Source organism: Accipiter gentilis, chromosome 3 (assembly GCF_929443795.1).
Source record: "Accipiter gentilis chromosome 3, bAccGen1.1, whole genome shotgun sequence".
Taxonomy (NCBI): Eukaryota; Metazoa; Chordata; class Aves; order Accipitriformes; family Accipitridae; genus Astur; species Astur gentilis.
The window spans coordinates 32,892,799-32,963,350 of NC_064882.1; the positions used below are offsets into that span (position 1 = coordinate 32,892,799).

Here is a 70,552-nt window from a genome sequence, read left to right on the forward strand (position 1 = left end):
CTTTCTTCTGTCTTCTCCAACTCCTGTCCATTACAACATCACAGTATTTGATGAGTTTCTATTCTCCATTCACTCATCTACTCCCAGTTCAATTCCACTTCCCTGCTCCAGCACATTAAGGGGGTTGTGATCACCTCCAGGTGTATCCTAAAAATGAAGAAGAAGCATCTGCCACCATGCACAAATGACATTTGATCTGTCATCACAAAGAATTTATAAAATAGGCTTATAGCACTCACCATATTAACATGTCTTGTACGTCTTTTTTCTTAACTTTTGAGGAAGCTGTTTAACAATGTGTATTTCTAAAGGATCTCATTCTGGTAGTAACTGGGCATTATTTTTAGAAAACAATCAAAGCATTAAAAAAAAATTTTACACCTACCTATCATTGTACAAGAGACAATGTCCTTGCCCTGGGGTCTAATCTGGCGAGTGATTCAATACAGTCAGAATTCAGTTTAGTTTCATTAAATGCTCTCCTTGGCTGCAATGCAGAACTGGGTTTTGGTGCAAGGAAGGAAAAAGAAACAAATGCAAACAAATTTCAGATCTATAAACATGCATCAACAATCAGCATAGAGCTAGTTTTCTAGCATATTAAAAGCTACATCTGCACCATATATGTTAGGAACCTATTCCTAACTATTCGCAGCTGAGACCCCTATCTCAGCATGTAACAACAGTGCTTCAACACTGTTGCTGGACCAAAGTCCAGAGCCCAAACTGAGCCTTAACACATGCTACAAACACAGCCCAAAGTAAACGCTTGGCCCAAGTTTACTTTACGGTCCCTGAAATTCCCTGGCAAAGCTTTGAATTGTGTGAACATGAACTAGCTCTGATCTACAGAGCATCTTGACAAAGCTTAAAGCACTGCAATCAATGTCCAAGCTACTAACGTTGCCATATAGCCCACTTGTGGGGGCAGAGAGGCTCAGGTTTATTGAATTTGTCTATATAGACTTGCCCTTGCTATACTTTGCCAAGAAAATTCAAGTCACAAATTGTGGCTGAGGGCATTTACGCAGGGACTGGATGTGGTTCAGTTTGTTTTCAATATTCTGAGATGGCAATTTAGAACTCTGAATTAGGAGGTTATAAAATTCACGAGTCTTCAATATACCAAGAAAAACGCTTGTGAAGGAGATGGTGGAAGCTGCAAGCTCCCCTCTGTAAGGCTGCTAACACTTTGTAACCAATTCAACCCAAAATGTTCCTAGGAGAGTAACAAGTCAGGGAAAATGTTATAAAGGGCCAATTATCGCTATATAACCCATTCTAAAATTAATTCAAGTTACAGATAAAACCCAGAAATGCTCTGGTCACAAAAGATGACACCTGCAATGCTTCTTAGCCATTTTCCCCACAGAAACACTCAGAAAAAGTAAATCAAATAAGCTAATGTGAAAGCTAGGATAGCTCACTGGGATTTTCACAATCCCTTTTTCTCTCTCTCCCACCTTAAATGCACTGTTTTCATGCTTGAAAACATCTGTTGAGGAGGCTGATCCACAGAGCTTCAGCCCAATTCTTCCAGAGGTCAGGGACAATGGCTCAGCCCCACCTCTCATTATTGGCTATATATTTTAGACTAACTTTTAAAAGTATAAATATCAGTATTTTGATGATAGTCATTTGATTGATTATAATCAGGCTGTCGGAGTTTCATCTTACAGTAGTGGAAACACTAAGCACTTGTTACGATAATTCTGTGGAATTTAGAGAGGAAGATCCATGCCCCAAGGCCCTGTGTATCTCTCTACCAAATGTTAAAGCAGACCTCTGAAGTCTAGAGGACAATTCGAAACCCACCCACAAAGCTTTCACACATACTTACAATACTTTTAATGGAATTTCACTGATGGAATATAGCTCTTCGAAACTTTTTGTTATAGGAATAGAGGATGACAAATGTATTTTTTTGCCTTAGTTCCCAAGAAGCTATATGCAAAAATGTTCATGAGTCAGACCAGAATTTCTCAGCCCTTTCCCACTCCCATTGCAAACAAAAAATAGGCTGGAGGTCTCACTTCAACTTGTAATAACTATTCTACTTTAAAACTGTAGCACTTTAAAAATACACTTTTTATCAGATTTGGTGTATTTGAATGATTTCTGGTTCATTTGGACTCAGACAGAAAACGCAACTTTACTGATGGTACTGTTGCATATAGCTGATCATATGAACCAACAGAGATTCCTTCGGATTTTGAAGTTTTGGCCAAAACCAACCAGTGGGGTGCATTTCTAGACACCTATCAGGCACATATTGGTAAGCCCTACCAAAAGATAAGATCTCTGAGGCTTTTCCCAAGTAGGACCTAACCAGATGTGCCATACCACTGCATGCCCTGTTCCTGTGCTCTTGGAATCCCAGTTTACTCGAGATGTCACCTCCTATTTACAACCAAGTGCTCCCATTAAAAGAAAATACATGCACCCACAGTTACCCCCACCCTTCTGCAGCACCTGCCTTGCCTTTTCTGCTTGCAGTTACAGGGCATTTGCTGGAGGAGGAAAAAGGGTTAAAAGAAAAACAGCCTAATCTCCATTCACACATTTGTCACCTTCCCTAAAATAGCTGCAGAATTTGAGCATAGTATGCCATTTTCCTCCCTGACAGGTTAATCCGTTTATTATTCATCCATTTAATGAAAATACTGTGTCTCCATGCTAAGAACAAAACAAAACCTCCAACAACACTGGTTCTCTTTAAATCATATTCATAATCTTGCACAATTTGATTTGTGTTTGTATTCAGCTTTATTTTTTAACTATAAGTTAGAAGCAGGAAACCTATTTTTTCAGATTTTGCATTGTTGCCTCTAGCCACATTTATGGAATGTTTTCTGGGTTTTGCAAAATTATCAGCATTTCATTACCTGCTTCTGCAACAGCCATGTATCTACTGTGAAAAGGTCACCCAAAAGTTAATGAACCTCATGCTTAGCCAAACTGCTCTTGTCCTGTGGGACAGAAATTTTCATGAAACTCTGCAAGGCTCATCTTGCAAAGTTTCCTGAACATGTTCCAAAAAAGGAATAGTTAGTAAATCATGGAGCAAATCTGTCCCTTTTCACAGGCAACTGGCTCTATTAAGCTTTCCGCAAAAATATGGGGCTCGAGTTCTCAATGGCATCATTTCTAAAGGAAAACTACAGCAGTGTCTTGAACCAGTCACAGAAGTATTACAGCCATGTAGCTATACAGAACAATCATATTCCCTTCCAGGCTTTAATTGTTCTAGAGGATTACCTATCTCCACTGGAAGCACCTTTCTGATGCACGATATACAGGGGTTTTTTCACAGATTCATCATATTAGAAGACTGGATTCATGATCTATACAGGTAGTATGCCTAGATCTTTCTTCTCCTCAGGCATTTTCTCATTATAACTACCGCGAGTACAGAAGAATTACATAACATTGCATTTTGAACTACTGAATTTCATACCACTCCTCTTATTCCAGTCCTCATTTCCATCTTATATCCCAGCCTTTTCCTGTATGAACAGTGCTTCCCAACTCCAGCCAGCCAGCATGCTCCCCTATATTTCAAAGTATTAACGAAAGTATGAAATAGGAAAAGCCCCATGAACAATATTGGATTCTCTCTCTGATACATCCTTTCCCAGCACTGAGGAGTGTTGCCGTGTTCTATGCCCTCCAGTTCCCTCAGGTAGCCTCTACTCCAGCACCTTCCACCTTGGGACCATACCAAAAGTTGGCTCTTATCAAGGGGTGACATCAGAGAAGTCCAGCAGCATCTGTTCTTCATGAGCCTGTTTTATTATGCCCCACTTCGCCTTTCTTAGATCCAAATAACAGAGAAAAATCTGTGGCCATTTATTGCACATTTAGTTGGAACTCACAACATCCTGAAACACCTTTGTCAACCTGATGCTGTCTTGAAAGTGAAACACCGCAGGCAGTTAGATTTTGAATCTGATCTACTACTTAGGCAGAGTAACTGCATGAACAAATTGCTGGAAAAAGATGACTGGATGATTATAGTTATTTTATTTAAGTTTTGGAGGGAATGTTCTTGTACCAAGGAGTACATTCAAAAGGAAAATATTAAAAACAAAAAAATAGGGGGGGGGGGGGGAAGTGTGAAAGACAAGGGCAGTTGTTTTGGGTTGTTCTGCTTTGCATTACAGGCAAATTGTTCCAACAAGAAAAGCAATGTTTTGTCTTTTTACTCTTAGAGGAAATTATTACAGCATTAAATGTCTGTAGGCGAACTAGAAATAGAGCAAGACTTGAGTTTAAGGGATGCTAATTCAACTGAATGCAAACTCTGCTAGACTGCGGTGTCTGGATTTCATTCACTGATAACAGGAGTTGCTAGTTCAAGTGAACTGTGATTTTCACCTACATCAGGCACTCAGTTCAGACAATGCTATTCCCAAAAGAAAGAGACTGTGTTGTCTAATGCTTTCCATTCACAATTAGGAGCTGCTGTTTCCCAACTAGATGAGGTTATGGAATTTAATAAACGGCATATTCTGATAAAAAGCCAGATTAACAACAAGGGAGAATTTTAATAGGACTAAACTGCTTTGGGGGTAGAAACCCAAAGAAGTTTGTAGAAGCTGTAAAAACTTCTGGTCACCACTAGGAAAAGACTAGACAAACCCAGAACACTCAAAGGTCAAAAGACCTGTGGTGTGCCTCATCGGTCCAGAGATGTTAACCTTGCCTCTTATGTTCCCTAAGTGCCCTTCCCAGTTAGTTATTAGTTATTCTTGACTCTGGAAAAAAAGGTCTTCCTCTCTATGTTTCCTTTGAAATGTCCTGGTTTCACCCTAGTACAAAACAGGAAACGAATCTGGGGTGGGAAAACAGTTCCTTCTCCAGCTGCATTACCAAATCCTGATCTCAGCCCTCATGGAGGCCTCCGTGGGGCTTCATCCAGGGTCACCTTTTCCATGGCTCCCCCAGCAATAATACGAGGTAACAGCTCACAGAACTCCTGAAAGTTAACTGTTGTCCGAAGCACGCCTCAGAAACGAATAGTACTTGCAGAAGTGTAACTCTTGGCGCCAGGGCTTGTAGAGGCACAACAGGGCTTGACCAGGTTCAAGCCTCGAGGCAACGCAGCAGTCCGGCTGCACGATCACAACCCCTCGGGCTGGAAGGGACCTCCAGTGGGCTCCAGTGCAACCTCCTCACCAAAGCTGGGTCAGCCGTGAGGTCGGACCGGGTTGCTCAGAGCTTTATCTAGCCGGGTCTTGGAAACCTCCAAGGACAGAGACTGCAGAACCTCTCCAGCCAAAATGTGTATTTTAAAACATCTGTTGTTCAAGTGCTGCCTCAGAACAGCAGTTTTTCCAGGCCTGAATATCCCACTGGTTTTAAGTCAGCAACCGTTCCTACTTATCTGTCTTGACAGAAGTCGTCACCATGGCATCCAAGCACCTGGAACAATTACCTGAGGGACAATATGGAAATTGCAAGGCAGCTCCCAGCACAGCTAAGAGGACTCAAGGGCGATGCAATGCCCAGTTTGTCTGCAGGCTGTCAGGGGCTAACGGCAGGCTCTTATTTCACCCTAAACCTGGGTGACTCCACTCCGGCATGAAACCTCCAGCTGCCCGCCTGTGGTGAAAGCAGACGGTGCTTCCCGAGCTGTCAGTGATGCTTGGGTATCATCACGAGCAGTGCATAACTACACCCGGGCATAGGCGGAACGATGAGGCAGGTCATAAACAAAGGAGATGCGGTTCTTAAAAACAGCAGCTCTCTGAGAGGTTACACTCGAAAATGTAACGACCCCCACCTTTTTCTTTATCTGTTCCTGTAGCTACACAAACTCCACAAAACTATCACTGTCCTTCTTTAACTGAACAAAAACAATGTTTCATACTCTGCTTTCAACCAACAGACATAATGAATCTGTGCAGGTTCATTTGTTCTGGTGGACTGCATGCCCTTAGCGTAATTGTTTAACTTAACTGTAACTTAACTTAATTTCCTAATAATCCTCATCAAATTTCCTCAAGCTGTCAGAATACAGACCAATATTTAAATAGCAGATTCTAGGTATTAATAGTCCAGAGCAAATGACAGTTAGACAATGAAAAACTTTTTTTTTCTTGCCACTGCCAATAGACAAGCAACCAACAAGGTATTTTAGCTTGCTTGTGTCTCTCAGACAGCAAGGCTAAAATCAAAATACCTATTGTGAAAAGACTTACATATGTCTCAATTTCAAAGAAAAATTCAAATTTCCCACAAAGCTTAGGCAAAGAGATCAGTATTCATTCATTTTCATATGAAAACATGCACTGCTGTACATTTTGGTATGCAAAAGAGGTCTCAGAACGGGGCAGGGAGAGGGGATGTCAATACTGAAATAGCCTTAGATAGAGCTGCTTTGCAAGACTGGCACTTACACAGCAGAGAGCTCAAGGACTGGCTGACCTTGGGTATGTTATTGGCCAATTGTTCCACAAGGAAAGGACATTAGATTGCTTGGACCTAATAAGTGAGGCAAACACGTAACAACAGGCATGGAAATAAATACCTGTATTTTTTTCTCGTTCCATCATCCGTTTACAAGATTCATTTGAAATATTAATGTGACATTAAGTCCGGATGCTAGAACATGCAAGTTTATGAGGTCTGAGTACTGGCATATTAATTAATGTCTACGGTTCACAGTAAAAGATACAATACACACAACTCAATTTATACGGCTCAGCTCTGAGTTGTGGGAGTTCCTGTCTGTAATTGAGAGCTGGGGATGGGAAAGGAACAACTCTGACTTGTAAAGCAATAGGCTTTCTAAGTTCTGCTTTTAAAAATACTTTGATGACTAAGCAAGCGTTTAAATGTTAAGAGAGATTTGGAATGAGATCTCGCCCAGCTCGCAGTCAGAACACCCGATGCAAAGCAGAAACAGCTATTTGAATAAAAAGAAGAGTTTGTGTTGTGCACACAGAACTTTTCTGAAGTTCAGACGAAAAGTAGAGATTGCCACCTGCTGACCAAACGGAGGGTAGCAACGGGGCTGAGAAAAAGAAGCGCTTTGCAGTGAAATCCAGGCTCTGCCAAAATCAACGGGGATTTTGCCGATGATTTCAGCAGAGTCCGGATCCCACCCTTGCTCTTACCTTGCCTCGCCAGCCAAACCAAGACGTGTACTCATAAGACCCCAAAGCTGTCTACTTTATCCGCGGAAGAAAGCAGCTGACAGAACAAGAAATGTATTCGGCCAGCAGGTCTCTGGTTCCATCAGCTTCGGCTGATGAGCTCGTATTATCATAGAGTCGTGCAACGGTTTGGGTGAAAGGGGACCTTTAAAGATCATCTAGTTCCACCCCGCCCCCGCCATGGGCAGGGACACCTTCCACCAGACCAGGTTGCTCAAAGCCCCATCCAACCTGGCCCTGAACACTTCCAGGGATGGGGCATCCACAGCCTCACCACACTCGTCGTAAAGAATTTCTTCCTTACGTCCAACCTAAACCTACTCTCTTTTAGTTTAAAATCGTTGCCCCTTGTCCTGTTCACTACAAGCCTTGGTAAAAAGTCTATCTCTGTCTTTCTTATAAGCCCCCTTCAAGTATTGAAAGGTCAAAATAAGGTCACCTGGAGCCTCTCTTCTCCAGGCTGAACAACCCCAATCTCTCAGCTTTTCTTGCTAGAAAAGGTGTTCCAGCCCTCTGGCCATTTTCATGGCCTTTCTCTGGACTCCTCTAACAGGTCCATGTATTTCTTGACCCCAGAGCGGGATGAAGTACGGCAGGTGGGGTCTCATGAGAGTGAAGTAGAAGGGGAGAACCAACTCCCTCGACCTGCTGGCCACGCTTCTTTTCATGCAGCCCAGGATACAGCTGGCTTTCTGGGCTGCAAGCGCACATTGCTGGGTCACGTCCAATTTTTCATCTACCAATTGATCAAGTGAGGGGGAACACCTGATCAATGGGACCCTACAGTGGCACGAGGGCCCCAGGCGAGGTGGTTGGTGGAGACAGGAGGCAGCACTGGACCGCAGCGAGGGGCATGCTGCTGCTCCGTCTCGGATAAGCTCGGAGGCTCCTCACCACACCAGAGAGGGGGCTGCAAACGCACCTGGTGTGGCTGTAGCCACCTGGAAACACACGGCCTGTACCGCACTGCGTTCCCCAACAAACAGAGGGTAAGAGCGGGGAGAGGGGGACCCCCTTCGTGCTCTGAGAGGGGTTGCAGCTTTTCACCCCTCACAAGCTACCACAGGATCCACACAGAATGGGGATCTTATAAACACCTCAACCACAGAAGAAGCCTCAAACCAGAGCTCACATCTTCTTAAACACCAAAGCTGATCACTTCTGAATAGATCTAGAGGAAACCAGACTACATCCAAGCAGTGCCTCTTGCTTTACCAGGGAGATCAGGCATCATTCTGTTATACTGCTAATTCCTTTCCATATTGACAAGAAAGAATAAATAATCAAGAAAATATTTGCTTTGTTTTCTTTCTGAAACACAATAGTCTTTTTCAAGACATGCATTGCACAGACTATTACAGACATGTAAAAATATAAACCCTAAAATAGAAATTTCAACATGCTCTTTTTTTTTTTCTTAAATTTTTAAAATGTGTTTTTCATTCAGGGTTGAATTGAAAGCAAAACGTCACAGTTTTCCACAAAACTGAAAATCCAGCCTGATGTGCTATGGGGTAATAGCAAGAGGCCACTGGCCACAGGACCAGGGCCATGTGGGTTTGCCTGGCTCCTAGCACACAGCCAAAGCCACACAAAGAAACTTAAAGCTTGTCTGGAGAGACATTACTTTTGTACAGCCCCAGAAGACCTTGTGTGGATGTCATGGTTTAACCCCAGCCAGCAACTAAGCATCACACAGCTGCTCACTCACTTCCCCCCCCACCCGGTGGGATGGGGGAGAGAATTGGGGGGGGGGGGGGAGTAAAACTTGTGGGTTGAGATAAGAACAGTTCAATAGGACTGGAAGGATGAAAATAAGAATGATAATAATAACAATAGTAAAATTACAATAATAATAATAAAAGGATTGGAATATACAAAACAAGTGATGCACAGTGCAATTGCTCACCACTCACCGACCGATGCCCAGTCAGTTCCCGAGCAGGGATCTGCACCCCCAGGCCAGCTCCCCCCAGTTTATATACTGGGAATGACATCACATGGTGTGGACCCTTTGGCCAGTTTGGGTCAGCTGCCCTGGCTGTGTCCCCTCCAGACTTCTTGTGCCCCTCCAGCCTTCTTGCTGGCTGGGCAGGAGAAGCTGAAAAATCCTTGATTTGGTATAAACACTACTGAGCAACAACTGAAAACATCAGTGTGTTATCAACGTTCTTCTCATACTGAATCCAAAACATAACACTGTACCAGCTGCTAGAAAGAAAATAACTCTATCCCAGCCAAAACCAGGACAGTGGACTAGTACCATGTCATTACCCCCTAACCTCTGCATTACACCACGCTGCGGGAACTGAGCCGAACTACTCGCTGTCCTAAGGTGTCCCCCCCCACCTCTCCCATGTCAGCCACAGTTCCTACCCCTGCGCCTGCAGCATAACAGAGTTTTGCCTGGTGCAGATCCACATTGTAAGCTGAATCAGTAAATTGATTCAGGCTTCTTTTCTGGGGAGAGGGGGAAGACTTTTTTAACCTGCCTCAGTTTAGAGATTTGGCCTACACCAAAGACCCACTAGCAGTTATGTGATGGCAGGTAAAAAAGTGACGCAGACGTAGGAACAAGCAATTTGACTTGGCAGGAACTCCTTAAATTCTTTAAGTCAGCTTCAGTGCCAAAGTCAGAACATCATGGAACTACAGGATCAAAAAGTTGTGGCTGGTGTCCAATAATCTGGAGCAACAGCATCGGATTCGCCCTGCACTTCAACCGGGAGAGCAGAGGGGTAGAGGCTACTAACAAATTCTTTCAGCAAAATGTTTTTAGACTGCATGTAAAGTAAATTGGATCAAGTTCATATCAGTTACTTTAAAATACACATCTCAAATCCAAAGGGAATTGAGTTAGGCATTGCAATGCCATGAGCTTCACACACAGGTTAAGCAAAACCAGGAGTTCCCAAATTGTCAGAAAACAATTTATTCTTCTGAAAAAAAACATTGCTGCAATAATGCTCCAAGTGAAAAGAACTTTTCTGTGCTGCGGGCACAAGCATATCTACTGAACTTACAGGTTTCCCAGCGCCAACTTGTGTTCATGACTTCTAAGCAAGTTAGTTACTTTGGATAGGTACGTATTAGTCATTCATTCACCTTCTCTCTTGCTTCCTCTTGCCCCCCCAGCGAACAGACTTATCACCCACTAAACAAGCTGTTGATGCTTGTCTCTGAATTGCCATTTTGCAGCAAGTGGCACGCAAATCCCAAATTGGCTATTACATGTGGTTTTTATGAGGGCCTCAAAACTCTGCCCGTTTCAGAGAGCCTAGCCAAAACGCGTAAGTCACGCACCACTGCACAGAGAGCTGTGTCGTGGAGGTGAATTTGGGGCTGAGAAAGGTTGGATGAGCTCTGTGGATTACTGCCTGCCTCTTGTTACAGGGAATGTGGGAACACTTTCCTAAACAACAAATTTAAGTTTTCTGGCTCAAATATTCAGGCTACAGGAGCAAATGTGCCCCTTTATATAAATACTGGAGAGCTTCTTCCTCTGAAAACCTAAGAAATTAGGTTAAAATATACTTAGCTATTGAGTTACACAAGTGTCCCCAAGTGTCTGACTTTGACACAGCATCTTGGAGAAGACATAAGGAGAAAAACCATAACGGAACTGTCATCCTGGGAAAAAAAAGGGATGACCACTGTTATGGACCAGAAGAAATGGAATCATATGGTCCTTGTTTGGAAAATTAATATATTAGATTCAAAAAAAAAATATACATCAGATCTAAGCCTATAAATTGGCAGAAGAAGTAAATAGACTTATAATAAATAGACACATAAACACAATCAGTATAGACAGTAGTATATGCTAACTGTTTAAAGTTTGTTACTTTATGTCAAACTGAGGGAACTGTGAAAGGCGGGTTAAATGAGAAAGCACAAGGAAATAAACAATTGCAAAGTTTTAATGAGTTTTGCAGTCCTTTAAAAAACATGAAAGACCACTGGAGATTTAACAACGAACAAAGGCAAGATAGAAAAGGAAATCAGGTGCATGTTAGTGGAGATAAGAGCAGCATGCAGCCAAATAGCACATACTTAAAAATTTTTGCTTCATTATATTTAAACCTTGAAAAGAAACTTTGCTCTTTTACACTATCACAATATGAAGCCTAGAAGTAAAATTGTGCTTTGAGACTTTAAATAGATCATGTCTCCCTGGCAATTTTAATTAGCATGCTTCTGTTTATACAAATGTGTCTGTGGGGAGCTGGTTTGAAGAATGGAAGAATAAGCCTAGATGAGTATATGGAATAATTTTAGTATCCATAATTTAAGTTTCCTTTGTCTGCCCATGAGCAAAAGGATCCAAAAAAGCATAAAATTAATATTTTTAAATTATCCAAAATCCCTGTTCATTTAATGCACTATTTACATTTTCCTAGCTTGCTCATATGCTAGTGCAAATACCCATCTCAAATAGCACTGCAATTACACAGAGCAGTATTTCAATAAAATGTAATTGTGAGAAGCAAGTTCTAACTGCAGTTAAACTGGAGTTTAAAAAGATAGGGGGGAGAGACGGAGGGACAGAGGCAAGGAAGGAAGGAGGGAAGGAAGGAAGGAAGGAAGGAAGGAAGGAAGGAAGGCTCTATCTTTGAAATTCTTAGTCAGAAGATTCTCTCTGCTATTTTTTGACAGGAAGAGAATTTGAGAATAGCTCTACAGAGGAAACAGACGTGGGAGCCCCCCATTTACTCTAAGTGTTTTAATATCAGAGGAGTAATCTACAATACACATCCCAGGAGAATCTAGAAATATTTTCAGCTGCCCCAGAGGTTTGGATTACTTGTCTAATAAGTTATTTTAATCCGTCCCTCAGGCAAAATGAGAAATTTGGCATATGGCAACTCTGTCCTTCCTTCCTCTGCTATATATAAGGTAAAATCGCACTCCGATTTACATGCAGTACTCTACCGATACAATCAGGGGAACTGCGGCAGGAAAAGTCAAGGCATAATCTAGTGTTATAGATGTTTTTGGGGAATGGTAGGTTTCACAAACTTGCACTATTACCAGCCTTTACTGAGTTTTGAAAGTTCATGTAACTCTCTCCTGACTCCCTTCCTCTCTTGAGATATTATATTGCAGGCTTGTAAAGAAAGTTCTGTTATGCCATATAGGATTTTAGTTTATGGGGAGTGTGTGTACATTGTATTTGTGATAATCTTGTCCCTTCAGACTCTTTTCAACAAGCAGTAAATCATGAATTTGGCTGAAACAAGCAAGTACAGAAAGATATTTTAAATGACAAAAAAAAATTCCAGATCTTGCCAAGGGGATCTGTGTATTAGTTTTTAAATAAAGCTGATTTTAACAATCACTTGGTAATCAAAGCTGAAAAAAATACCTCCCGAGCTCACGCCAGGAGAGACGCACAGACCAGGATACAGAGAGTTGTTCTGTTCGTATGAATAGATAGACTGTGGGACAATCTAACAGACTGGCTTGGAAGCAGGACTTTGTAGCACCAGTCCTGAGAAGCTCCTTTCCCCTTTAGCACTCTCAATGACTACACAGCTTCATGGTTTCCCTCCTTGTTACTTTAGAAAGCAAGAAGAAAAGAGACTAAAGTACCCTTGTCCAATGTGAGCAATTATTCATTCTGTCTCAGTGGAGGGAGAGTTGGAAGCTGGTGCTTTTTTCATTAATGGACAGAATCAAATACAATCAAAACTCTGGAAAACTTCAGACTGTTTTCTCACAAGAGAAATCAAACAGTCCTGGGAAAGGACTGCAGACTTAGAGAGAGTCATGGAAATAAATTTCCATCTATACTCGACATTCAGACTGAGAAACCACTTTAGACGATTTCTTTTGATGCCAGCAGCCTTGGCAGGACTGGAATATTTTGTTATCAGCGATAAACACTGCAAAACATCCCACTGTGTGTATCACTTGAGGGCAGCAGTCTGAAGACCAAGGAGAGTTGTCCTTGTTTCTCAAGCTAGGAGCCCCAGTTACCAGCCTCTGAACCTGACACACACGTTTTCAGCAGGCCAAAAAACACTTTGGCCCCTGCCACATGCAGAAGCACTTCCTTCCCTCTACGAAAACATCTACTGGCACTAGCTGGAAACAGTGGTGTTACTGCAATGACGAAAGACAGAGAGATGGAGAGCAGGTTCTTGCTCAAGTCCTTAGGACAGAGGAGCAGGTATTGCTTAGGCCGTGGAGGAGAGCAGAGGGTTACTGGCATACAGTTTGTATTTTAATTCTCTAAGCCTTTCATTCTTTCTCTAAACCTGCCTTTCTTGAAGTTTGAACTGCTAAGATATTTTGGAGAACCCTGAGCAAGCAGGCACTTCGGATGATCAGGTTTCCTTTCGTTGATCCACTGTCACATAACAACATACAGAAGAGAGGGGCATTGCCCGAAATTTTCCCAGCACCTTACTGATAAAAGTGAAGAATATGCTTTTTAAGTCAGTGTATAATGAGAAAGAAATTAAAACTGTCTTTATGTAAAGCATACCATACAGCTGGTTAAAAGAGCCTGCGGCAAATGGAGATAGCTTTAAGATATTTCTAACTACACAATAAATCCACTGAAGTGCAATGCTGCTCTCCTAAGAATTACTCTTACAAAACAAGCTGTATGACATTAACAAAGCCAGTCGGGTGATGATCATTAACACACAGCAACAAAGACCATGGGGTAAAATAAAAGAAGGACAGGTTCATGATACCTGAGGCAACATCTGCAGAAGAGGCTGCAGACAAAGCAGTCTTGCCCTCTGTGCTCAGAAGGGGCTGCAGGCAAGCCAGCTGGATCCAGCAGCTGTGTGACAGTAGCTGTGCTTCAGCCACTCGTCCTCCTTCCAGTCAGCATACTCTTAAAACAGGAGAAAAAGGCTCTTGCAAAGTTGTTTTCCCCCTTTACAACCTCAATAGCTCCTTTCTACTGAGCACAGAAAATGTTCAATGTTTTTTTTACTAATCCCATTGCTAGAGCAAACATCACACGTCTCCGTTTCAGGAAGGTTTCAAACCTTGTAGAAGCAAATGAAAGCTAAAAAACACCAATACATTCAGATTTCTTACTCCTGTACACATTCCTGAGAATAAATTTTAAAAATGCCCTCTTCGTACTGTAGGATCAAACTTAGGATGCTTGAATGTTTTGGGTTAGCTTTGGTAATACTGTTAATACTTTTCCCTGACTTTCCATTTTCCTCCGGTTAAACAAATTAAATAGGAAACCTTGCATTTCTCACACTCCCCAGCGTGAGTGAGCGGGTGCGCTAGTCTGAGATTGTTTCCCCTTGTCTGACTCCTACATCAGTTCCTATTCAGAAAGCAGCTGGTCTCTGAATATATTCAGAGCTGGTTATCTCCATACACAATATATCCTAGCAGATCCAGGCTTCTATTCTTTTTTTTCCCCAGGAAACAATTATTTCGCTATTTGTCAGGCTTTCTCCAACCCCTGCCCCATAACTTTTGAAACGGTTGGCCAATTTTAATGAAATCTGGCAGAAAAGCACGAATCTTAAAGACATTAAATTCCTATCATCTTTCTGCAGATCAATAAGTGAGGAGGAAAGATTTTGAGCAAGCATTATTATTTCTGCTGTTTCACTGAAGACTTTTTTTCTCCCATGTTCCACCTTCTTCAGAACGAGTCCCAAGGGCTGCCCTTGGCCTTGAAGTGCAATAGTTTGGGTCAATCCTCTGGGCAGGTAGGAAACCTCTGGGCTCCCGTTCAGGCACACCGCCTGCATTTACTGTGGGACCAGCCTCTGGGGGGCAACAGTCTCCCCCTCTCTCCCTGCTCGATGGAGAGCCAGGCAAGGATCCCAGGCGTACTGCTGGGGTATCCAGTGGGATCTGCAGTGGACTGGGAATGGGGGAACACCCTTGACTGCATCGGACCCACCGCCTCGATTCGCAGCCGGACCCAGCAGAGTGGTGGGTCCCACCTACAGCTCCTTCACACCCGCCTTCTCTGCACACTCCCACCTCACCAATGACTTCGCATAGAGCTCTCTTAATCGCCCAGCTGCACAGGGAACCAAGCACAGAAAGTAGGTCAACACGAACAAAATAACCCATCTCACTCCCTGCCTCCACCCCACCTCTCCTAAAAGAATGCTGTTGGAAGGTGACTCAGCATCCCTCGGCACCTGAACGTGTGGCACCCCCAACGCAAAAGAATAAGTCAAAAGCCCAAATTTCCCTTTTTAAATTCTTTTGGTTTTTTTACTTTAAACTATTTTCCTGAACAACTTTTTCAAAAATTTCCATGGAAAATACTATTTTTGTACTAGATACAATAACTCTAATTTTTACTTGAGGATTACAACCAAGGTTGCAAAAATGATGGCATGAGCAATTTTGAGCACCCTATTATTTAACAGCAAAGTCCTGCTTTGATCCATCTCCCTGCTGACTTCAATGGAACTACACTAGGTATAAATTAAAGCAAAATTCAGTCCATCAGCTCTACTTTAGGCTTCATGCATCCCATTTATGCAATGCCTCCACCTTGATTTCACCTTGCTGCAGTCAGCAAAGACTGCTGATATAAAAGGTGTCATGCTTTCGTGTATCCACTCACTCTGCTTTCATGTTTAAGCTGTACCATTTTACCTTACCATTAAAATTACATTTAGGCAAAAGTGAAAGAGTGTATAATCTCTTGTGCCCTCTCTGGAGAACAAGCCTCCATTACGTTTTTCTCCGTCTCCCTGTACACAAATAGCAAAAACATGTATTTTCCAGTCAAAAACAAACAGCAAAGTAAAAAGTCTATTAAAGGGAGCACAGTCACTGATTCTAACATTTTTCATCTGAATGGAGAAATGAAGTGGTATTTCTCTAGCAGGCAGGAACCCACATCTCAAAAAAGGAAAAAAAAAAAAAAAAAGATATGCTGAGATCTGAGATCATCAATCACGGTAGCAGGAATTAGATGTCCAATCCCTTAGATGCCAATAACAATCCCAACCATATTGCATCAATTAGTCATTGATTGCTTGTGAAGAGGTAAGAAAGCTTTAGCGCTTCTCTCCCTTCCCTCATTACCATGGAAAAGTGCAGCACAAAGAGCCGTACCATGAGTCACAGCCATGGCCACACAGGCGGGCTTTCCTCTCACAGGCAGGTCAAGGCTCCATCTGCCCTGGAAGATTTCTTCCTGGTTACAGAAAAAAAAATCAAATAAGTCTGCGTATTAAAGCTATTTGCGACAGTAATTTTTTTTTTCTCTCAAATATCATCCGCTAAGCAGGTTCTACTCAACTTGTCACAAAACTTGGGGATCCAGGAAATCATCCCTTGGCCTTGGCAGAGACATAAAATGAGAAAAAAGGGGAAAGAGGTGTAGCTGTACCTCTGTACCTTCAAAATAATGTACTTTAAAAGCATCATGTGCAAGCTGGGTGTCATATTGCAGTTCTGAAATTGGAAAAAATAATCCTAACTTTCATATAAAGTTACACTCGGAAGTGTAACTTTAAATTGTTTTTACATGTTAAAGCTAGATAAATAAAGATGAATTCATTTCTCTGCACATCAATGAAACAGTATTAGAAAACGCAGTTTGTTGCAATGTGACTTAGAAGACTTTACAAGTGTTTTTCAAACTTTAACCAATCTTCCCAGGAAATACAACCAGTAGTATTTGCTGAACGTGAAAATCTTCCTATTTTTAAAGAGCACTTCAGTCTATCTACTTGACCAGCCACTACGAGGAGCCACCACGTGCTGTCTCCATTGAACTAAAGCGTCACTGACAACAATCACCCTGCTCAGCTCCGGTGGGAGAACCTGGGTCTCACAGTAGTTTTAGTTTTGCTCAAGGAATCTCCTTAGAAGTGACCAAAAAGTTCTAGAGCTGTCAGTGGAAGGTCATGACAGGCTAGTTTAAATAAAAGCTTTCTTTTCATCACTTTAAAACATGTTCACCAGTCACTGTTTTCATTTCTGCCAAGTCTTTCGCTTGCCAAAGGCTTGCCTGTGGAAAACACTTAGGACAGGGAGCCTCCTACTGAATCAAAATACATTTGCCGTTCCATGGATAATACACTTAAGGCACCAAGCTTCACCTTTTACATAGGGCCTACTTGCTAGTACCAAACATAAAAAATATATGTATGTATATACATGCTTGAACAAATAAAAATACTACTAATACCTGGAAAGAAATGTGGTTGTAAAGCCAGAAAGAGAACTTCAAGCATGCTTTATTAAACAACGGTTTTCCTAAATGTTCTTTATTTATCCCCAAAAAGATGACAAAATCATATCCTCCAGTCTTGGAAGTCCACGAGCATTTCACCCACCGCGACTATTGCCATGTAAGGATATGGATGTCACTCTGATCACATCACAGCTGAAGGTATAGTCCATGTCTTGGCTACATTTTAGTCTTGCAACTAGAGCATTTCATGCCACAGCTCAGCTGAAGCCACATTTGCTGTTATCGACAAAGCATAAAACCTCAGCAGCGCTGGCACCACTTCTCTGCTGTTTCAAACCAGAGTGGACTAGATTGTGATTACTGCTGTTGCTCCTAGGCATAATAATTTTGCCTTTTTTGGAAAAAATCCCGTATCAGCAAGCATCAGAAAATGTGAGACTTTCTTTAACTAGAGACGATCATAAAATACACTGTTTATGCACAGGGAGAGGCAAATGTGAAGTATGCATCAGGAGATGCACGTTTATACAAGTAATCAATTCATCACCGATGGTTCTGGGTTTTATTGTACCACAATAAACAACACGTAAGCTACCCACCAAAAGAAAATAAGCCTCAGAGAATGGAGCAACAGTGGTAACACAGATGGTGCAAGGCACAGACATGTTACCACATATGCAGAGGAAGAAGTGAGCAATTCATCCGGGACGGATCTCTAGCTGGTGTTGGGCAGCTTTAGAGTTTTTACTATCCAAGAATCTGCTCAGGCATTTCAGTCATTCCTGGTGAAAAGTCTTTACTTTTTCCTAGACAGCTTAAATTGCTTCTAAACAGCTCCCCTTTCTGTGTACCCTCATTTGTAAAAGACCACAGAGATTTAACAGGAACATTACCCTTGTAAGTTCAACACTGCCAGCAACACTTTATCTTTAGAGAGCGCAGAACTTTGCAACAGAGTTCATCACAGAGGAAGGGCATCTCTTATCAAAACCAAACTTGTTCAGATCAGTACTTCACTCCTATGCAAAGGGAAGGATTTTTACCTTCTTTTTACTTTCTTAATCCAGCTGTCACCTGGATTTCAGCTATTTCATAAATTTAGACTCATTATCAGCATACATTGCATAAACAAAGTTTTTGAGATAGAGGACAAAAATGCACAAAGAAAGCGTTTCACTGGGAAAAAAAACCAATCAACAGAAAACATCAGCTCATGTGCCAAGTTCTGTTACTACTTTTATCAGCTATGGTATGAACTGTCTTCAAGAGAGTTTAACTTTATTAACACTCATTAAATCAGTTGGGGAAGTCAGCCACCAACTTTGACACTTTTGGCCTCAGTCTCCTCTTGCAGGCGCATAAACTTCTTGTTCCCACAATATCACACGCACCTCCTTTTTGTCTCGTATCTTAGTATTTCTTCAGCAATTTAAATGTTGCCTGAACTTTAAGAACTGCAGCTGGAACTAAGAAATATCTGTCATCTACTTTATTGATATTAAGAAACTTGCTGAGACTTTTAATATTAAATATGTCAAAAATATTTAGAAATGAGACTGTTTCCCTAAAAGAGAATGCAAAAGCAAATGTAATCATTACCAGTTTGTAAATACCCATAGCAGGGGCTGCAGGTTGCAGGACACGAAAAAATGAACAAATAGCAGTAACATGATTTTTTTAAAACAAAGTTCCAGATAAAGTAAAATGCACTACAGTCAGAACCCAGAGTATAAAATGAAGATTTTCATACTGTGATTAGGGATCACAGATGTTAATGCCAGAAATATTCCAAATTACTTTAGGAAAAGTATAATTCAGGATACAGAAAATTTGCAGTGCAAGACATACGCCAGACAGTATATGTAATTCAACTGTTTACATAAGTGAAAATTGAGGAATGAGGTGAATATGGAAAAAGCAAAAGTTAAGGAGAGCTACTCTTAGGACTGCCCAGAAAAAGAATTGTTCCAAGCATAAGAAGCATGTGCAAATTCAAGGCATAACAGAAATATAAGTTAGGAAAATCAACTGGGACTATGAAAGTAAACAAGGAGATTACTCAGCTAAGAACAACAAAATACTGAAAAAAAACCCCAAATCCTTTGCATTCATGCCAAACTGTTTCTGTTAGTTATCTGACAAGTCTTTTTCAACGTCTACTCACAGAAACATTTTACTAGCACTGGGTATCAGGCATCACTAAGTGACTACATCAAATGACAGTAAAAACTAAACTACAAAGACAAATTCCGAGTACAAAATAAACAACTACAAGTACTTAATAGTTCTGGAACAACTGAAACAATTACAATTAAATATGTAAGTTCAAATGAGAGCTCACTGAAAACAGCAAAAATTTAGGCTTAAAATTTAGTTTTACATTCATAATTCTCTGTATAGCTATACTGTAGTGCAATCAAAAAAATAATGTATCTTTTTATTAGCATACAAGACTTCATGTAACCACATCTCAGATAATGTAAGATGGCAAAGCATCCTTAAAACAAACAGACAACAAAGGGCTGATTTCGGTTTAATTCAAATTCATGTTTTATTTTCAGGAGGCTTCCAGTTTCCTTTACAGCATCTTCCCATAGGACACTGTACAGCTGGACACAGACAACAAAAAAGCCATTTTCAGCTAGCATTTAGGATAAAGATATTTTATTTGATAAATAAGATATCCAACGAGCCTGCAACACTCAATAAGTTGCATGAAACATGGGATGGTACATAATTCAGAGCACAAAACAATCTTTTACATTCAGATGTTGAATCAATTAGAGTATGGACTGCTTGTTGCAATAGTTTCAGACCACTGGGCATAACTGATTCCTGATAGCCCTTAAATTCCCAAATCTCATTAATGGATTCCTGCTCCCTACTATGTATCCTTCACAGTACATTCACTGACATAGTCTGAGACAAAGGCCACAGATATTCCAGGTTGTCCATGACATCTTGCGTGTGAATGGTATACCGTTCTGTGAGGCAGGTATCTCACCTGTGCTCTTAAAATAAAGAAGACATTTTTTTTATCATTTTCTGCACCAATGAGGGGGGGACACAAAACAAACAAACAAACAAACAAAAAAACGAAACCAAAACTGAAAACAAACCAACCCGCCAAAAAAAAAACACAAAACCCAAGCACAAACCAGGATGTTGCAGTGCCTTTTCCTAACACAAAATGCTGAAAATGTTAACTTCCCAGTAATGTCTGAAATTTCCATTTACTATCACAGTAAGTCACACACTATTTCTAAAATCAGTAGGTGCATTTACTAAAATGACACCCTTCAATTCTGCCCTTTTTTGCATACTGCTACATGATCTTTAGTCAGCAGTGAAGAAACTTTTCTTTATTGAGAAAAGATGTAACATAGTGAGTAGATCATGCATTTGGATATACCAGTAGGGGCTGTACCAGGCTGCAAGATGCCAAATCCCCACCCCTCTTAAACTTTGCTGCTTTAATCCTTTGAGATGTCCGTGTAGAAAATATGAAATTACACAAACAGAGGCCCGAATTTTTAAATTACTCAGGTATCCAGAGATAAAAATCTCACAATACTTTTAAATACTTGTCAGATTTGTTTCCTTCTGTGGAGTTCTAAATAGTTTAGGAGTACTTAGTTTACAGTAGGAAAACTAGGGGCAAGCTTTACACTTTTAACCTGCTTTTAAGTCTGCAATAACAATCCCGATACTCCTGCCTTTAAAAAACAAACTGATTCCTAATGGTTACTGCAGAGGGCGATTCCTATTGTAGCTGGACAAGATCTCCACTCATTAGGCCGCAAAATTTGTGTAACCAAAACACTGTTACTGCCAAGTCCCTTTTCCTGTAAGCCAGTCACTCTTCCTATTTTTAAGTACATTTTTACGCTTCCTTTCATCCTTACCCCTCCTGGTGAGGACAGGAGCTCAGCTACCTAGGCAAGAAGAGACTGGAGAGCCAAACCGCAGGCAGTGAGACACGACTGTCCCTCCAGTTATTGTCTCAAGTATAATGAAATTAACTCGCGTGCTGCCTCTGGGGTCCTGTTTTAGTTGTAAGAGGTCAGCCTGGGAACTACCAGCCCGCAGCCTGCGCCAAATCCAACCTCGAAGACTGTGGAAACAGAAGATACTGAGAGGAGTGACGAGAGCCGTTAGGGCCACTGACAAGACTTCAGCCACAGCGCATTAAGCCGTTGTAACCGTAACACCGAGGTAAGAGAAAGGAAGGCGTAACAAAGCGGCAAACGAGAGACGGCCTGAAAACGTTTGCATTAAAAAAGCACGTGGGAACGCACCGAAACGTGAAGGAAACGTGCTTCGACTCGAGCATTTCGAACGCATCTGCCAGCTGCCTGACCCAGGCCCCTCACGGAAACGGGAGATACGGGATCCCACGTGAAGACCGAGGCCTCCCGTTATCCTTGGGGTGCGGGCGGCAGCGTCCCCTGAAGCACAGGCGGGAGGACCGGGGCGGGGAGGCGGGAAGTGTCCGCCAGCAGCCAGCAACGGCTCCCGGCCGCCCTGAGGGGACATCTTCCCCCGCGCCCCGCTGCCCCCCCCCCGCCAGCCCACCGCCGCCGGCTGACAGGCCGCGGCCTTGGCCCGACACCCGGCCCCGCCCCGCCGGGCCGAGGCCCCGCCCTCCCGCCGCAGCGCCCCGGCCCCACCCCGCGCCTCAGGGAGGAAGCGCGCGGCGCTGCCCCCACCATGATGGCGGCCAGCGCAGGAAGGGGCGGGGCGCGGGGCGGGGCGGAGCCGAGCCGCGGGGGCACCGCCGGGGAGGGCGGCAGCGGCGCGGCGCCGGGCGGCCGGGCGGCCGGGGCGCCGGGCGCCCCCGCGCTGCCCGCAGCGCCCAGCCGCGGCCGGCCGTCACGGAACGGCGCGGCGGGGCTGCCGCCGGCGAGGCGGGCGGGGGCTGAGGGGCCGCCCGGGCCGCCCCCCCTTTCCGCCGACTTCTCCCCCCCCCCCCCCCCCCGCGGCGCCGCCGGATCGGGGCCTCACTGGAGCGGGCCGCCGGCGGCTCCGCCCCCCTCCGCCTCCTTAAAGGGCCCGCGGCTCCTGCGCGCGGCGCCGCCAGTGCTCGCCTCGCGCCGATGGCGCCGCTCTCGGCGGCGGCGCCGTCGTCCCTGCTTCCCTTCTGGTCGCCCGCCGCTTCCTCCCTCCGTTCCCTTTCGCTTCCGGGGTCAGCGCCGCCGCGGCCGCCGCTCGGTAACAAGCCCCGTCCCGGGGTCCGGTCCGGCCGGGAGAAGCCGGCAGCCGCGCCCCGCGCAGGCCGCGCCGCCCCGCCGCCCCCATGGCCAGCAACCCCCAGCCGCAGCCCCCGCCGCCGCCGCCGCCGCCCCCGCCGCCGCCCCCTCAGCAGCCGCCGCCGCTGCCGGGGGCCGGGGCCGCCGTGGGGGGTGGCGCGGCCGAGCCCGAGCTGGTCTCCATGATCGTCAACCACCTCAAGAGCCAGGGCCTCTTCGACCAGTTCCGCCGCGACTGCCTGGCCGACGTGGACACCAAGGTGCGGGCGGCCGGCCGGCCGGCCGGCGCCTCGGGGGCGGGGGTGGTCCCGGCGCCCCGCCGGCGGCCGTCCCCGGGCCTCCGGCACGTCGCGGGCAGGCTGGGCCGGGCCGAGAGCGGCGGGGCCCGGCCCGGGGGTGGCGGCGGCGGCGGCTTGCGGGGCGGGGAGGGGGGGGCAGCGCGCCCCGCGCTCGGAGGCGGGCAGCGGCCCCGCGGGGCTCCGGCCCGGCCCGGCCCGCGGCCCCGGGGCTCCTCTCGGCGGGCGAGGCCGGAGCCCGTGTTGTCGGAGGGGAGCGTGGGCTGGCCGGCGGCACAGACGCGCCTGGTTTCGCGGGGCGTTTCTAGCCGTGCGGGCGCGCTTAGCACGCTGCCATCGCTGCGAGGCAGAGGGGGCGGCTGCGCCGTCAGTGGGCTGGGGGGGGCCGGCGGGGCTCCCGGCTCTTCCCGCCCGGCCGCCGGCAGGGTGACTGCTCATCAGAGCCCTCCTGTCCATCCTCCCTCTCTGTCGTTGCTTTCCAGCCTGCCTACCAGAATTTGAGACAGCGCGTTGACAACTTTGTTTCCAATCATTTGGCAACCCATACCTGGAGTCCTCATCTCAACAAGAACCAGCTGAGAAATAACATTAGGCAGCAGGTTCTCAAGTAAGTGACAGCTCTGGGGTTTCTCTGTTTGAACACGCTCGTGTACCGCAATGGGTGACGGGGGCTGTAGGTCAATTGTAAAGTGTCTGCTTTCTTCAAAGAAACTTCTGAAGACGCTTTTGCTTTTTTTTTTTTTTTTTAGCATTTAAAAAGTGGTGTCATTTCAGATAGCTCGCCATCAGCATTAGTCAGAATTAGACTGCAGATATTATTTTGTCTGATCCACGTTGATGCAGGGGTGGAAAGCTTGTTTCTGACTTGGGATGTAACGCCCTAGCTGAAGTCTGTCTTTACTGTTTCTTTTAAGGGAGATGTAAATAAAACTGCTCTTATCATCAAGTTTTGGGCTAAGGACAATTAAAAGGATTCAGCAAGCTAAGCTCTGCAGAGTACAAAGCCAAATTCACAAAACAAAACAACTGGATGTAAATCTAACTAGACAGAAAAGACTTTTTTCAGAACTGCTGTTACCTCAAAATGATGTCACGCACTTACCTGATGTTGCATTTTTTCATGAGGCTTCCTCTAGTTTTTCTTCTCAAAAGTTAGAGTCATAAGAAGCGTTAGGAAATTTCTTCAAAGTAGCATGAGTTTGTCACTAAACTGGGTCGAACAAGGGATTTGGGAACAAACTTACTCAGTTATGTGGTAGTGGTACCATTGATAACTTGTACTGAAGAGCTATTTTGTTTGGTGGGAGGGGAGCAGTTCTTGTTTGGGGGGGGTTTTTTTAGTTCTTCTTAAAGAGGGAATGAGGACAAGAGGCAGTACGTGTTCCACAAAAGATTACAGGGGTCTAGAGAGAACCCATAGACATAAAGCTCTCTATTGCCATTTATTTGATTCTACTGAATATTAAGGGTGTTCTCTAAAGCTGCAGAACTCTGAGGCGTCACACTGTACTGGGCAGAAAGTAACTTAGGGTGGTGATGTCTGGTCAAGTAGTCGTTTGTCCCTCACGCCATCTACAATTCATCTGTCTTGTGCCATGGGAATTGATAACATCAGGTTTCTTCTTAATTTTTTTCCACAAATGTCGCTTTTACAGATAGATAACATTTCTAGGCATAACCAGTAATGACATAACAACAGGCTGTTTGTTGTGTTAATTCCATGCAGTTGGATTGCTTTGTTTCTCTAGCAATTTTTTTCTTCGTTCATAAGGCATAGAGAGAGCTGTTGAAGTACAGGCAGCTGGCTAAATACATAGCTGCAGTGATGCTCAGAAAATGTTAATGCTTCATTGGAGGCTCTTAAGAGTGTTTTCGTCACATCTAAAGGAGCATATTTCATCAAGGTGTTCTTGAAAAGTCATTTTTCTTATTAAGTATTCATGTAACTCTGTTCCAGGTCTGGAATGTTGGAATCTGGAATTGACAGAATTATTTCTCAGGTTGTGGACCCAAAGATCAACCACACATTCAGACCTCAGGTGGAAAAAGCTGTCCATGAATTTTTAGCCACATTGAATCACAAAGAGGAGGCAGGCCCCAGTACAGCTCCAAGTGAGGAGAAAACAGATGCTTCTATTACAGTACAAGGTATTCTACCATTTCTCCGAGCAGTCTGTTAACAAAAATTTGTTTTTCAAGAGAGCAAAAATATTGACTAGGTTTGCTGCTAGCAGAAAACTGTTAGCATCAGTATTAACAAGCTGAGCTCCAGGCAGCGTGCCACAATACTTGTCTCTCACTGTATGTATAAAGGTAGAAGGCGAGAGAGACATCGCCATGTACCACCATGTCACTCTGTCACTCCTGCTTGAGATTACAAGGGATTGGTTTACTGTAGGGAAGAAAGTTGGTCTCGCGGTTTGGCCCTCTGAGTATTATAGGATCAGATAAGACACAACTGTAAGAGAAGAATGATTCAATTTTTATGTGCATTGGTAGATCGGAAAAAAACTACCTGTGAGACAGTTACCTGTCTTAATGCAGTTGCTGTGTGCCATAAAATTTGAATGGGTAAGGTCCTCTCAGGAGCTTAAGTTCTGCTGTAAATCAGCCAATCTTTAGTTTGCTTATAACCACAGCACTTTTTCTTTACGGTTTTCATTTATGTTGCCTGGTATCGACTTCTAAACTCTCCTGCAGGTAATTGTCCATTCTTTCCCTTCCTAAGAGACTCCATAGCAGTCCATCTATTTGTAACCAGACCCTTTATTTAAATCCTAGCCCTTTTCCTGTGAGGCCCACTTCCTTTAAAGTAAGTGGGTTAACAAGCCAGCTGCAGCTCTTAGTGCTAGTCCAGTTAACCCTTTCTCATCCATCTTCAGAGTTGGTTCTACAAGGATGGGAAAGTGATAAGGTATTTATGATGGTCCTGTTGTTATATAATCAATATGCTGAGTCCATTTTCCATGTCGTTTATGGAGATACCAGAAGTACGTAATACAGACGTTCTGCTGCAGTATTCTATATTGTGCTTCTCTAGAGTCATCATCATCCCACTTGGGATGGTGGTAAAGTTGAACAAGGATTGTGTTCAGAACATCCTTCCCATAGACAGCCTCTGCTTTCTTTACATGATCTCAGGAACAGCGGTATGTCGCAGACCAAAATGAATCTCCAGTAATAAGATCATAATTGCTGCAGGAATGCAACTTATTGTTCTTTTTTTTTTTTTTCCTTTTAAACCAAAATTTCTAAATGCAAAATTAGTCAAATCTTCTAGTTACTTTTACTTCTTTTAAATAAAGTAATTATTCTTTTTCCTTTCACTTGCTTAACATTCTATCTGAACGGTATTACGGAAACCAAGATGAACTAAAACTATTTTCTTTCTTACTATTCAAGGTGTCTCTGCTACAGCTCCTAGTGGCAATGTAGCTAGTGATGCAATGTCCATTTTAGAAACAATAACTTCTCTTAACCAAGAAGCAAGTGCTGCCAGGGCTTCAACAGAGAACTCAAATCCCAAAACCAACGACAAAGTTGCAAAAAGACTCTCATCTCAGCAGAGTGTGGATGGTAGCACTGATAGAGAGAGAAATGCAGAGGACTTGCCAGACAGAGAGAAAGCAATTTGTGATCCTTCTGGAGAAGGGGCTGAAACATTTGGAAAGTGTGAAGATTTAAATGAGCTTCCCTGCCAAAGTGAAGAAATTAAAAATTCAGCAAAGGATACTAATAATTTGACTTTTACAAATAAAGATACAAGTAAAGAAATTCAACAGGAAAATGAAGATCAAAAGAGTAAATTATTAGATAAATGTGACAAGAAACCAGACAGCAGTGAAAAAGGTGAAAGAAGAAAAGAAAAGAAGGAAAAACTTGACAAGAAGTCCGACCATTCAAAGAAAAGTGATGATACTGTGAAGTCAAAAGAAGAAAAGCAAGCAAGGGATTCAGAACCAGTGAAACAGTTAGTACCAGAAAAAAATAGCAATAAACATAAAACAACTGAAAGCACTAAAGAAGGTATGGTGTGGGCAATGCTCTTTCTTAAGATGTGGATATGGGTGGGGGGGTTTAAGTGTATTCAGGAGTTGAATCAGAAGTATATTTGGAATGTGGGTTCTCTGCTAGTTCTGGCACATTTGTCTAGCTAGCCACAGCTAGGTCTTGGTTCATCTCCATTAACTGAGGTACCCACATTAGGAATCAGATGAGCTTTGATTCCTGAAGTGTGTGATTGGTCATCTGCCTTACTCTGGCAAGTTCTCTCAATGATTCCAGTCTGCATTTAAAGTTTCTAGTTGTACCTCAGGGTGATTTTTGTTTTGAGTAAACCAGTTAGCCTAAGAGCATTTCATTAAGATGTTACTTTTTTTTTTTTTTTTTTTCCCTATTTCATGTTCTTAAGATAATTTTGTTTTCAGTGGCAAAATCACTGTTTTGGTAAGAAAAGTTTTTCAAACTGTGCTGCATTACAGCCCTTTCTTTCTCTTTTTCTCTTTGCAAGAAAATGTGTCAGTAGATTCAGATATGGATGCACTCAGTGACATCACTGTCAGCTCTGTCCATACCAGTGACCTTTCTTCCTTTGAAGAGGAGAGTGAAGAGGAGACTGTAATTTCTGACAGTACTGAAGAGGGGGAGATCACATCAGATGGTAAAAGAATTAGGTTGTTAAGTAGCAAGAAAGAATATGCAACACTTTTGTTGAGTGCATCATATCATAAATCTGAGGTTTTGCAGTATGTTTTATTGTACATATTTATGAGAAGGAACTCGAATATGGAATGGATAGTTTATGTGCAGTTATAAAAAAACAAGGATTGGACAAACTTTTGAGTATTTTTTTAATAGCTTGACATATTCTAAACATTGTAAATCTTATTTGTGCTACAGTATTCCATACGCGACAAAAACACTCAATAGTGATGGATATGTCGCTTTCCTGTGGGGTTTTTTCCTCTCCCTTCTGCCGTGAATTTGGTATAACATTGGAGTGCTTTGTTTGTGACCCCAGGGTAGTGGATGTAGCTGACTTTGCAGATCAGGTTGGTTTTAGAGCTTTAGGACTGCAGGAATTTCCAAATTCTACATGGCCACAGTGGAAGGAACAGGAATGGATCTAGCTTTAAGAGCTTGGAAACACCAAATCTTTTCACTGACTGGGTTACCTTTTTTTGTGTTCTCCTTGTCTAGAGCAGACCTCAGACTCTGATTTCTGTGGATATGGGGCTTTTGCAGTTAATAAGACTTTCCACTTCATAATACACAGTGCCTTAGTACGTGAATGACTTGTCTCTAGTGTGCTGTGAGCTTTTCTGCTCTAAGAATATTATTTAGAAGCACTGAATTACTTGCATATTCTCTGGCTTTGGTGTTACCTTTAAACAGGAGAGATGGCATTCGGTTATGACTAAATATTTGTGAAGTGAAAACAAGCCTTAAGTATATTTCAGGGATATAAATAATTCGTATGGTAGGGAGCAGAAGTGGTTTTGTTTATTTCTAATAATCCTGATAAAACTGAAATAGATTTATTTATTTTTACTTGAATAATACTTGCCTGAGTATAAACAACAATGCTTTGTGTATATATTTCAGTAAGCCTATCTAGTTATTACATACTCAAATATTGTACAAATTTTTTTGGTGTAGGGAAGAAGCTTAATTTAATATGTAGCAGAAATTATATTCTGACCTCTTGCACGGTGTTAACTACTAAATACTTTATGTAAAGAGGCAATGTGATTACAGGCAAGAGGGTAAGCCCAACTGTTGTATCCCAGTTTATCCTGGGGTTTGTATCTTACAGTTTTTTGGCTGAATGGTGTGCACAAACACATGAATATACCTTTCAGGTTTTCATAATCTAGTGATACTTTGATGTTAAAGGGTTTAATTTTTTTAACTGTCTATGTTTTTAGAATAAATAATTGCTAATACATTTTGAGTAGCTTTGCCTCATCAAAAGTTACATTGAAAGCACTGCCCTAATTTATCAATATATCTCTATGCTTCACCAAACTTTCTTCAGATGAAGAGGAAAAAAACAGTCAAAGTAAGACAAAGCCTCATGCTAATGAGCTGAGTGATGGGAAAGCCAAGCCTGTTCGTCATGCTTATGTTCGTAAGCCTTTCTTGTACTCCAAATACTTCAGCGATTCTGATGATGAACGAACTGTAGAACAGCGCCGTCAGTCCATTGTAAGTGTGAATTTTGTAACCACTCACATTCTGGCTCCTTAAACTTTTCAGCACAGAAATTCCACTTCTTCTTTGATGGTGGTTTGTGAGGGGGAGTCTTCTGTTTCATCTCACTTGCTTTCTTTTTTTTTTTCCTTTTGTGTTACAACTCCCCTCCTTCAGATTTCCACCAATATTGCATGATCTGCTCTCCAGCAAAGCGCTCTGGTTATAGCTTGAAGGCTTCTCGTGGTGAAAGCAACAACACACTTTTCTGTCATCCCATCCCCCCCCCCCCGCTCTAAAGTGAACAGTCTTTTGGTGTTGGCAGAGGATTTACTTATTAAATGTCTTCACAGAATCACAGCAACAGGTGGATTCTTTCTCAACTGAGTGATTCGATAGGGAGTGTAAGAACTGCTGCACATACGAAAAAACTTGTCTTCGATAGATTTAATGCATATAATGACAATTTGGGTGGAAAAAGTAGCCCATATCTACCTGCAGCCTGCCTTCAGTGGGACTTTGTGTAGTTTGGGCTTGTGTTGACTACTGCAGGCTACTTAGTTACATCATCTGTTTACAAATGTAGTTCTTGCTGTCCATGAAATCAGTAGTCTGTAGCATGTCTGCAGCCATTGAGAGTGAAAAGAGAGGTTTAAGCATGTTCATTGTGTTCTGTGGAAGAAGGACCAGCACACAGAAGAGGGAGCAGCAGTTCTTTTAGATCTCTTTCCTTTGGTGAAATATAGGGTAGGGGTTATAGTTACATGTATTTTATATATATTTAATATATATATACTATGTATGTATTTTATATATATAAATAAAATTAAAAATAAGATATATTCTTTGAGAAGGTCTTATAGCCTCAATCCGTGGTGTTAAGCAGCAATGAAACTGGAATTCAGCTAGTTTCACTTCACAGAAGTATTAGAGGACTCCATTAACTTTCATGTAATAATTTCTAAGGACTGTTTTGGTTTTTTAGTTTGCCTCAAGCTACAATGTTCTGTTTTCTGTGGGGTTTAGACATATATTTGTAGTCAAAGAATACTCTTTGACCTAATGATAAATTAATTCTTTTCCTTGTTTTTGTATGTCCAGGCCAAAGAAAAAGAAGAGAGACTCCTAAGAAGACAAATTAACAGAGAGAGACTTGAAGAAAAACGTAAACAGAAGGCTGCAGAAAAAACAAAATCCCTGAAAACTGGAAATCAAAATGCTAAAGGTATGAGAAGTATAACATTAGCCCCGGCCACCCTGCTCTTGCTCACTCTGGAAAAAAGCATTCAGCTTAAAATATTGGTAATAGGTCTGTAGTCATTTCCCTTAAAACCCTGACGTTTCAACAGTGATCTAATGGAAAAATGTGTAATACAAATTATTAATACAAAGTTCTATATCTTCAGTCTTTCATATATCCTTTCATACATCATTACGTTGCTTAAATGCAATGAATACCCATATACACTAGTATTCTCTGCTACATGTTAGTACACTCTGTACTGCTTTTCAGTCATGTTTATAGCTGAAACAGTAATATAATGACTTGCTTATGTATTTCACCATTTGTGTATTGTTTTAGGAAAAAGTGGCTTGAACTTAGAAGAACCTTCATCAAGAAGTCTTGAGTCAAAAGCTACTGGTACCAGCATTAAGGATGTGCTTAAAGAACAGAAATTTTTAGAAAAAAAAGTAGCTTTGAGTAGAAAAAGAAAAAGAGATTCAAGGTATTCATGTATTTGCTCAAAAGGAATTAAGTTTTTGAATACTCATTTTTTACAAATTTAAAACATTCTCTTCAACTTCGCAGTTAGCCTTACCCATTTTAACAACTTTCTCTTAAAATATTCACATAATTTTGTTACTGATAAGCATGAAGTTCAAGCAGAAAATCAAATTATAGCTGCTTAAATATATTGCAGCTCACACTGCAGTAGTGGCCTCTATGTGGCTTTTCCTGCACAGAATGGTAATAAAGGAATGAGAAGGGAGAGCTTTCAGATGTTTGTGCATCTAATATGTCAGTCAGCTTGGCTTAGTCTTTAAATTGATGTTTTACATAGCTGTGTACACATGTACGTATCTGTCTACATACTGGTATGTATGGCACAAGGAGATCTTGTCCATTTTACAGGGACAACTGTGGTACTAATACTGTCATACTAATATTCTCTGCTTTAAATTACTGATGTCCAGAGGATATCTTTGAAGCTGGTACACATAATTTTTCAAGACAAAAAAGCTTGGACAAATTGGCTAGTTAAAAGTTGTGTGATCACGTTCTATTTCAGTATTTTTAGTGTGCATTTCTCTCTCTCTCCTTCAGCTTTAAAAGCAGAAAGTTCACAAACTAATGTTAGGCTGATGATTTTCCTTTTTTTAATTGTCCAAATACCTGTTTCAGGCATGCCGAAGATGGCTGCAAAAAGAAATACGAGCCATCTGAAGAAGATCCTAAAGAAATGCAGAAGACAAATGAGGTATGTGTCTCTTAAACATAAACCTTATGATCTTCCTTTTTAATTAAAACAGCACTTGTTCATTTGTCCATACCAAACTGCATAATATTGCATTCGTTCTCATGAATTAGTCCTTTCCTGCTAGAGTTCTTTCAGTTGCATTAGTGATCTGACATTGGTGTAGTAATGTTTTCTGAATTCCAGTAGCCACCAGAATATACAGTCTATGTATTTAGTGCTGGTGCATGTTGTAGTAGAACATGAGATATAGTTTAAGCCCTGTTCTGTGAAGCATGTTGGGTTTTTAAAAAGAGCAAAGTGTGTCTTGCACACAAAGACTTGAGGATCTTGATCTATTTAAACTTCTCACTGGGAAGTTAAGGGAAGACTGAATGTAGTCCAAACACTAAAGGGAAGAGAATTTTTATGGTGGGCGTTTTTACCAGCAACATTATTAACACAAAAAAAAGTGATAGTTGGAAGTTCAAATGGAATCTAGATTTATCTTTTGTGGGGTTTGGGGTGTTGTTTGGTTTTGGGTTTTTTGTTTTGTTGGTTTTTTGAACAACATAATGGCTGTTCAAAGTAACTTATGGAGTTCTTGAAATTGTGATTGTTCATTTTAAAATCCATTTAAGTCACTTTATAAAGAAAAGATACTCAAGTTCAAACAGACTGCTTAAGGTTAACTTCTCTTTCTTTGGATTTTCCCACAGTGGCAGATAGTTGAAATGAAAACAGCAAGTTTCATTTTCTTACTGCCTGTATTTTAGGTGACTTTTTATTACAATGTTAAGTGTATTCTCTGGTGTATTGTTTTTATGGAGAGTTTGCCCTTAACAATTCTGTTCAGTCATGTAGTGAAGGAACTGTATAACATTTGCTTATATGTCTAAAAACTTTCTGTTGTAGACTTGTGAAAAAACTTCTTCCAAAGAATTGAAACATAATCATGGGAAAAGTGAAATCTCTAAACAGCTTAGAAGACTTTCAGAGTCGGTGCATTCAACTGAGGAAAGCAAAAGTGATTCTAAAGCAGAAAAAGATCATAAAAGAAAAACTTCCACCTCTCTTCAGGCTGAAGGAGCCCAGCAGGACAGTGAAACAAGGGATCCAAAAAGACAACTGGATAGAGCAGAAGTCAATACTGAAGAACTACAGAAGCAGAAATCCATACTTAAAAATGAAAAACACCCCAAAAAAGATAGTGACACAGAAATTCAACATATGAGAAATGCTGCCAAAAAAGAAGCCAAGTCTTACAGAGATAAAAATGAAAAGGAAAGAACTGCTTTAGAAGATAAACTTTCTTTAAAGCACAAATATAAAGGAGACAGTATTCACAAACTAAGTGAAGATGTTGAACTCCATTCATTTGAGAGAAGTTTGAAAGGAGAGGATGGTGGTCAGAAGCATAATCAACAAATAAAGGTTTCCTCAGATGACAAATCTGAAAGAAAAAGTAAACACCGAAGTGAACGGAAAATATCAGTAACTGGAAAAGATGGAAAAAATATTTCTGAATCAACCTTAAAAGCTGAAGAATTGCTGCGTAAGGAAAATAAAAAAGACAGACATCTCTCAACAGAAAAATCAAGAGCAGAGTACAAGTCCAAAAGGTCCCTGAGTGATTCTAGGCCACAAAAGGATTCCCAAAGTGCCTCAAAGCAAGCTGCTTCTGCATCACACAGAAGGAGCGAAAGCTACTCTGAAGATAAACGTGAAATAGAATCAACTAACTCTGATTGTAATTCAAAACAAGAAGATGGTGTTCATAAAGATAGACGAAGATCTAAGAGCCTTGTAGAAGACAAGATTTTGTTGAAGTCTAAGTCAAAGGGTCATACTAAACAATTCAAAGCATCTGAAACAGAATTACAGGAAAATTTAACAAAACAGGAGACTGGTCAGAAACTAGACAAAGAGAAGAGTACGGAAGAGAATGATTCAGATAAGCAACACAAATCCAAGAATGAAGACAAAGTTCTTGAGGAGAGTGGTGCTGAGTTTGAGCTTGTAAGTGGTATGCAATCAGCTCAGGGATCACAAAAAGATGTTAGTCATAGAGTTAAGTTACATTCTGGAGAAAGAGGTTCTGTAAAAGAGAAATACAGAGGTGATAAAGATTTAAGCAATTCCAAACTAGAAAGAAGGTTCTCTGCCGAAGGTCACAAAAGCAGAAACTTAAAGCACAGCAACAAGGAAATAAAGAAGAAGGAAGAGAGTATGAAATTGGAAGATAAAGATATTAAAGAAATGGATAGTGGGCATGAAAAAGTATTGAACATCACAGTGGCAATGGATAAAAAACAAAGTAAGAAGATATCATGTGAAAATAGAAGAGGCAGTATATCAAACCAAGATATACTTGGAGAGGAAAAGGAATCGGCTAGCACAACTGAAAAGAGCCATGCTCCAGTCCTTCAAAATTCAAGTATGAATAATGATGACTTGCATTCTGGTCATGAGGAAGAGCTGATGGAACTTGATTTGAAGCAAGCAAAAGTACAGGAAGCATCTAACATAGAAGGAGAAAACATTCAAAACTCACAGCAAGCCACAGATGCTGAGTATGCAGCAAAAGAAAAACTCTCTCTCTCTATTTCAAATAAGGTATTAAAACACAGCTTAGCAGATCCTGAAGCTTGTGAATTGCAGTTTCTGCCTGCAGCTGAAAAAACTGTTGAACAAGAAGATATCCCTAATAAACAAGTTGGTGCCTTAGACACTTCGTCCAAACAAGCTTCCATGGATCAAGCACCCAATAAACAAGGGGCTTATAAAATGAGCGTTGTGTATGAAACAAGTGGTAGAATCTTACTGAATGTTCCCAGTAAGGATCAAGCTTCAGAAGGTAGCAGAAGACCAAAGAATTTTAAAACTGTGATAAATTCTAATTCAGATGATGTTCCTTTAGCAATTAATTCTTCCAGAGAAGATGCTGCTGATGCAAAGTCCATGGATATGGATATCTCAGATTTTACAGATTCCTTGGGTAGTATGTCTAAGGAATGCCATAATTCAGATGAGACTTCGTTATTTGAAGATACTTTCATTTTGAAGAATGATGCAGCACAGGTTGTATATGTGGAACAAGATAGTGCAGTGCTGAGTTCTATCTTGAAAGATGATGGTGACAAAACCACTATGACAAACAGTATAGAAAAAGATAACAAGGTGCCCCAGCCTGATGAACAGGCAATGGAAGAGAGTACAGCTGGGTTACCTAGTCAAGACAACTGTGATGAAGGAGCAAAGCTAGAAAGCACTCAGGGAAGCGAGTTGAAAATAAAAGAGGAAAACTTGATGACTGACATAACTGAAGATTGTGGAGATGTAACAACAAAAGAACTTCAAGAAAGAGAAGAAGGAGAGTGCTTGAATACAGATCCTTCCACAAAGGGAGAAAGGACAATGATGGATAATGTGGAAAAGAATGAGATGCATGATATTGACGATATGATACAGTCTTCCTCTGTGTTAGCGCCTAAAAGAGTTCCTGAGGAAGCAGTCAAAGGCTCTGTTATAGCCAGTGGGCAAGAAGGGAATACTGTGATTGGCATGGAAGATAAAAATGAAAGCAATGCAGTAGGTACCAGTGCAGGAAGTAGTAAACTTAGTTTGTTGTACAGCAGCCTACAAACAACTCCAGCCACTGTGATAGGAACTAGCACAGAAAAGATCATTGAGAGCACTGTAATGGCCACTAGTACAGGAGAAGAACGAGCTGAGGGTGCATCACATTCTGAAAAGGACAGTGATGCTACAACCACTTGCTCAGAAGAAGAAAGTGAGGTGACAGTAATCTGCACAAGCATAGAAGCTGACGAAGGTTTCACAACAGGCATATGGGTAAAAAGTAGTGAGAGTGGCAGTTTCATCACAGGAGCAGATATTGGTGAGTGTACTGTTGCAGCAGCTGAAGAAGGTGGTGGCAGTGTTGTCACTGAAGGATTAGCAGAAAGTGAAAGTTTCTTAACAAGTACAGAAGGAGTAGAAAATGGTGACTGTACCATGGTTGATGCAGAAGAAAGTGGTAAGGATTCAGTCAATGCAAGTGGAGTAGAAATTGAAGACAGCGTGAATAGTGCTGGGGCAGAAGAAAAAGATGATGCTGTGACTAGTGCAGGCTCTGAAGAAAAGCGAAAGACCTCAACTTGTGTAGATACAGGCAAATTTGAAAGTTCTGTATCCTGCTTAGGTGAAGTGGAGAGCGATGGAGCTGTAACTAGTGCAGGGACAGAAACAGGTGAAGGGTCGACAAGTGGTGACAGTTCAGGTGAATTTAGGGGCAGTATGAGAGCTGGCCAGGTAAAAGAACACGAAGGTACTGTGACTTGCACAGGTGCAGAAGAAAGAGGTCATAACTTCATCATCTGCTCGGTGACTGGTACAGATGCACAAGGAGAAAGCACTGTAACTGGTGCATGTATTGCAGTGGTCACAGACAACAGTGCCGCAACTGGAACTAGCCATGACAAATCTGAGGATACTGTAAATGGTGAAAGCGCAGTGACCAGCACAGGCATAACTCCAGAAGATGATGCTGAAATTTCAGTAGTCTGCACAGGGCTAGAAGACAGCAATGAGGGGTTTGCAGTTTGTTTAGAAGCTGAAAAATGTGAAAGTCTAATGGACAGCACAAGAGCAAAGGAAGAAGCCAATATCACTACAGTCAGTGTAGGTCTGTGTGATGATGAAGGTTTTGTGACTAGTACAGGCTCAAAAGAAGAGGATGAAGAAGGTGAGGGCATTGTGACCAGTACAGGAAGAGGAAATGAAGAAAATGAGCATGCTTCTACTTGTACAGGAATGGAAAGTGAAAATGCACTAATTTGCATAGGTGCAGAAGAAGGTGAAAGTTCTATTATCTGCATAGTTGCTCAACAAATGGAAGCTGAGTCAGGGGTGGCTGGCACAAATATAAATAAGCTTACTGTCGACAGCATGATGAGTGCAGAGAAAGAAGCTAACTGTGGCGCAGACTGCAAAAATGATAAAGGGATTGTTGAAAGCAGCGTAACCAGTGCAACTGCTGCAGATGAGGGTGCATTGACTGCCCATATAGGAAAGCATGAAGGTACCTTGATTCCCTTGGATTCTGAGGAATGTGAGGGTCCCATGACTAGTGCTATGGCAGTGCAAGATAAGAGTCAGTCTGGTGCTGAAGATGAACATGAGAATGCCATGATTTCCTTTGACAGCAGAGAACTTGATCCCTCTATAAGTAGTGCAGTTCTAAAGGAAGATGAGAATTCTCTTATTCCTGCTGACAGAGAAGAAAAAGTAAAAGGGGATATCATCTCTACCAGTACAGTGGAAGAAAGTGATGCTCCCTTACACTCAGCCATGGATGCTGAGGAAGGTCCACTTGCTGTTGCAAGAGCGAATGAAAGTGGGGAAAGCTCTATGATCTTGATAGACGCTGAAGACACAGAGGTGCCTATGCCCAGTACAGCTACAGAGTTTAAAGAGTGTGTGCATACTTTTAGCAGTAAGCAGGAGAAAGATGAGTGCACTATGATTTCCACCAGTATTGTGGAAGAATTTGAGGCTCCTATGTCAAGTGCAGCTATTGAATATGATGGTCAGCTCCCCTCTGTGAAAACAGAAGAAATAAATGAGAATGCTATGGTTTCTATAGATATGGAAATATACGAGGTTCCCATGCCTAGTGAATCCAGTGCAGGAGGAGATGATAACGATGATGATGAAAGTCACCCAACTGCCAGCGGCAAGGAAGAAAAAGATGAGTGTGCTATGATTTCCACAAGTGTCACGGAAGAACAAGTAATCCTAATGTCAGGTGAAGTCACAGAAGAGGCGATTGAACATGTGTCGGACACGGAGTCAAAAAATGAAACGGTAATGATCTCTACTAGTACAGCAGAATGTTTTGAAGCTCCAATGTCTAGTGTGGCTATGCAAGATGAAAACAAACTCACTGCTTCAGAAACAGAAGGAAGATATGAAGCTGCTATGATCACTACAAGCATGACAGAAGAATGTGAGATAGTCCTGATCAGTGCAGCACCACAAGCTGAAAGTCAACTCATTGTAGCAGAAGAAGATGAAGATGCCATTATTTCTCCAAATGCATCAGAGGAATGTAAGATTGTGGAGACCACTGCAACTGTAGATGAACAGTTTGGACTAGCTGCTTTCAATGCAGATGCAAAAAGCAAAGGTTCTGTGATTTTTGTGGGAGAATGTGGAGCTCCTGTGCTGAGGGTTGCCACCAACAGTGAAGATCAACATGCCGCTTCAAGTATAGGAGATAAGGAGGAGGGGGCAGTGATCACTCTGAGCACAATGGAAGAATGTGATAGTCTCTTCACCTTTACAGTCATAGAAGAAAGTCAACTTGCTGCTGAGAGTACAGAAGTAAAAGACAAAAGTGAGGAGATTTTTAATACTGCTAACCAGATTGAATGCATCCTATCAACTACAGGTCCAGAAAAAAGCAATAATTCTTTGCTTGTCATTGGTAGAGAGAACGAGACCCATGAGAGTGGTGTGAGGGGAGAATCGGCAGCATCTCAGACCACAGTAGACAATGAAAACACAGAAACAGATGAAAATTCAGTGAACCTTATGAGTGTAGATGAAGCCCTTTGCGTGGAGATTAGTACAGAGACTGCTGTGAGTCCAAGTCCTTCCTCAGAGGCAAGTGAGGATGATGAACAAGCTGAAGATGTGTTGCATGAGGATGTTACATCAGAACTCCCTTGTATGATTTCAGAAGCAACAGTAGAGAGTGAAACTCTAAGGAATGTAAACTATAAATTTAACTCAGACTTGCTTTTAGAAAATGACTTTTCTGAAATAAGGACTTCCCTGCCTAGGGCACAGGCTCTTTCCTTAGTTTCTGCAAATGAAGTGACTGTAAATACCAACCATGGTGAAGTGACAATAGAAGCAGAATTAGGGGAAAAAAGTGACTTACGCTTGTTGCATGTAGAAGAGCTGTACAGCAGTGATGACAAAACAAACTTGGTCAAAATAGATGATATTAGAATTGAAGTTCCTTTTCAAAAAAGTAATGCAACCTTTAATTCAGGTGAGGATTTCTTTTTTTTCCCCTCTTTTTTTTTTTTAAGTTTTTGGTTTATAAACTGTCATAAATAGTGCATTTTATCATTATCATAGTTACAAATAACTTACACTGTTCAAACATACCCAGTTTCTTTGTTGGTTGCAAAATAACAGTTAATATATTTAAGAATTTGTGACAAATATTTAAATAGGCATGTGATTCTGGGAGTATAGGAGTGACTGAACACAATTATCTGAGGTATGTTGGAAAAGAATTAAGTGTTACTAGAGTGCAAAAAAGTTATTAAAATACATTGACTTAAAATTGTAAGCTAATATTTGAAGTGGTTTGCAGGGGGTCGTTATCGTGGAGCTACAGATGAGGTTGGTTATTAATGTGTTTTGGAATTCAAAAATGCTTTTACAGGAAAGAGAATGCATTTCATTTAGGCATAGGTTCAACATTCTAAAAAGGTAAATTCTCTAGGAAAAAAGGTAACTTCTCTAGTAATTTTGAAGGTTAAGAGTGGCCATCCTTAATCATAACCCCAGATTTTCTCTGGATGGTTATTTAACGGTCAGATTCACACTCTTATGCTGAATTTTGTGTTCTGCATGCACTTGAAATAGTCCTCCTTTGTGTTACAAAGGAATCAGTCATCCTAAATAAATGAGTATTTTAAGTAAGCAATGATGATAGGTGTCTATTTTAAATAGAAAACTTAAGTTGTTATAGTATATGACACTAAGGATATCATATTTTATTTTCAGATCCATTTTTCTGGAAGCTAACACTTGAAATGAATTTGCATGCTTGCTAGTTCCTAAAATACCATGTAATGAACATCCTGCTATTTTCAGCCTTTCTCCATTTTGACCCTCCACAGTAGTTGAAGCACCGAGTTTATGAGAATGAATACATTCTGTAGATGCCACAATGAATTCCAGATTATGACTTCATTATAAATTTTGGAGAAATTAAACTGTAGAAAAATAGTAGAGAAATCTGCTTATCTTTCTTTATACCAAAGGAAGTGGAATAATGCTGTTCAAGCACTAATTTTAAAACCTTTTCCTTCTCATGTCTGTCTTTGCTATTATTTCAAAAAGCATTTTAAAATGTGAGTTTAGGTCCAGTTTCTCAAAGGTTGGCTTTATTTTCTAGTTTTATTGATATTTGGGGTGAGAAGGCTCACTCTGCAGATCTTGGGATCTTAGGAATTTATCAAGGAAAGATGCTGATTTAGTAAACTTGAAAAACATTATTCAGTATTTATGCAAGAGACAGACATGAGCCATGAAAATGTGAACTGCTACACTAAGGCATTTCTGTCTTGGTGCTTTGCTCAATCCTTGTTGACCCTTGACGTAGCCTCTGTAAGTACCAGTGGTAATGGTAGTCTTATTCTGTGGACCACAGCCACAATTTAATCACTTCACACACATCATTGGTGAATTACCATGTTATAACTATTTCTTTTTGTTTAGGAAAACTGTATAAACAGGCTTCTGAAATAGGTGTCCAAAAAGGCTGTAGAAGTCATATGAAGGTGCTGTCTGCATGGTCTGTTTTTCAGATGTTACAAGCATACAGCTGTTCCCATGGGGAATGAAATGGGTGGGGTTTTAAGATTTTCAGAAATGACGTTGTCACTAACAGGAGCTGCTGAGCTTTCAGTGTCTATGGAAATGGGAAATTTCAGTGGTTATGGTTCTAGAGCTTATGGATTTAGATCTAATTGTCACTTATAGAAAAATATTATTCTTAGTATTAACTCTCAGCTCTGCACTCATTAATACAGAGGTAATTTGCTGTTTGGAATTTGGTCTGAAAAACCTGTTAGTGTTTTTGTTTGTTTTTTTTTTTTTGAAAGGAAACGCAAGAAAAAAAGCCAAAGTCAGAATTCATAAGCAAGCTGTGGTAAATCCTGATAGCCCATATTTTCCAATCCTTTTGTATTTAAGGAAAACATAGAAGTACTTGTGTTCTTGCAGATGCCAAGTTGGGGTTTTTTGAGCTGGTTTGCTGCAGACAGACTTGCTATTGTTTCTGTTGCCTACAGGAAGGGATTAAAATTCATGTGCTTTGTTCATGAGGTGATACTGAGAAATAGCATCCTACTGTAGCATGAGATAAATACAGCATAATGTAATCTAATAATTTTAACATATTTGTATTTCATTAGGCAATAATACAGCTTTACCAAAGTTGGCAGAAGAACTAGAATTTGAAAGTAACTTGAGAACTGACGAGGTATTTATTTTATTTTGCAAATTTTGATTATACTGTTTCTTGTATAATTACACATCTTGCTAGGGTTTCTTACTATACCTTTTGATTTTTGTGCAGCAAAAATGGCATTTGAACTTCAAAGATTTTGAAGGGTCATTTTTCAGACTATTCAGCTGTACTTTTCTAAGCAGCTGGCATTGAAATTGTGGGTCGTCCATGTTATTCTGTGGTAGAACCGGTTCCCTCCCTCAGCCATGCTCTTTCTGTGACCACAAAATCCAAATCTGCTTTTTTCAGAATTGGTCATACTGTGTGCATGTTGCTTGTGATAGTACTTGTAAATAGTCATACATGCCTTAGCTCTTACGGTTGGCAATTGTTAGTTTAGTGCTTTGAAACAGTAAACATACACTGTTGTTCATTTCATTGTATCACTTCCTTGCCAGTCATCAGAGTTGCCCATCCTCTATGTGTTTGAGGAACACTTGCTGCTGTTCTGTACTGTGATAACAACAGCCTGTTATCTGCTGTAACAGAAGAGTGGGGCATCCTGGATAATCCAGGATATTGGGGCTCGTGGTCACCTACAGCTTGTGTAAGACCAAAGTAGAGCCTGCCTGTTTGTGTGTCTGTGGTGTGATCCGTACTAGCTGGGATTCCAAATGGGTTAATTCTTCATTCAGATGCAGGGCTGGATCCATGTATTCATATCTTGCCAAAATCTGGTGATAAGCATTTTGAGGGAGAACATGGTTCAGAGTCTCCCAAGCATCTGTGAAAGGGTGGATCTGCACAGGGCTACTGGCTGCAGCTCCAGGGCAGAGTATTTCTGAACCATGGTTTTGATCCCTGGGATGCACTTCAGAAAAATCCAAGTCTGCTTCAGTCTGGTGGGATTTATTGATTTGAGTTCTACCTGCAAACAGCTGTACTGTTTGCCAGCATAAGGTGATCCTATAGTCAGTATGGCTGTGTTCATATGGCACGGTATCTGAGTTTACAGTATCCAGATCTGACTTAAGTACACTTAGCTCCATATAGCATTATCTATGTATCAGTAATATATAGCTGATCTGCAACTTGAATTTAAAAAAAAAACAAAAACCAAAAACACAAAAAAAACCAAAAAATCAAAACACGAGTTGAGAAGTGTTCACTGTACCTTGTTATACATTGCAGATACATACTTTTCTGTATACCTGAACATTTCTAGAATATTGCTCATATTTGGAACTCAACTTAGAGTAGGTATTGCACCTTGACTTCCTGAGTTTTCTCTTGAGATCTCCTTTTTTAAATTAATCTCTGGTGCCATTGTTAATAAGGTCAAGGTTAGGCACTGTACTGTTCTACAGTAATGTGATTTAGCTCTGCTGGTGTTCCTTATTAATATTTGTACTGCTGTCTTAAGAAGAAAGCTTTTGAAGACTTTTATAGATCATAAGACAATGTTCATCATAACATGAGGGAGGGGAGTGAGATCACTTGTTCTGGATGTCTGTAATATTTTTGTTTCTTTTGATTCTGTGTTTAGCCACAACAGCCTGAAAGTCCAAGTGAAGAGGGATATGTGGATCTCGATACTAAAGAGTTTCAAAAAGGTGATTTTTATACTGATAGCAGCTTACTTTTCATACTGATTTGACTATTACTTATGATGGGAGGGTTGTAGATTTGATATATACTATATGTAGAGGGATTGTAGCAAAGCTTGCAGAAATCTTCTTGAAATGTTTCTAGGAGCTCGTGTGGCTTTGCATTTGGTTTGTGGGAAAGAAGGAGGGTCAGCCTTTTCTTCCAGTATGATAGGCTGAATGAAAAGTGAAAAGCATTTAGGATTTTAAAAAAATAGACTGCTAACATTCTATTTAAAATCAATAAATACAGAAAAATGTTTGCCTGGGAAAGATAAAGAAAATTCCCCAAAGAATAGCTTTTTTCCTTATAGACATAGAACATGCTTGTTTCGGGTGTTGTGACAGGCCCTGTGAGGATATGACAATAGTAAGTACTATATGACTTAAGTCACAGAGACTTCACAGAAAGACTTTTTTTTTCCTTTTTCTTTTTTTTTTTTTCTTCTTTCTTGCTCTCCAGAAGATTAAAATATTTCTGGCCATCCACTGAAATTTGAAGAGTACTTATAAGTAGATAATCACTTAGCTAGAAATCTCAATTAGTCAACTTGGATCTGTGTTCAGTAATTCCTTTTCCATGTATTAAATTAATCTTCAACAGGAAAAAAAAAAAAAAAAAAAAACCAAAACAAAAAAACAAACCTGTTTCCCAAAACCACATTATTTTAAAATGTGTTGCGATTGTTTGGCTTTCCTATTTAAGCAGAAACAAACGCCTACTTTGTTCCCATCTTGATGGATTTTGTGCTCCAGATGCATTACAAAGATGTTTACAACACTACCAGATGAGAGTTAATCCTCAGTTAATGGAGTAACAAAACTAAAGTGAATTCCAAGAGGTACCAGTGCTACTGCTGCATATAGAGTCCGAAGAGGTTAAAGATGCATTTCCTCTTATGGAAAGTTGCAGCTGAAAGCCTAAATGCTTTGAAAGGACACACTGTTAAGCTTACTTCTAAATTTTTAGACATGCATACCAAAACAATGTTTTACCAAATAGAAAACAAAGATAGGAGTGAGATATGAACATTGGTAAAAAAACCTTTGGATTCCTTTTTATCCTTGGGGTAGGTGAAATTCACATACCTGGTATAATGGTGGTGTATATTCATATAAATCGTAAGAGACATGCTCTACTCGCAAAAAAGAAAATGTAATCCCTGAGAATGGGTTAGAAGAATGTGGTCTTCAGGACAGCAGATCCAAAACTTGAACCAGTTTTTCTGTACTGTGATGTTTCTTTGAAGTGCCTGAAAAACTGCCACTTCACATCACTCAGTCACCCAGACAGACAGTACTTAAAATTTAAAATGTGCAGATTGAACTAGCTGTGATAATCTTGTTCCATGTAAAATGTTTAACAAAAATCCATTTGTTGTGTAAATCATGTTGGACATTACATAGACTGAAGAATAATGCTTTGTAGCTCTTTGTAGAGTTTTTTTTCTTTTTCTCCCCTACCACACAATAATCTCTCTCTATATATACACACACATGCATATATACATATAGGTCAACGTATGTAAAAGGAAGTTGTTTAAAAGACAAATGTGTGTCCTGTCATGAGTATGAACAGCAGACACAGTAGTTTAGTAGTCCAAGATTCCTTGGAATGTAAACAAATCATTGCTGTTTGAGTGGGTAGGATCTAGCTCTTCATTTGACACTGCTTTAAAAATTGAAAGATGTTGTGCAACTAAATAGTATCACTGTGCAAGAATTGTTGCTAAAACACGTAGATTTAAGAAATGAGCTACAAATTATATAAAATTGTGTGTAGAACTGAGTGGTTTTATTGGATCGTAGGTTTGTGTTCTTACTGTAGTTGAAAGGAGAACTGCTTGGAATGTTTTAGCAGCTTTTTTAATTAGAATATTAATTCAGTGCCTTTATGAATCGGACTTTAAGGGGTCTGTAGAATGCTCAGTGGAGCAGCTTCTTTATGGTTCTCTATGTATCTATATGAAATGGCTTTGACAGTTACGGAATTTTTTCAAAAGTGCAGAGCATTTGTCAGCTCCCATAATTCATAATTATTTTCCACATTTTTGCGATATGGAAGGCTAAGACTCTACTTTATCAGAGTTGGAGTGCAGCAGAGTCTAGCAGTTGGACAATTTCCTTATGTGTACTGTATCAGCTACAGGTCTCACTAGTACAATTAAGGAAGCTATTTCATTGGAAGTGTCATGTTACAGCATAGTTTTCATTGCTTTTAACTTGATCCCATGATCCAGCATCTAGGGTCGTGATGGATAAAATTCTGATTCATTCAAATGCTAGAACTATATTTGAAATGTTAAAGTTGCCATATATTTCAAAGGTGACAGCCCTCTGATTGCCTGTATTTTAGCCATAAAATGATTCTCAGATATCCTATGCTTTAGAAATCCATGTTCCTTATTTTTATTTTTTCGTTTGAATATTGTTAACGTGAAGATTGGATGCCTCTTATTTCCAAAATTGAAAGTAAATTTTATATAGTTTCAGGTACTCTAGAATCCTTTCAGAGAGGTGAAATAGAGGATGCTATGATACTTCGCTCTTGTTTATTTTTTCTGATTATTTTTGTAATTATTTTTTAGTAGATTTGCTGCAAAGGAGTATTGCTTTGGAAAGAGAAACTTTTCATGTAAGTTCTTGGGTTTTAAATTTAATCTCTGTGCTGCCTTTTTTTTTTCTTACTTGCATTTACTTCTATTTACATTAAATATTCTCTAAAGGAAAAATACGATTTTTGTATATCCAGAGCCTACGTATATTGAGACTGTGCAGCTGTGTAGGTTGATGTCTATTTATTCTTTCAAATTTGCCAGTAAATAAATCTTTATGTATTGTTGTTCCATGGTCTGTGACTATTTCAAGACTGTTGTTAATTGGCAGAAAAGAGAAGCTTGATTGTCCTCCTTGAAAATAGAGGACAAAAATAGGGATTATTCTTGGGGCTTTGATCAGGATTAGAAACCTGTTATTTTAATGCAGTCTGCTGTGATTTCACAAGAACTTGGAGCTTAGAAGTATAAAAGGGAAGAGTGGGAAAGTTGCAAATGTAAAGTGTTTCTTAGAGAGCAGAAGCAAGACTTTAACACAGATGACAAGCTAAAAAATGTGTTTGTGGTTTCTTAAACTTGAGTAGTAAATTTATTTATTACTATATTGTAATGTTGGTTGGCCACAGTTCTGGTGCTAGTAAGATACTTCTGTTGCTGCAGGTAGGAGAGTGTCCTTTTAAATCCAAAAATATTTTGAGTGAATTGCCATGATAAACTGCTTTTAAAGCACATACTAGGGTGCTTAATTAAAACTGAGACTTTTTTCATTAAAAATACCAACTAGAAATTCTGAAAATACTGTGAGTCAGTTCTTTCATGGTGCTATCCTCTAGTAGTAACATTCCTAGAGCTCTACAAATAAATTGCTGTTGTAATACTGCTACTTTCCATTTTAATGCATGTTGTACTTGAAAGTAGCAAGTAGGAAAAATTTTCTCCCTTCTGTGTTTATAAACTTTATGGAAAAAAGAAGGTAAGGAGTTATCTTTCTTTGTGTTTTATGTGTAGGTGGAAAACTTGGATACCCAGATAACTGAAGAACATAGGTCTAGAGGAATACAATGTAAATCTTCAGGAACAATGGATAAAGAAAAACGTAAGTGTTACAGAACTACATGAATTTGTGTAAAGCTTTTCTGCGGCAAAACAAAGTTCTACTGTGATTAGGCCATAAAATGGTATTTTGGAGGAAAGAACAGAATATGGGGAATTCCAAACTCCAAAGCAATTGTTCTTCCCATAACAACTTTTAATACTACACTTAATATATTTGATAAAAATAAAGCAAAGAAACTTATTTTTGTCTTTAAAATAATTACTAATTTTATCCTTTTGAAATAAAACACAGGGAAGGAATATAAAGCTAAGGAAAGCTGATCATCAGAGGAAAATCTAGCCATTCAATAGACATGGTGAGGTTGGATGCTTCCTCCTGTTAGATTGGAAAGAACTAAGTTTTAGTGTAACCTTTTATCTGTCTAGAAGCAAAAAGTGAGAAGCAAGTCAGTCTATTGAATGGCATAAACATTTCTAAGATAAAGTTAATTTATTTCTAAGTTAGACATTTTGTTGACATAATAATGAGACTGTAATATCTATTCAAGCTCTGCCCTCAATTGCTTTTGTCTTTTCAGCATCAGAACAATTAAAAAAAATTAATATTAGGTTAATTAATAAAGTCTTTTTTAATAACAGTTTTTATTCTGCTTCTAAGAATTTTGATTTGATAAAGTCAGTAGTTATAAGCCATGCTATATTCATTATAGTGTCTCACATAGCATTAACTGCTTTCTCTGTCTCTGGGTGAGTTGAAATTAGGGTTGATGTTTTATTTCTTGATGTGATACCTGTCAAATTTCAATTTTGAGTTTGTCTTTAAAAACAAAAAAATAAACCCCACCCATAACATACAAGAAACATGGAATTCTTTTTTGTAATTGTTTTGCCTTCCCTTTTTGAAGAGGGGTTAGCATAACTTTCTGTTCATATTTCTGTAAATAAGATGCTGCTTTTCAGAATCTTTTGAATCCCACTAATGATGAGCTGATATAAAAGTGGCATGAAAATCTGACAAATGCAGAAGGCACTTTTTAAACACTTGAACTGTTGTTTGGTTTTGCAGGCAGCCAGCTGATTGCTCAGGATGGGAGGAAAGATGAACAAAGTCAGTGTTCCAAAATGAAACCTGATAACAACAAGGTATTTCCAAGAACATTTTTTTTAATGTTCTGCAATTGTAATGTAAATTAGATTGAAGTCTAAGGTTTTATTTCTATAGCAGTTTATTTGGGGAGGTATTTTCATTATTAACTGTAAACTACTTTTGCATTGTCTTGAATACAAAATAACTGACTATAGAAGGATATTCAGTTTTCAAGGGGAATACAATTTAAAAAAAAAGTCTGTGGTGGTGTGCACAGCACCTGAATACTTTTGAGGTGTGGTGGACCAATTTGCACAATAGTTAGGAGCTTGGGATCGCATGGAGCATTACTGGATCCCAGCTGTCCAGTCAGTTCAGCATCTTCATGGTCATACTGGTTCGACATCTGCAAGAGAGTATTAGACTTCAGCAGAGTTCTGGGTTTGCACTGATCCCTTCTAAGTCAAAACAGGAATTCAAGACAGAACAGATGTTCCTTTTAAGAGTACATGCAGAATATTTGGGACTATCTCACCCATTGATTTTGATGAAGCTTCTTGGCATCAAAGTTTTTAAGAGACATTACAAAATCTTGATGAATAAAATAACTGCTTGTGTATTGGGTTGGGTGGGTTTGTTATTTTTAGTATAAGTAACTGACAATGATCTTTAATTTTTGGTAAGATGCTCTCTTCTTTGTTGTTTCAAAATCATGTAGGAAGTTATTTCAAGTGATACAGCAGAAGTGTCCAAAGAAATTGATGTAAGGCATACACCTCCTGAAAGTACTATGGAAGAAAAAGGTAGTGAAACTGCCCATTCTGGGCAATTTTCTGAACCCATGCTGAATGCTAATTTCTTTTCATTTGAATGATTATGAGAGAAACTAGGAACTTGATCCCAGCAAATACTTGCATATATTCTCTAGTTGCTGTCTGTTCTATTACTGCTATCAAATAATGCATTAATCCTAGTTCCTTTAATGGTGAGAGCAGATTTGATGTTTCTGCTGTGCTATCACCCATCCACTCCATTACTGCTTCAGTATGTACCTTGGGTAGGAAAGCTAGTTGCAAATGAACAGGTGGATAGGGAAATAGCACAATCAAGGTATGTGACAAGAAGAACTTCTCCTAACTCTGACCACAAATAAGAGGTGTCCTGTGAAAAAAAACATGACATATTCACCATCAAAATCAGTCCTGTTAGTTTCTGTAGAGGAATGAACCAGGAAAGAGTGTGCAGGTTGCACTGTTGTAGTTGACTTATTCATTGCACTAAAATAAATAATAAAAGATGGCGTGTCCACAGTGTGTTAAGTGTTAATATTGGCTTTGATGTAACTGTCTTTGTGTGAGCAGTGTGAGTATCTTCCCTACTGTTAGTTTGACCTGTTCATAGTTATGTCTCTCCAGTGAGCATGTTGATAAGTCTGAAACTGTTCTGCAATGAGCTGGTATCCTCAGCCTCCTGTTTCATTGAATGTGGGAGAAAACTGAGTAGTGGCTTATATCTATCTTGCCACTTTACAGTGGGTCACCCTCTTGAGCTTTTGTTTTGTCTTAAATTAGAAGACCGATCTATCTCAACTAGTGTTAGGGAAGCATTCTGGCAGACCAATATATTGTTGCTACAGGCAAATAGTGTTAATTTGTGATGGGTGTTTTTAGGGAATTTTGGGCTACAGAATGAAATAAGGCTTTTAGTGCAGAGCTTGTGGCTTGTACCTTTTTCTTTGTCTAATAAAAAAAGCAAAGGTGTACAGTTTCTCTCTTCTTGGTTTTTTGCATGTGTGAAGATGAATTTATCATCGAACAGGAACTGTCTGAAAAGGAAAAGTTTGGTCTAGAATCAAATGAAAATTCTCCAGAGGTGAGTGGTCTTATTCATGTTAACTAACTGAGATAATGTAGGTTCACACTGAAAATAAGTACTTTGTCTTTGTATTTTGTTGACAACAGTATTAAAACTTTGACTTCACCCAACACAGAAATAGCTGTGAAAATTTTTGTTTGGTACTGTAAAGTACCAGAGAGTCATGTAGTTCTCTGTCAAAGTATAAATTCACAGACCATAAGACATCAGTGGCTGATTATTGAAGTAGAATTAACTCCCTTCCTACATTTAATAGCACTTATAAATTGTATAGAAAGCAATTTATATAGAGTCGTATTGTATAGAAATCATGTTTTCTGAAAACCTTGTAATCGAGATGTGGACACTTTAGTCCCTAGCAAATATGACTTGGCTTTACAAAAATATTATCACTCAACAATTTTAAAATTCCTTATGTTATCTCTTAGGCATATACTTGTGATACTCTACAGTGGTGGTTATAAACAAATGTCTGAATCCTAGAGATTATTGCTGGCCTCTAGAAATGGACACAGTTCTCATAAAGTTGTTGGGTTTTGTCATTTGCTTTTTTTGCTTCCAATTTGGAAGAAGATTTTAAAGAATAAATTGTTACATTTGTTCACTCAAGGCTTGGGTCACTAAGATCCATTGCGGGAGAAGACATTGCTAGACTTGAGTAAATGCTGAATGAGGCACTTAACCTTCTTTCCTTGTAAATAGGAGAACGTCTATTATTGGTGATTTTGTGATCCAAGATTGGGGATATTTGTGATCTAAACATCTGACCATATTAATTACTTAAATTTGTCTTTCAAAGTTTAAACTTCAAAGTAAGGGGCCTTTTTTATTAAAGGCCCTGTATAGAGAACGTCACCAATCTGTATATTGGGCTAACTAGGATATTGACTGTTTTAATAGCACTTGCTCAACTATTAAAAGATGTAGCCTGTGCTACATGGCATTGGGAAAAGGGACTCACAAGATAAAAAGTTTGGAGTTCTTGTGAGATAGAAAAGATGTGGTGGGATATTACAGGGTAAGCCAGCAGTGTTTGTGAGACCAAGTGATAGTTGTTGCGGAGACAGGGGCAGAAGGCACTGTGTTCTCAGGCATCCTTTGTGCCTGAGGCCAGCCGCAGAGAATTTCGTATAATTGGGAGTAGTCTTGTTTCTTTTCAGCTGTATCAGTGGACGTCATAACAGGCAGTGTCTCTTTCTATGAAACCTGCCTCATCTATATTTTTTAACTGACAAGCACTACTTTTGCCACTATCGCATTATGAAGTTAGCAGCAATCTTTGTGTTATATTTCTCAAATGCTAAATGTCAATTACAGTAACTAAAATATTTTTGTTTTTTACTTTTAATAGGAAAATCAGCCTGTAATAGTGAAACGGAAAAGGGGAAGGCCTCGTAAATACCCTCTTGAAGCTGTGCAGCCTGGTGGTAAGTAGTTCATAGTACCTGTGTGGAAAAACAAGGAAAATAGTGACATTCAAGTTCTGAATTCATATTTCTTCCCTCAGGTGGGGAGTCAAAAGCTGATATGAGCACTGGGAATGTAAGTGCCTTTATTTTGTTTGGGTGCATTTAAACACAGTAATTCAAGAGCCATTTATCTGTTTAACAGTTAACGGTATTTCAGAAACATCTTACAGAAAACTTGATAATCGGGTTCAGTCTAAGCAAACAAAAACTTAATAGTATCTCCTAATATAACTGAACTTTGTAAGCAAAATGTACTGTTAAGTCAGAACACAGCAAACAACCTAACAGTATGAAACTTAGTACAGCATACTTAATACAAATCTAAGTGTTACACTGGCTAGCAATATACTTGTACGCAGGGTGAAATTCTGATTATGTGCACACATGTCTTTTAATTTGTGCTGAGAGTAATTTTGGCCTGAAGATCAAGGTGACTTTGTTTCAAAAACTTGAGGTGGTTTTTTTTCCTCTACTGCACCTGTCATAATAATAGCTCATAGTAACTCTTACCATCTTTAAATACAGTATTGTGTAATGCAGTTGTATTATCTATATTACAATGTGTATAGTTCATTCAAAAGATAGACACATGCTGGTTAGTAACTTAAGAGCTCATGAAACATACCTCTGTCTTTTAAAGTTCAGTAATATCTTAATTTCTAAACCCCTTGTGAAGTACATTCACTGCTAAGAAAGTATTCTGTTGGGAGTGTTTCTGCAGTGGAGTTGGATTACAGCACAGGGTAGTAATGGATCAGGCATATTTGTGGAATACAACTAGTTGGATTTATTCTGGTAGAAGGCTTCTCTCTTGGGAATTCCTGTATGTCAGAGTCAGTGTTATTGCATAGAAAAGAGGAGATTTTAAAGACAAAGTTGTATTGAAACTCATGTTTTCTGTCTGCTTGCCTGGTGAGTGAGGCGCCAGCTGGCGTGGGTGTCAGAAGTCTTGGGAATTTACCTAGGCTATAGATAGCAGGAGTTCTCGTCCCTGCTTGTTCTGTCCCTGCAACATTTCAGGCAGTCCTGAGTCCTGTCCCTTCTACAGGTCTGGTGGAGTTTTGTTTCAGAATTCCTAATCTTTCTTCATCAATTTCCCCCCTGCCCCCCTGCCTCCCCCTTCTTCCCCAGTATTAATTTAATAAAATGTAATTTGAACTGGTGTATTTTTTGATGTTTGGGGTTTTTGTGTTGGTTGGGGGGGATGGCGATGTTGTTTGTTTGTTTTTCAAATAAGAATTAAAATTAATTTTAAAATCCCCCTCAGAAATAGATGTACCTTGGCACCCTCAGTACTGGAACAGAATCATCTTGTTCTAGTTCAACTGTTTTAAAGGTCTTGTACCTCTTAGTGATGACTGATTGGTGGGTCAGTGAGTTACAGGCTGGCTCCAGGAGGAGCGGTATCTGCCCTCCATCTGAGATAATGGTTGTGTAAGGTGAGATATTATCTTTGTGTGGCAGTTTCCCCTAGGCTGCTTTGAGAACTTGCCACTTCAAAGGAAGCGTAGACATCCTAGTGTAGTTGTTCAGTGATGAAAGCAACTGGATTTTTGGACAATCATTATAGGAGATTACGTAATTGTACATAGCTGTTTCTTGTTCTGAGTAAATACAAAATTCTGGTGATTTATAATTCTGCAAATCTGTATATGTGATTGCATAAAGTGACTGCGCTAAACTTTTTTGTATTGTTAATAATTAAGTTTTCGGAAATGTATTTGAATTTAACTTTGTCTTTTATTGCAATGACTTTAGTGTCAATTAGGTTACTGAAACTGCTATGATTTCTTTTGTTTATGGGCTGATTTGACTCATTTCAAATATTTGTCATAAATGGAAAGATGCATGCTGCTGTTAAGAAACTCAGTACAATGTTCATGCTATCTAGACTTGCAGATATGTTATACTATGAATGGGAGCAAGTTTCTGTGTCTGTGTAATACAATCCTGGATTTTTCTGATTTCCTTTAAATTAAAAAAAACACTTTTTTTTAATTGCAGCTGCAGTTTCCTATCTTTGCAAGTAGAGGAAAAACACCTCAAACAGGTAAGCAAATGATATCTGCTTTAACAAATAAACAAAGATGAAAGAAATAGATAAGAGTTTTCAAGAAAATCACATGGGTTCTTCCTAAACATCATCCCTGGCAGTCAGTATTATCAACACATGAAAATATCTGAGTAAACAGAACAGTGAAGACTTGTCCTTAATTCCTATTGAGTTCTTAATTTAAAAAAGAGCAGCTTGATAAGACCTTATTTCAAAGATGCAGCAGCACTATTAAGTGCTGAATAGCGCATTGCAGAATATACCAGATAATTTGTTTGTGTGGATAGGCACATGGCAGAGCTTCAGAGGGAGGTAGGTACCCCATCAAACTGGTTTTTAGTGACCGTTTTCCATTTCTGCTTATTTTCTTTCATACAATGATTATCAATCACACTTACTACATAAACTGTTTTAAAATACATATAGGAAAAACTCAAATTTTGTTCAGTTAATTGGATTATCTGTGGATGTGTGTCTAAAGAGCTTAGTGGTAGCTTGAGGGGATATTTCTTTCCCCTTTCACAACTGCTGTAAGATCTTTAGAAGATGATCGCTTAACTTTACTCAGAAATGTACTTCTAGTGCTTCAAAGTAAAGTCAAATAAAGTGAGATACTTTTGTATTTCTCTTTCCTATTCAAACCAGTGATTTGTAGGCAGTCAAACTTTGGTGAATTTTAGATGGTGTAGTTAATTTTTCACATGTATGGAGTCTGAACTGCCCTGGTTGTTTAAATGTGTCTTTTTAATTGTGACCATTCATAAAATAGACTTTAAAATCCATTCAGGAAGCAGATGAACCTGAAGGCAAGTTAAAAAATGGTCTGTAAACAAATACAAACATTCATGCAACAAATCTGAGAAAACAAGTTTTCAAAACAAATCTCCTGGAGTTCCCAAAAGATTAGGTTTCTACAGAGATACTGATCTGTCTGCACTGCACATATGGACCATTTCCTATTTTCTCCACATTTTTTAAAATCTCAGCTTTAATCCATACGTTTCGGAATTGCCTCTAAAGGGTTAGCTGGCTGTGTGGTACTTTGGTTTCTGTCAACTGCAAAGAGACCAGACAAGAATGCAAGAAAGGTATAAAAGTGCATTCTGGTTTGTTTTTATTCAAAAGGACAGACATCCGACTGAGTGCTTAAAGCTTAATTTAGTGTGTTAAGCAACATTTGTCTTCCAGGTAAAAGGCTGTTGATGTCACAGCAATGTTAAGAAGAAGAGTGTGTAAAGTGGATGAAATACCCTGTTAAACTTTTCATCATATGTTAGCATTCATGTGAGAAAAGGAGTTGAAAACCTCTGGCAGTGAAAAGTAGAATCCCTCTGTGCAGTTCACTTATTCTGGTAATTTTTGGGTGCTCTGCACAAGGGTTTGCAATAGGGACAGACTCACGTATAGAGTGGGAAACAGTGAGTTTCTTTTCAGTCAGTACAGCTCATGCAGTTAAGAGACATCTGGTTTCTGAAGGCAGCATCCTCCCGTAACACTGACACTGAACTTGAAACTAAAATTATTTTGCGCTTACAGCAGTTGCTGCTGTAAAGTTAGTAAGACTTTAAAATACTATAACTTATTATTTTTATACTTACCTTGAGGCAAAAGTACTACATTTTCATGTGCTAAAGAGAGGGTTGTATCTCTTAAGAAAGGCATGTCTTGTACTCACATGCAGTATTTTTCAATCAAAAAGCATTTTGCTACAAATTTGCCAAAACTTACCAGAATTTTGAAGTAGCTATCTTTTGAACACAACAGAACTACTAAATGTTGGTTATATGTTAGACTTATTTTGTGTAAAATACTTAATACAGTGGTCAGTCGTATGTTTTATTGCATTTTTACTGAATAGTTAAACATCTTTGCATTTTATTTCATTTGCTTTTGTGTAAATTTTTTTCCTTAAGAAGCTGCAGAAAACTTCTGTGTGAATTTTAGAATATGCTTCTGCTCTTTGAGATCTATTTTTGATCCGTTGCATTGACATTCTTCTGTTTGTTCTATCAGTCTAATTGGTGATGGGTTTAGAGCTTGTTGTCTTTCGTGTTGCTTTCAGAAAACAAAAATAGGCAGCAATTTTATGGAAGGGGAAAAAAAGTATAAAAACTTGCTTTTGCTTAGGTTGCTTCTCTCCTATTTCCAAGGATTTTTATCCTTGCAGTGTTGCAGATAATTCCATTTGACAAAGCTGAAAAGCTTTGTAAAATAATCTTTCTTATCGTAGACTTAGTCAGGGTAGAAGTGGTAAGCATCTACTATGGAGAGAAGCCAGGTTGAAACATGGGTTGTAGGGTTATAAATGTATTCTAACACGCACAGGCCAGTCTGTAAGAAGTACTGAATTGAAAGTAAAAAGTGGTTCAACAGAGGAAGTCACATAATTTGCATGCCAGGTATTAGACAGGTTTAAATATTGTCTTTTTGAGCTACAACTATCTTGGTGCTTCACCATGGGCATAGTTAAGCACTAGAACAGATTGCCTGGAGGGACCGTGTTCTTGGAGACTCAAAATTGGATTGAAGAAGATCTTGAGCAGTAGGATCAGATCAATTAATTTAGCTATGTTTTGAACAAGAGGTTGGACTAGATGACCTCCAGAGGCCCCTTCCAAACTAAATTTTTCTGTGATTCTGTAATTGGTTGACAGTAATTAAAAGGGGTAAGTAACTTTTGCATTTCCATTAAAACAAAACAGCATATGCAACAAATCAATAAGTCTTATAAAGCCTTACTGCTTAAAAATTAATCATTGTCCCAGTCTCTGTATATAACAAAATACAACAAAACCATATTCTAGATTAGGTAGAGACTTTAAATGTTTTCTGAGCTTCTGTGATGTTTATGCGAAGTTGAGAGAGTTTGAAAGAATTCCTTTTTAAACTGATTGGCAAAAGATTTGAAGCTCGGGATTAAGTTTTGTTCTTTCCTTTCTTTCTAGGTACAGACATACCTGATAAGAAAGAAACAACAAATGTAAGTGCAGCCATTTTAATTTGTAAGTTTATAATCCATATGTAAGGAAAAATGTCTGTCTTTTATTTAAATTAAATTGTTCTTGCCTTACTTGCTTCCATTTTATTTTTTCAGGAAGATGAAGCTGAGAAAGCAGAAATGATTTTACGTAAAAGGGGAAGAAAGCCTAGGCGTTCTCTGGTTCAATCAGAGGAAACTGGTAAAAACATGAAACTTCTACTGCTAACAGAATGAGAACATATTACTGTTTACTTTCTGTTTACTGCCTTTCTGTTTACTAATAGCAACAAGATAAGCTTTATTCAATTTTTCTTTCTTGAGGAAAAATCATTGAGTTACAGCTAGTGTAAATATTATGTAAATATGTGTAAATTACTGTAATCTCATGTCAGAATTGTTACATCCCAGATGCTTCTATAAAGCGTCATGAATTTTCTACGAATTCTGGCTATGAGCTGCATAAGTAAACCATGGTGAATGTGTTAGCAAGATTAAGTCAAACAAGTGTGAATTAAAAATGTTGAAGCATAAAGGAAATGGAAAATTACTTACTTAAAATGGGATTTGTGAATAGAATACCTTTTCTAAACTAAGTGTCCATATCCTTTTGGAGGGCTTTTGGAAAATTATAGCACATGTGTAAAATTTTACATGGACAGAAACACTGGACCCAGAAAGAAAACGTCGGAAATTAACATCTTCTGAAGACGAACTAAAAGAGCAGGAGGAAGGTGAGGAAGAAGATGGTGAGGAAGATGATGAAGCACATTCTGGGGCCACAACTAGATCAGCCACAAGATTAGAGGCTCAAAGGTAACTGTGTAGAGACACCAATAGCAGGGTTTTTTCTACATTGTTCTTAGCTGTTGTGGGGTTTGGGGTTTTTTTGTTGCTTGTGTTTTTTACTTTCTTTTTTGGTGGTTTGTTTTGTTTGATTGTTTTTAATGAGAGCTTCCCAAATAATTTTGGTTCTAATTCTAGTACCACTCTTGTAGGGATGAAGAGACAAAAGGGGAGGTGGGGAAACTGTTAGGGTCTCAAAAGACATACTTGAATATGTCAGAAGGTAAGAATTGAACCTGTTGGCAGTCTTCATCCTAGTGATGTCTCAGAAGTTGGGTCTAAGGGCACTTAGTTCTGATCCTTAAAAAGGGACCTCTGACTTGGCTGTGCAATTCACCATTTGATATTTGGATTTGGAACACGGTGAAAATGTAATTTCCCATGTCCGTTTCTTTTTCCAAATATTATCCAAGTTAAATACATCAATCTGCAGCACTGGAGGATCTCATTTCTAATATGGTGATCTGCAAGCTCAGAAAACAATCTTACTGCAAAAGACTAGTGTGGTAGCAAGAGTTCTGTTTTCAAGAAGCCGTTCATCTCCTTAGCGTAGGTCTGCCTTTTTGTAGGCAAAATGAATTATAGCAGAGCTCATCCTCTTGACTTTGTTTCCACAAACAGAGATAGATATCAGCTTTAGGAAGCTTTAATTTATGTTGCTGCCCTCCAGAACAGAGTTGGAGTCCAGGCTTTGTTTTTTATGTTCATGGTGAGATTTCTGTAAGTTCACTGGATTTACTTCATTCCTAAGATATCATATGATGTTAGCCTTTGGGGCTTATTTGAAGCACTGTTCACAGTATGCTTTTGAATTCATAATTTCAGAGCTGAATCAGAAAGTAGTTATTTAGACTTTATTTAAATAAAAACTCTGAAGGTTTACCACTACCACTTTGCAAACAACAGCTTTGTTTTGGTAAAGGCAGAGGGGCTTCCTTTAAGTCTCACATAATTGTTAACTCTAAGATTGTAATGAAAGTTCAGATATTAGTGTTTTCATTCTGATTGCTTGTGAAAACATCTACTTTTATTTATGGGGGCGGGTTGTGTGTGTGTGTTTTGTGTCTTAGACTTCCAGTGCTATCTTTCTAGCTCTGACTGTTACAAAACATCTCTATTTTAAGGTGCTGCAGACAGTCTGCATTTTATAAGTAGCCTTTGGAAATCTGTGGAAGGGGCAGCTGCTTCATCTTCAGCATTGTTGGATTATCAGGTTTTCTGACTTCAGTAACCTGTTTTCCATTATATGAAGTTGATTGCCAGTAACTAGTTTTTCATGTTCCTGAACTGGTGGATACTGAAGCTAATGAGTTCTTTCTTTACACTGGACAAGCAAATTCTCTTTTCTTCTGCAGCCTGTTTGCCTTTGTTTCTTTTGTTCTTCTGCCTGTACTACAAGCTATTTTTTAAAAAGTGGGCACTTACAAACCAGAATTATTGCAGATTTGGAAGTAGGATTTTTATTTAGTTAAATGCTCAAGATTGTCAGTAAAGTAGCCTTTTGATTCTACATTTGATATGAAAATACACAGCTTGGCATTGCAGTTTGGGTCTTGAAGCATGCAAATATTTTTTTTCATGGTTTCTTTTGGCAACTTTGATTTACTTGTTGCAAATACTGTGCAGTCTTAATTTTCTGCACTTGGAATCCAAGAAGAAAGTGCCTTGGTAAAAGTGTTTTGTTATATATACATTCATCATTCTTTTGTATTACAGAAAGCAGCCCAGCAAGCCAACCACACGTGCAACTTCTAAAGGCAGCAGTCCAAGTTCAGTTTCTCCTAGAAAACGGCAGAACCTAGCAGCAAAAAAAAGATCTCCAAGTGATACAAAAATTAATAAATCTCCTCCATTGACACAGTAAGTATTAGAGTTGAATCCACTGCTATTGTTTTGGAAGCTACTACATTGATCCCTTCCTTATATGTAGTATACTGCCTCAAAATCTGAACAGCAGTCTAGCTTTGCTCTGGTTTTTTTCTGTTGTGATATTTTAAAGCTTTTAAAGGATTTTCTTCTGTTTATGTTTTTTCTTTTTCTTCCTTTCTTTAACATTTTGGAAGACTAGAATTTTTTTCTTTCCGTCCTCAGAAACCTCTTGGGAGATGCCGAAAATGCTGTTATGCAGTATTTTAACTTGAGCTGTGATTCTTGAAGGGGGGGGAAGAGCAGCTGTAGTTCAGGTTAAAGCAATATATGATGATGTGATTCTAATGCTTCAAAGTTCCTTCTAAGATCAGCTGATAAAAGAGAAGAAACTCTGAGAGTCCTTATATCAAGTTTTTAAAATACTTCCCTTTCCCTCCTTCCCTGGTTCATTTTAATTTTTAAAGTTGAGATCACAGTGTAAAATCCCAAGGGAGTAATAAATAGGATGTACAGTTGCTATTCATCTTGTAGTTTACCTGTAAAATGGGTTATATGCCAAATACATTTAGTTGTCAGCCACTCTGAAATGTGGCAATGTCTTCAAACTGAACCTCAGAAATATGTGTGTCATGCACTGATCAGCTGTCACAGTTCACCTCATGTTAATTACTTTGTGTGGTTATGAATGGCCAGGAGTTTAAGCCACGTTTATAATTGGTTGCAGCTGAAATGTGGTGGACTTGTATATATGAGACTTAAGCCACTATTGCTATTCTTCTGTCTTTGTGAGACAGGGTACAAGATAATGTAGTTCATTATATATCCACAAGTCTTTCCAAAAGAAAGAGGAGGAAGGAGTAGAGCTCTAGCCCCAAATTCTACATCTGGAGCACTCTGCAAAAACAGAATTAGTATGCAGTACCCTGCTAAGATGTGATGGGAGTGTGCAAGGTCTCCCTATGGTCTGTGCTGGTATATAATGTTTTAGTAGTGAGCTTTTAAATAATATGTCCTGGTAACTCATCAGAGATGGACAGTGAAGTTCCATTCTCCAAACAGGATTGTGCCTGATGACCCTTTTTGTTTTACAGGTCCTACCATTGTTAAAATAATTATTAATAATGCTTTTCAGGTTAAAGGTGCAGTCTACCAAGCGTAAAAGGGAAGACAGCCCAACAGTGGTACGGAGAAAAGGCCAGCAGAAAACAGAGGAGACACCAGTAAAGAAAGCGAAACGATAATCTTTACCAGCTAGTACTGTTCATGGAAGAGTCAAAAGAAAAAAAACATCTGTGCTTCTATTTTTTTTAAAGCAAAGGGATTTGCACGTGCTTGTTTCAGAGCTCTGAGTTAATCAATGCAGTACTTTTAAGTTACATTTTAAACAGCTTTATAAACTATTGTTTATACAGAATATTATGTACATTTATTTCAGATGAAAAATAAGTTTACTTTGTATCTGAATGAAAAACAAAGTAGTTATATATTTTATCACTGACTTGGAAAGTTGGGGTTTCCCAATGTGACATGCTAATGCAGATGCTTCCAACCCATGAGGCACCCATGGCCTACTAATACACTTTGTAAATAAACTTGTAAAAATAGGTTGTATTTTACTCTGTGTATGAATCTAATCAATGATGGACATTTTATTTATTATATGGAAAGCATTGGTCTGTAAACTTTAGTATATACCTTAGGGTTTTTTAATTATATATTTTACATTCTATGCAGATGTCAGTAGGAAACTTCCCCTCCGCTCCCCCAGGGCTGTCTAAAACCTGAAGTTCTCTAAAATATGCTCAGACAGTTGGTAAAGTATTTTTCTCGCATGCATTAAAGTAGTTTAGCATAGTGAAAGGGACTTGGCTCCTTTCTGTTCACATTTGTGACAAAGTATAAAATTTAAAATGTAATCTTACTAGATTATATTTTCACTTGTGAATTTACTGCCAGCCTCAAGAAATAAATAGTATTAGGTTAGATTTATTCACAGTCAGCCAACACTACCCTGAAATGAAACAGTTTTATTTTGCAACTAAACACCTGTTCTTTCAGTATTTGTCTTTTTCAACAGAGGGACCCATTGAAATCAAATGTCACTTCTCCTAACTATAGAGCTTCAGCATTTTATGTTACATTTTATACACAGGTATTAAAAATAGAACCTGGTATTATTGCCAGAATCTTTTTTTAATGTATATTAACTCTGGTAAGAGCAAATGTTCAAGTGAAGTTGTATATAAAGTTAAACTTTTCTTATGATCAAATGTGTCTCTTGTTATGATGTGATGAGTTGCCAAACAATCTGAGATTATTTTAAGTGTTTTGTTGATATTCTGGTTTATAATTAAAAAGAATTCTGGGGGGTTGGAATTTTACTTTTGTTTTTTCTCTTTTTCTTTTGTGAGTTTTTTTGAACTTGTTGTAAGGCAGATGTTTCCGTCAGATATTCTGCTTGGTTTCTTACTGAGATTTTTATATAAAAATTATAAAATGTTTGCCAAAAATCTGAGTTGCCATATTTTATTTATTCTTTAATTGTATTGCTGTGGAACTTGTTTTTACAAATGTATTTGTTTGGAGCCATGTCTATAAGCTTTACCTGATTAGTGTCTTTAAATGTTCACAAGTGCTTATATTTTAGGTATTTAAACAGTAGGGAAAGGACTTAACCATTTACCAGGCTTAGTACACTACAAAAGCAGCAGGTGCACACATACTGGGTTTTTTTCCTAAGCAAACTTGAGTCTAAAAAAAGAAAACCTCTTCGCTCTGAAAATTAACTCCTTTTGATTTCTACCTTAACTCTGCTCCCATACTAATACATACCTTGCTAACATACTGCTGATACATGCCTATATATTACTAATGTTTATGCACTTCTTCATATGCAGTCGTAGGATAAGTTGAATCTTTTTTTTTTTCCTTTATTTTTCCTTTGCCCGCTGCAGTATGCATAGGCTGAAATAGTAGATTTCTTTTCAGCCTTTTTTCTGTAAGGCTAAACAAGCTGACCGGTTTGTTCTTCAGTCGGTGCTTTCTAGACTTTTGATCATACTTGGAGTCCTTCCCTGCATCTGTTCTGGTTTTGTTCCCTTATACCTGAATTCGGTAGTGAGATTGCTCAGGAGGTTCCTAAGGAAGCCCCACCACACTGTACATTATTAGCATTTCTTCTTCTCTCTCTGTTTCTGCTAGTGGTACCTCTCCTGCCACAGTACAGTTTATATTTGCGTATTTCACTGGCACATCTGTTCTGATGGATTATAATGATTGACAAAGCTCCAACTTGTAAGTGTCTGATCCTCTTTGACTGCCAGTTGTCTATTGATCTCAGCAGAGAAATACAACCCCAAAGATCAGTGACAGTCTCTGAGTTAACCTGCTTAGAAGGTCTTCTACTGTCCTTCCCCTCAGCGAGGGATAACATTTAGGAGAATCTTCTTGTCTATGGAATGTATCTTTCTTTGATCATTCATTAAATTATTATATGAAGGCATTAAAGGAAGTATTTTCCACCATGAGAGCAACTTTTACTTAAAGGCTGGGGAGGGGAAGTGCCAATTCCACAAACTATTTTAACTTACCATTATCCAGTGAGTGAAATGTGTGTATGTGTGACAATAGCATCTTGTTCCTTTTCAGCAAAATAGATGTTTCTGCCATGCCACATCACTGTCCATCCATGTTTGGAATTTTTTTTTCTTTGCTTAGTAGTTTCAAGTGCCTGTCATCTAAATTACTGTTTATACTTCACAGGTACTGTAGTGGTCTGCTGTATTTAAGCATAACTTGGGCACTGAATGTTTACAGTTTCCAAGTTTTTCACACACTGTCTCCCAGAGCCCTTTCTGAGCACAAGGAAGGAAAAGGGGGTAGAGGAATCACTTTTCCCTTGGGTGCAGCAGGAGGCACATCCATCTTGTTCAGAAGGTAGGCTTGTAGTCCAGCCTGAACCTTGACATATGTATAAAGCAACTATACTTTCCTACCCCATGCGAATGTAGAGAGTTCAGGAAAAAAATACTATTCTGCACTGTGATGAAACAATGTTCTGAAAGTGTTTTATGGAGAGATTTGCTCGAGGCAGTTTGTTGCCACCTTTAGTGCAAGAACATGGCTACCCTGCAAATTTCTAAACCGCTTGGCTTTTTTTTTATGTTGTAGTAGCTGTTTTTTCTTCCAGTTCCTTCTCTTGGAACTGCTTCCTTTCTCTGAATATTAAAATACTGAGTGAGCCAGAGATGTCCTGGTGGAAGATGGAGTTCAAGTCCCCCTGCTGAGTTTTACAGAACGAGAACTTGAATCCTGCTTACCCTACCTCAGCTGCCTGTGTTAACCAGCTGACTGTTGGCTAGTTGTCAGTATCGCCTCATTTTCTAGTGTCTTCTGCTTAAAGGTTATTCACATCTCTCTACTGTCTTCAAGCTAAAATACCATGGGGTTATCTACTATATAGTTTTTAAATCACACAACTGGATTTTGGTTGGTTGGTTTTTTTGTGGTGGTGGTTTTTAAACCAACTAAGGGCTCATCAGTAAAAGTTCATTTGCAGTTTTCATTTTTTGATGGAGTCTGGCAAGCTTGTGACTTGCAACTGGTGAAATTTCCCTCTAGAACCTGATCCAAAGTCAGTAGGTGCACTCAGCAGCTGTGGCAAAGTTTTTGCTGATGCTGGCAGATCTCTAAATGCTTCAGTTTTCTGTTCCAACAGCTTCTCTCGTAACACATCTGCTTCTCAGTTGTTTTGGTTTTCTTCAGTGTGTGACGTCCATCCCAAATATGTATGTCCACTGTTTCTTCTCTCTCAGCCTGTGTTCTGAGAGCATCATGTGTACAGAACCACGCCTGGCCCTGATCCCTCAAAGGCCGCGTACTGTCCTGAGCTGCCTTCATCTGTCCAGAGACTCAGTAAAAACTTGTCCCATAAGACGTGGCAACCAAGAGCAGCAGGTGCTCCTGGTCACAGTGACTGTCAACAGACGTCCGCTATGATGCAAGTCCAATACAGGCTTGGGCGTCAACATTAAAAGTGGTTGAAGCCTGATACCTATATCAAGTTCTGCATTGGGAGAAGACCATTTGCCACCACAGATTCTTGTCACTCCTTGCTTTTGGAAGAGGTCGTGGGACTTCTGTGATGCTGAGAATCACTGGTCTGAAGAGAATTGCTGCCCTGAAGCTGAGTGACTTGTACATGTCCTTCCAAAGCAGCCTTTCCTTGGAGCTGTACCTGTTTATATTGTAAAGAGTGAATTTAACTGGTAGATTTTTGCTCTCTTCCCATTGAAGTCATTCCATGGGAAATTTTTTCAGTTTTAAGATTTAATGTGAACATCTTAAAGTCAACTGCACCTTCATATAGCATACACTTACTCCAAGCTCTTGGTAACTTAACGTATTCTCAACATTGCCTGCTTGATCATTTCATATACCAGCTCAGAAGGCTCTTATCTTCACGACTTCAGCAGCCTTCCATCTATTTCATTTGCTTGTAGCTTCAGTTCAGAGGAAATTGCCTGTGTCAGCCTTCTGCAGGTTTTGGCAACTTCTTAAAGATACTGTGCTTACTTCTTCCAGTAGATTCCTTGTCCCAGCTATGTACGTCACACTCCATTACTTCCATCAGCTTCTCAAAAATCCTGGGTTGGTTTCAAGCGGAGTGTTTTTTCCCACTAAAACATGAAAGTTTAAACACCAAGGAAATTCTATCTACATTCTAGTCTTTGTTTCCAGATTCTGATGTTTCACCAAAATTCCTTGAAAGGCTATTTCTGATTTAAACCCCCTTCCTCTTTCAAATCTCAGCTTTTAGCTCTTATCCTTGCTGGCTTTGTGAATAAAGTCCAAAAGAAAAACATAATAAAAGTAAGTGTCTCTCTGGGAGTCCCTAGATAGCTGTATTTAAAGCTAGGAACATAACACTCTTGCCAAACAACCAGGGAGGAAAAATATGGTTTGAAATGGCCGTAACTTAGTAGGGCAGGAATAGATTTTTTGGCACTGACTGTGCAATTAATTAGCCCGGGGTAGGGTTTCAGAGGCTGCGACTGCAAGGCACCTTTCACCTTCCCTCTTCTTCTGCCCCTTGGCCAGTGCCTTCCTCCATGCCAGTGTTGAGTTGTACAGTCACAGACTGCTGGACCAGGAAGCCTGAAATTTCTTCCACAAAACAAAATTACAGATTAGTTTTTAATGTGGTTGGTTTTCTAAACCGGCTGTTGATGGGGCTGTGCAAATACTGCTGCCTGTACAAAGAAGATGGCCATGTGGCAGAAAGGGGATGTGGAATCACCCTTCACCATTAGCTCTTACATGCAATTATGGTACCTCTGTATCGAGTAACTGGTGTATAAATGGACAGTGAGCCGATTTGTGGGTTTTATCTTTTCCTAGTGACAAAACAAGGTTTCTGGCGCGAATGAGTGCTTTGGGCCACTTAAAGAATCACCGTCAAAGGTTTAGCAAAAGTGATTTAATAGGAGTTTATAAAAGTGCAACTTCACAAAGTTTGATGACAAGCTTCACTCTGTTACTTAATACATGGATGAAGTGTACAAAGAAAAATCAAGTTAGAATCAAACTAGAATGATTTCTAGAGACACCAAAAGAGGAAGGGAGAAACATGCAAACAAAGATCAAGTTAGAATTCATTTTTCATGATTTGTACAAAGATTGGGGTACAGAACGGTAGGGGAGACCGTCCCGTTGACTCACGAGGTTCAGAGCAGACCCCCTTGCTTTCTAAACTCCTGTTGAGCTTAGGTGCAGCTGGATCCACTCCTAGTCCCAGACTTGGTCAACGGATTATGTCTAAGGGATTATGTGTGTAGCAGCAGTCGGAGGTTCATTTACAGTTTGAGGTAAATGACAAGATTTAGTAAAACTTAATCACTGACTTTGTAAATTTAACATTTACAAAGTGATTCAATAGAGTATACCTAGGTCAATTCACACGTGTATGCACACAAACATAGAGAGAGAGGTGTACCTTTCAAAAATTCCCCTCGATTTCAGTGAAATATTCACATCAAATGTCTCAGCATTTCTCAACGGGCAAAGGGTTGAGCCTCAAGGACCGAAGGGTATCAGCTTTCGGTGGCAGTCGTCCCATTTTCGCAAACTGGCGAGTCAGCGAGCTCTGCGAGGCGTCCCCCTCCGAGGGAGATGCTGGTCGCAGCCCGCTGTGGTCCAGGAGAGCTCAAAGGGCCTCACTTGGGACTGCTGCTTATAGATTCGTGAGATGATTGACTTCGGTCCTTGTAATTTCATTCTGGCCTTAATTCTTGTCAGATAACCACAACAGAGAGTCACGACCCAAGCAACAGGAGCCTCAGGTATGGATCCAGGCGACAGGAGTTTCAGGTGCAGTTAAGGGGGTGCCTACTTGTCCAGACTCACTGTACCATAGCCGGGATAAGAAAGTACCGGGCTGTCCCAAATCACTGTGCAAGAACACAATGTTGGCTGGTCCTGACATTGCTTTAAATTCTGACATGGGATGAGATTTTTCAGGATTCTTTAGGAACTGAAGCCCCATTTCTACAACTGATGTAAAGGTTGGGGTCGTGCTCAAAGGTTAAACTGGATCTAATGTTGAAACATCTGAATTTAAGCCAGCTGGCTCCCTGAAGAAGTTAGGAAGCCAAACGAAGCATCAAAGCTTCCTGTATTAGGAGACTTAGATCCTCAGATGCGATCCACAAAGCTGAGCAAGCTGTCCTGGAAGCTGGCCTGTAGGAAACATCTAGGATTAGCTCCTCAAAGAGAAGCAGGTAGTGCTGGAAGATAATATCTACCCTCTCCTTAGGTTTCACCAAGGATGGACCATTGTTGGCCTTTCTTCCAAAGACACAAAGAAAGAAGGGGGTTTTTTTATGCTGTGGTTAGAGCACAGGGGACTTGAACCTGTCTCAGGAAGGAAAGCTGTAGGGTGTCCGAAGGTGGGTACTACTTTCTCTCCTGTTAAGATATTTCACAGCCCATGATGTGTCCTACTTGCTGAAGCAGGAGCTAGGGACCAGGTCTCACTGTCCACGTTCCAGATGACTGTTTCACTCCACAGTGTACTGAGGAAATGGATGTTAGGGGCATACGTGTACCACTGTCTCATTCAGTGTCTGTCAAAAAGAAATGCTTAGGCTTTTAATTCCAAGGTAGGCTTCATGTCTGTGGCTCCTGAACAGGACGAGGCATCTCCTTCCACCCTAAGTTAGGTGTTAAACAGACTTCGAAGGGTTGTTTGTCCAGCTCGGACATCTCACCAGGCACCTGATTAGCCTGGCTGCTTCCCCAGGCACTGTGCAGGATTCCTGCTGAGGTGGTGTGACACCCAGTAGGTATCTAACTCCAAGGAAGATATCACAATATTAATTATTATTAATGTAAATCCTCTTATAAACACAGGCCCCGTGTTGCTCTGTGGCCTCAGCATTATGGAAATTCTTCCTTTGCTGCTTTCTAGAGACACAGTCTAGGTCAGGGCAGCTCAGTTTTCCCCTGTGGGAAACAGCTTATGTGAAGATTATTTTTAAAAAAGTCATAGGAAAAAAAAGAAAGCATCACCAACAATGACGTTTATTTTGTGTATTTATTTTGGGCTGGCATACTGACACTTGAAAGGCAAAGTGGGAGCAGTGGGGGCAGATGTTACTGGCTTTTTGATGTACTACTCTTTTCGACATTGTCACGGTTTAACCCCAGCCAGCAACTAAGCACTACACAGCCGCCCACTCACTTCCCCCCCACCCAGTGGGATGAGGGAAAGAATAGGGGAGAAAAAAAAAGTAAAACTTGTGTGTTGAGATAAGAACAGTTTAATAGAACAGAAAGGAAGAAAATTATAATCATAACAATAATAAAATGACAAGAATAATAATAAAAGGATTGGAATATACAAGTGATACACAGTGCAATTGCTCACCACTCACCGACCGATGCCCAGTCAGTTCCCGAGCAGGGATCTGCACCCCCCAGCCAGCTCCCCGCAGTTTATATACTGGGCATGACGTCACATGATATGGACCCGTTGGCCAGTTTGGGTCAGCTGCCCTGGCTGTGTCCCCTCCAGACTTCTTGTGCCCCTCCAGCCTTCTTGCTGGCTGGGCAGGAGAAGCTGAAAAGTCCTTGACTTGGTATAAACACTACTGAGCAACAACTGAAAACATCAGTGTGTTATCAACGTTCTTCTCATACGGAACCCAAAATATAACACTGTACCAGCTACTGGAAAGACAATTAACTCTATCCCAGCCGAATCGAGGACAAACCTCACCACCACCGCTTGTGAAACTTGCAACCTCAGTGTGGATGTGATGTAGAAATGACAAGATAGGCCACCAACGACCAAGACTATGCAGGAGGACACACTGGGTTACTTTACTGATCCCTGCTAGCACTGAGATGTAGCTCTTCATTAGTACAACGTAAAAAACTTACTCTATGCAGGATATGATAGGTAGAGCAGACACAGACTGTAAAGTAGAGGTGAAAAGCAAGTACTGAAAAATTATTACAAGTACTTTGCTGGGACTGGTGGCTATAATGTCACCCCTTTGCTTGCTGTTAGCTTAGCTTAGCTGTTATTTATTGAGCATTCACAGGCACTAACGTAACTGCTGAGGGTTAACAGTGAATGCAAGACACAGGTGTACTGCAGGCGTGCATCTCTGTCCTCACCATCAACATCTCTTGTGGGCAAGCTAAGGTTCTCAGTAATGTAGAAAAGCTGTCTGAGAGCCCTGATCTCTAATGTCACCAAATACATTGAAAATAAATATGATTTCCCCTGGGAAAACATAAACCTTTCTGTCAGTTGTGAGTTCGGTTTGGAGATGACGTACCTGCTGCAGTCATGGCAAGCTCCGTTTGGGGCTTTTCCTCATGGAAGGACAATGTTTATACATGGCTCCAGCTAAGCCACACACAAAGTGCAGCTCTTACCTGGCTTAATCAGCCAGTGGGAATAGAGCTGAAGTATAAAAAGCTCTACCACGTATTTCAGCGTAACGTGGGCCCTCCCTCACTGGTGAACCACGTGAATGGACCAAAATTGAGCCGTATTTTTAAACAGGGTTCCTTTGCTGATCACACAGCCAGACAGCACAGGCACTGGCTGTGCCTCTCTGCATCTCCTGAGGACGTAACTGAGAATAACAGAGGAACATCAAAGCTATCAGTCTTATTGTCAGCTGGACAACTTAACCCTCTAATGCTGTCCCTTCCTTTTCTAGATTTTATTGTAACATGTCACACATGCTATGCAATGATTTATATAAGTCAACATATATTAAGATGAATGAATAAAGATGAATCCCTAAGAGAAAAATGCTCAGTGATCACATTCATGATACTCCAGCACCAGTTCCAGGATATAAATTTTAAAATGTTAAAATTAAATAGTCATTCCTGCTTCAGTGCCCAAAGCAAGCAGAGATCTGGAATGTGACTTTCCTTTCAGACAATGATAGGTTCACTCTGCTCTTTTTATATAAACAAAAGCTAAGAATTGCTCAGTAATATAGTGCTTATTTAACTCTATTCAGCCAGGATTTTTCAGGCTAAGTAAATAGGCAATATAAGGCAACTTAAACAAAACAAAAAAAAAATTAAACTGATGATAAAACTTCTTTCAACTGATTTTGAACTTAGAACTCTATTCGGCCCTCAAGCACAGGAAATATCCTTCTGGGGAAGCTTTAGTCAAAGTAAAACGGGACTCCCACACTCCTGGGCACATTCCTGGTGGGCTCCTTTTCTGGAGCAGAGGAGGGCTGGGTGGCAGAGACTGAGCATGGAAGCGGAAGAGAGAAGGCACCAGGGATATGGGATTTGCATGGCGGGCTGCTGGGCCCAGGAGAAGCACTGGGAGGTTGTGCCTTTCCCCTTCCCCGCTCCCTGCAGGGGTAGGTGTGATGGGACTGCCAAAGAGGGGGCTGGAGGTTGTAATTAGTTCATTTCTCTATGAAGGTCCGGCACAGGCAGCTCTGGAGGTCAGCTGCCTGGAAGCCACTGCCTTGGGAGGAGGCAAAGACCGGCTGATCCAGCCGGCAGGTTGTGCCAGGTTATTCCAAATACGTGAGATGTCTAACCAGACCCTACAGATCTCCAGCAATGGCAATCCCCCATGTCACATAACCCTTATTGTTGAGATTTAAAATATTTTTTCTAACCTGAAATTTTCTGTTGCAATTTATGCCTTTTATTTCTTATATGACCGTATCTCTTTACAGCAGGGTGGTACCCACTTGAAGACTTTCATTTTGCTTAATTTAGTTTTGTTACTTTTCTGTTTTTAAAAATCAAAAATGTTTTTGTTCTCAGCTTTCAGTGTCTCATATATTTCTTTCCCTCTTCCCCAATGGAAAAAAAAAAATAAATAAAAAGAAAAGGAGGAAGAGCATGAAAGCCTCAATTTAGAAAGAAGCATAAAGCAAAGTTTTCTTCTGTTTTGAAATAAACATATAAGACAAGGAAAGTGTTCTGCATTTTTTTAAAAAAAAAAGAGAGAGAGGTTGTTTTTTCCACTGTTAAGACTTCTATAGTTTTATTTTTTTGCTGACCTTTTTTTTCATATGAAGGCTTCAGATTTTTGCCCTGCAGTCAAGCTTTGCAGGTATACATTAGTTTGCCTTAGCCTGGAGCTAGCAGACCAAGGAGCCTCTTCTAGCGTAGCCAAGAAAGGAGAAAGGCAGCTGTACCATGTAACACATTCGCAAAGCTTTACTGTTACAGGCATATTGCTAGCTTCATTTGTCTTGCATGAACAAAACACATCCAGTTACCATTTGTCCTGGTTTCAGCTGGGACAGAGTTAATTGTCTTCCTAGTAGCTGGTACGGTGCTATGTTTTGAGGTCAGTATGAGAAGAATGTTGATAACACTGATGTTTTCAGTTGTTGCTCAGTAGTGTTTAGACTAAGTAACTTCATAACAGATGTTAATACAATTTTGCTGTATTTTCAGATTTTGGGAAGTTTCGCTTCTGAAGGCAGCAATAGGATCAGGGTGTAAGTACTAAGTATTTAAAAAACAATTGGATAATATTTGCTACTATGATTATATACCACAATGGCAATAATCCAAAATGAAATAAACCTTCATAGGTGAACATAAAGACAAGCAAATGCTACCACAGCGCTGGGTATGGGGATGTGTTGTGCTAAAGGCACTCTGTGAGACAGAGAAGGAAAATTCTTCCATTCCTTCATAGCTGTTTCCTTTTTAACAAAATGGGGGGGTTTAATTTTACTTTTCTAAGTTCACCTAACTCTTCTCTTGGGATTTGTCCATTTGATTTCTTGAGATAACTGGATTGTTCAAAGACACCAGTGAATACAGGGCATC

At 39.9% G+C, this 70,552-nt stretch overlaps 1 protein-coding gene across 4 annotated transcripts; it reads left to right on the forward strand.

Moving 5' to 3' along the window:
* The first annotated feature begins 22,320 nt into the window (after window positions 1-22,320).
* BOD1L1 (biorientation of chromosomes in cell division 1 like 1) lies at window positions 22,321-60,708 on the forward strand. Of its 4 annotated transcripts, none has more exons than XM_049797804.1 (25): window positions 22,323-22,828; window positions 23,347-23,471; window positions 24,822-25,012; window positions 26,267-26,890; window positions 27,375-27,524; window positions 28,902-29,071; window positions 30,158-30,281; window positions 30,639-30,783; window positions 31,461-31,536; window positions 32,428-38,575; window positions 40,737-40,804; window positions 42,318-42,384; window positions 45,006-45,052; window positions 45,981-46,068; window positions 47,095-47,171; window positions 47,834-47,918; window positions 48,914-48,987; window positions 50,342-50,417; window positions 50,498-50,532; window positions 52,464-52,509; window positions 55,458-55,492; window positions 55,607-55,691; window positions 56,152-56,305; window positions 58,052-58,195; window positions 59,337-60,708. In XM_049797804.1, the coding sequence occupies exons 1-25, from the start codon at window positions 22,616-22,618 to the stop codon at window positions 59,443-59,445; spliced, it is 9,156 nt and encodes a 3,051-aa protein (XP_049653761.1). In that variant the 5' UTR covers window positions 22,323-22,615; the 3' UTR covers window positions 59,446-60,708. The 4 variants fall into 4 exon arrangements, 2 of the variants coding, with proteins under 2 accessions (XP_049653761.1, XP_049653771.1); XM_049797814.1 differs by having other exon boundaries at window positions 22,324-22,828; window positions 45,009-45,052; XR_007505717.1 differs by lacking the exons at window positions 40,737-40,804; window positions 47,095-47,171; window positions 47,834-47,918; ... (7 more) ...; window positions 58,052-58,195; window positions 59,337-60,708 and having other exon boundaries at window positions 22,321-22,828; window positions 45,009-45,052; window positions 45,981-46,001.
* The last annotated feature ends 9,844 nt before the right edge of the window (window positions 60,709-70,552 follow it).

Bases quoted from the DNA above. Each gene is read 5' to 3' on its own strand.
- BOD1L1 (XM_049797804.1), top strand. From the start codon at position 22,616: ATGGCCAGCAACCCCCAGCCGCAGCCCCCGCCGCCGCCGCCGCCGCCC. The intron at 52,510-55,457 runs GTAAGCAAATGA...CTTTCTTTCTAG, and splicing joins AGGAAAAACACCTCAAACAG to GTACAGACATACCTGATAAG. The intron at 55,692-56,151 runs GTAAAAACATGA...TTACATGGACAG, and splicing joins GGTTCAATCAGAGGAAACTG to AAACACTGGACCCAGAAAGA.